At 35.4% G+C, this 72,089-nt stretch overlaps 2 protein-coding genes across 4 annotated transcripts; one reads left to right on the plus strand and one right to left on the minus strand.

Annotated features, from left to right (window-relative positions):
- Window positions 1-2,682: 2,682 nt before the first annotated feature.
- Window positions 2,683-49,080, plus strand: LOC136038231 (growth arrest-specific protein 1-like). 3 transcript variants are annotated; one of them, XM_065721335.1, is made up of 4 exons: window positions 2,683-2,859; window positions 25,987-26,252; window positions 39,467-40,084; window positions 48,730-49,080. In XM_065721335.1, the coding sequence occupies exons 2-3, from the start codon at window positions 25,995-25,997 to the stop codon at window positions 40,055-40,057; spliced, it is 849 nt and encodes a 282-aa protein (XP_065577407.1). In that variant the 5' UTR covers window positions 2,683-2,859; window positions 25,987-25,994; the 3' UTR covers window positions 40,058-40,084; window positions 48,730-49,080. The 3 variants fall into 3 exon arrangements, with proteins under 3 accessions (XP_065577407.1, XP_065577408.1, XP_065577406.1); XM_065721336.1 differs by lacking the exon at window positions 2,683-2,859 and adding an exon at window positions 5,694-5,831; XM_065721334.1 differs by lacking the exon at window positions 2,683-2,859 and adding an exon at window positions 14,689-14,740.
- Window positions 49,081-50,346: 1,266 nt separating this feature from the next.
- Window positions 50,347-57,450, minus strand: LOC136037580 (uncharacterized). The gene is made up of 2 exons (XM_065720301.1): window positions 57,012-57,450; window positions 50,347-50,444 (listed from the first exon to the last, which is right to left on the minus strand). The coding sequence occupies exons 1-2, from the start codon at window positions 57,448-57,450 to the stop codon at window positions 50,347-50,349; spliced, it is 537 nt and encodes a 178-aa protein (XP_065576373.1).
- Window positions 57,451-72,089: the final 14,639 nt, after the last annotated feature.

The raw sequence follows: 72,089 nt of genomic DNA on the forward strand, positions 1-72,089 counted from the left end.
TCAATCGGATCAAGCGTAATTGGGGGGAGGGCAGTTGGGGGGGGGACCGGAAATATTTGAAAATACTTAAAGTGGTGAGATCAGGATGAAACTGGATGGGAAGAATAAAACCTGTCTAAGATATGTGACTTACATAACCGGACCGGATCTGCTCTCTTTGGTGGAATTGGGGGGGGGGGTAATTTTGAAAAATGAGGTATTTGTAACTTACGAAAGGGTGACAGATCTTAATGAAATTTGATATATAGAAGGATCTTGTGCTTTTTAAAAGTTCATATTTTAAATTCCAACCAGATCCTGTGAGGTTGGGGGGAGTTGGAGGGGGAAACCGGAATTCTTGAAAAACGTGAAAATTGGGGTTTTTTTTATCTTATGAATAGATGATCGGATCGTAATGAAATTTGATTTTTAGAAGGAATTCATGTCTCAGAGCTCTTATTTCAAATCCCGACGAGATCTTTTGACATTGGGGGGAGTTGGAGGGGGAAATATCGGAAAAAAACTTGGAGTGGAGGAATCGGGATGAAGCTTGGTGGATAGAATAAACAAATGTCCTTGATACTTGATTGACAGAATTGTACTGCATTCGCTCTCTTTGGGGGAGTTGGGGGGAGGGGTTCAGTGATTTGGCGAGTTTGGTGCTTCTGGACGTGCTAGGACGATGAAAATTGATAGGCGTGTCAGGGAGCTGCACAATTTGACTTGATAAAGTCGTTTTCCCAGATTCGACCATCTGGGGAGCTAAAGGGAGAGGAAAAATTAGAAAAAACTAGGTATTTATAACTTACGAATGGGTGATCGGATCTTAATGAATTTTGATATTTAGAATGACATCGTGACTCAGAGCTCTTATTTTAAATCCTGACCGGCATTAAGCCTCTAGTTTTCCTTTTTAAATCAATCTATTGATTCATAGAATTTTGTTAGAGCTCATACCATATGATCTCTTGGCTCTTAGCTCTTCTCGCCTCGTCACAAGTGCAATATGAGCTCTTAGCTCTTGTTTTATGAGAAACTATTTGATAAGATTCTCTTGTGACGTTATTTTTTTTAACTTGTTCATTTTATTTAGTTGAACAGGACAATTAAAAGAATGAGGGTTAATTTTACAGGTGGATAGTAAGTTTAAGTTTTGTTTTCTTTCGCTATTCTATTTTTTTAATGTCAGAATATATAAGGAATTTCAGCTCGAGAAGGAGACTTGCCCCGTTATGAAAGAGGTACATTTTACATGGCCGTTATAAAATCAAAACGTGGTATGTATGCAGCCAGGAAGATTTTTGAATATCTCTACTCTTTCTGTAAACTATTTTAAGGCTTAGGAAATTGCATAAAGAAAAGTCTACATCTGTTATAACCCACGGAAGCAATAAATCTTTTCTGTAATTTTGGTATGAGTTTGATTTTCTTTAAGATTAAATGCATAATAGTTAAATATATTATTCATTAAACAAATTGATCCCTTTGCCAGGAGTCCTTGTTGTTTCAAATTCACCGTATTTTGTTTCATTTTGCCTGCAATTTAATTGTTCTTTTTATTTGAGTTTTTTCCTAATAGTATTTAAAAATAAACTTATTCCTACGAAACAAATTTCTGAAATATTTTCCGTGTCACCCTTGGTGAAAGGCTTTCGAGGAAAAGTTCATTAATTTATTCTCAAAACTTGTTAATTGATCAGGCAGGAGCTTCTTTTGGTTTATATTGTATTGAATTGCCTATGACCTAATATGTACTCACCGTATATTTCTAAGCAGAGCTCGAGTCTACTTTGCGATTCCTACGTTATAGATAACGTTAGCAACATAACTTTATTTGTTAAGTTGCGCTAGTGTTAAAGATTTTACCGTGTAGTGAGAAAGCGCTATAAATTAAAATCAGGTTCATTCCAAGCTCCAACATAAAATTGGGATCTTTTCTTTGGCGACAGGTTTGTTCGTCATTTTAAAACAATTTTTGAATTTATGCAGAATCCAGCTGTTTTGGACTAAGCCGTTTTCAAAAATTTTGTTATTGCTAGTTTTGTAGTGCTGAATTTAAAAATATTACTAGATTTTCTGGCCTTTATAAGTTTCATGCAATGATTCTTTTGTCTGAAACACCAAAACTTCAACGCAAGCATAGGGAAAATAACAACAAATAGGAAAACGATCAGGCAAAAACTTTAGCTGACCGAAGATTCGCGAATTCAAATTCGGCGGAGAAAATTACGTTGAATTACGTATGCACCAAGTTTTATTTATTGAAAAGGAAGTTTAGGAGCCCCTTTTGCAATAATTTTTATCCATGGCTCCATGTGGAAATCTGTTGAGGAAACCAACCACTTTCTGCTGGGGATTGTGCAGGTGCGGTTAATCAAAGTAATCCATTTTCCTTTTGTAGTGGTTTACATATTAGGCTATACTTGTTTGACATCCCAGAAAATTGTTTACGACAGTTTCACAAAATTTCTCGAGTCACCAGATCTTTCATGCCCAGCCCCCCTTTGAGTAAGAAAATAACTTATAAATCCCCTTTTCTTTGTTGAATTTATGCTTCATTTCCGGAGTGGAATGCGTGAGATTGCATTTCTACTGTTTTTCTTTAGCGGGGTCTATTAAGCCATTGAAGATTATGCCAAGATTTGGGTTTATTATCAAGCCTACCCTACGACCCCTATAATATGAACAGTCAGAAACCGGGCTTTTTTCTCGGGTATACTCTTCTGATGCGTACTTCCTACGTGCTGCCTTTGGGGTTGATGCTGACTGTTGAAGAAAGAAACAGTCGAGTGATTGTTCTGAATTGCTAAAGGTCAAAGGATGGAATATGTTACGATACTAAAGGAATGATAAGTTGAAGCTGTTTTCTTGATTTTACAGGTAATATGGCTGGTCCAATTCATCTATGGTAAAATTATGAATGCATATTGTTTCTTTGTAATTATTAGAGAAACGCATCCATTTTTTGGCTTTCTAAAATCTCCCTCCAACGAGACTAAAAATGCGTAAAGTGGGCTTGCTTACAGGTAACATTACCTATAAAGCGAAGCGTATTAGACCATGAGCCCTGCGGGCAGCGGGGCGAGGTCTGTATTCTGTATTTATTCAACAAAGAGTGAAAAAACTAAAAAAAAACCTCAAACGAGGTTTATTAAATATACAGACCTCTCCCCGCTAACCGCGGGGCTCATGGACTAATACGCTTCGCTCTATATGTAATGTTACCTGTAAGCAAGCCCACTTTACGCATTTTTAGTTTGCCCTATGGAGGAGGAGGGTCAACCAGAAATAGATGTGCTTCTAGAATTAGCATTTCTGAGTGTTCTAAACTGGAAATTATACTGCTTCGCAGCATAGTTTCCAGTTTGGAGCATTTGGAACGAAACTGAACATTTACCGGCCCTGGATTCCAGAAGGAAGCGTGCTCCTGGATTTGGCCTGTTAGTCAACGTTTCATTTTCCTAACCCAAGCACTTTCCAAGATAACAAAAGTAGCTTGTCCAGAATTTTACCCTTGCTTATTATATGATACACACTCGAGAATTTGGATCTACAGATCAGACAATAACCAGTGGCGTAATTTCGTCAAAATCCTGGGGGGGGGGGCAAAGATGAAGGCAATTTTCTCAAATCAAGCGAAAATGACAGTAAAAACTGAAAAATTAGCCATTTGGTACCATGAAAGTACTATTTGGTTCTATAAAAGTTCTATAAAGATACTTTAAAGCACTATAAAAGTAAATATAGCCAAAAGAAACTGATCCGTTTCTGTTGATGCTTAAATTGTGCAGGATTCTCATTGTTTTGACAAGATTTTTGAAGAAACCAAATTTCAGCTGGGGGGCAAACTCGGGTCTTGGGGAAGGAACAAATTAAAGTGTGGGAGGGGCAATCGCCCCCTCTTCCATAGTAAACTACGGCCCTGACAATAGCCGGTTTATACTTGTCAGTATTGAAGAAAATAAGCTTATGCTTAGTTGAAATCTACACTGTAGGTAGGCTATATTTTTATTAGATATTTAATATGTTGAGATGGTATTTCGGTTGGGTTGGTTTAGGCATTTATTATAATGAGTTCTTTGTGACCACCTAACATAATTCTTTGTTGTAGCTTTCATAATTTTGTTACTAAAGTATTTATTTTCATCTTACTTGTGTATATACCATTAGAATTAACCTAGCTTCACTTCTCCAGTGTGTACCATATAATACACAAATACCCTATAGAATTCTGAAAACTTTTCTAAAATATTATGAAAGGCACTATTTTAGTGTGTGACCTCTTCAGAAGGAAACACTAAAATTCTAAAAACTTCTTTATAAAGTTGAAAAATACTTACTTATATCTTTCCTAAGGTTGTTTCACTTTATCTTCCCCCAACGGTTAATTGTGTAGCCCAAGTTAGCCTATGGTATAGACTATTTTCCGTCCGTGACTTTTCTTCAAATTAATTAAACGGCAAACAAGCGACGTCGATGGCATTAAGCGACGGGAATATTCACGGAGAATATATAACTTAGTTTTTATATAATTATATACAGGCCTATATATTTATAGGTATTAAAATATATATTTATAAATATATATATTTATACATTTATTTCCCAAACATTTTGCCATGCGTCACTCTTGTTTCAATCCGTGTAAGCGTAAATTGAATCAACGCTAAGGAAATCAAGAAAAAGACAAATAAACGGGAAACATATATAACTTGGACCATATTTCCGGATAGCTAGAGGTAAGCATTAACAAGGTACAGTCTGTGAATGAATAAGATATTTTTTCATGCCATTTTTCCCTGTCCCGTAAAGGACCATGGATACAATCATTAAAGAAAACGGTGGGTACTTGTGTATTTCTCCGCCAGCACTAAGAAGTGAATTTAGGCTGATTAATGACATGACTAATGACTAATGACTAATGACTAATGACAAATACCACAACATGATGAAAATATAATACTTTAGAAAGAAATTTGGGCTATATATTTGCACAGTAGGGGTGGGGGGGTAACTTAACCCTTCTCCAAACACCTTTTCTTTTTCTCCAAAACACCGTTCTTAAAACTTTTTTTATTCATCGATAGTTAGGTGAGAGTCAAGACTATAGGTGCCTGTGTATGTTGTTTCAAAGACAATTCCAAGACAATTTTCCAGAGAGTGAGGGGGTAAAGGGTTAAGTAGGACTTTTCACATATAATTATTATGTCTTTTTTAAATATTGCACTAATTTTTGTTCATTTTCGGTTATCCTGGGAGGACTGTGTTTTCTTTCTCCTCTTTGGGGAAAGTTATATGTATCTCTTAATCTTCTTCCCCGTAGAATTGTAAATGTATGAAAGTTTTAGCAATACCTTATGCGAATTAATTGATAAATCTGTGCAGTTGTCCACCAATCTCTTTAAATTAACTTTCTAAAAGCACCACCCCCTTCCCACCTTAGTTAAACTTTTTTTCCTGATTTTCCTTTTAGTACTTATTTATTTAACATGGCCTTTATTTTGCTAATTCTGTCAATTAAATTAACGATTTTGGCATCATGGCTAAAATACTTCCATTTTTTTTTCTTTCCCAAAATTTACGATTCTAGATTTCTTTGGCAGCGATTTGTGTTTTGCTCTGAAAGTTTACGAGGCACTCGTGGCGAAAAACGGTGCTTTTTCCCACTTATTTCCAAGGCCTTTTTCTCCTGATTTTTAAACGTTCCCAGTCGCTGGAACCTTCCTCTGCCACAGTTTGTTTAATGCTTGTCTCAGCGAGAACGTTAGAGATTTCTGGAGCATTTTTGGAATTGGAGTTTTCAAGATTAATTGTAGCGTTAGAATTTATCTAATGTCACGCATTTTGAAAAGGTAGGATGATAATAGTCTTGTGAAGTACTTGGGGTACTACTTAAGTACAAATTCAAATTACTTGGGAAGTCCTTAGTTTAGTATTTATTGTTTAATGCTTATCAAAGAACTAAGTACTAAAACTTCTCAAACAGGCACGCATATAGGCACTTTTCATGTGGGGGGGGGGCATAGTAAACTTTTTTTTCTGTTAAGATTAGTAATAAAATACTGTCATTTCAGGTCGAGTTCTCTGTTTTTATGAATTTTGTTTGGGGATTTTTTGTAATTTTAACAACTCTCCCGGTACAAAGACAATTCGGCAAGCATTTGATGTTTTTAGCTTGAGTATTTTAGCTAATCTTTCTATGCGAAGACTCACAGAAGAATGTTTGGTTTTACGTAGCCTGCATAATTATATTTAGAGGTAATTGAGTGTTAGAGGTAATTACTTGGTTAGTAAAAAAAAAAAGAAAGAGAAGAAAAAACTTTCCAAAACAGCATATATCCACTGGCTAAACAGCTGATAAGCCAAGTATGGCCGGTAACTTGGACTTTCGGCCCTTCCTCAACTTTGTTTCTAGTCAATTTTTCTAGACTTTCTTTCAACTCAATTTATTTTTAAGGTCCCAAAGCTTTTTCTTTTTTTTTTTACAAAATTTCAAATTAATGCGTCTTAGGTACTTATTCTCCCGTGTGTCCAAGTCACGTTCACTCTCTTGTCCATACCCCATTTGCTTTACGAGATTGAGCATAACCTCTTCATCATTTGAATGGAACTATTAGCTTCTATCGTTTTTTTCACTTTTCGATTTGAATACGTGCTGATAACTTGGGAATGTATCATATACAGGTTTTTAGTCTTTTGACTTTAGGCATGTACGTGCACAAAGCAGGGGGATATTAAATTTGTCCCCTTGCTTAGAAGACTAAAAATGGGACAAAAATGAAAAAAAATACTTTTATTTTTTTCCAAATGTGACACTTTTGGAAAAAATTCCGGTACTTGTGTATTATTCAGAACACACTCAATAAGTGAAGTTAGGTTCGTTCGTTAAGCAAACTACAGTGCGAAAATCCGGTTTCATAGCCACAAAGACAGAACTCAATTTAGTTTGCTATGCATAATGATAGAAGATAGTGTCTGAACATGGATTTTAAAATGAAGATTTGGGATTTACCAAAGACTGAAAAAGAGGCAATTATATTTTTCCAGGATAAGGGGTTGTTGCCCACAACAAAACAGTGCGTTAATGGACACAACATGATTTTATACTCTTACGAGAAGGAACATTTAAGTGTAATATGATTTTCGTCATGTTTTGTTTCATTTTATTAGGTTTATCAAAAGTTTGAGCTTTATATTTGCACATTAGGGGGGGGGGTGCATTATATCAAATACCTAACTCAACCTAACCACCTCTATATATAAAATATTTAATTAAAATATATCTGCATCGTAGTTTGTTTCACGAAAGAACCTAACTTCACTCATTGAGTGTGTTCTGAATAATACAAAAGTACCAACATTCTACGGTTTTTAGAGCCCTCCATTTCTAAAAACAATTCTTTGTGAGTCCGAAACACGTCATCTTTAATGACTAGCTGCAACATTTAAAGTACAAAAGAGTCTAAAATAAAAAACAAGCTTTTTACCTCTTGGGCAAAAATCTGAACAATTTATAAAAGTTTCTCTTTTAATTGTTTCAAAAGTATGAAGCTTATAGAGCAGTATCATTTTTTCGTCAGTGTTGTCACGCTGAATCATGTCACGCAAATAAATAAGCATAACTAATCACTTAATTTGAGAATGTTTCTCGCCCGAAAAAATTCAAACATTAATTGTCTGTTAATTCACAAAGACAACTGGACGTTCAAAAGACAGCAACGCTTTTTAAAGCTGTTTATGTTTCTTTTTTTTTTTAATTGGCGCCCGCTGCTACATAAACTGCATAACTGCATGTGGAGCTGCTTTCCATAAAAATTGATTTCCCAAGTTTTCCTTATTTAAAATATGCAGGGTTGTGTAAGTTTCCAGTTAACCAAATTAAACGATCAGATTTCAATTTTTCTGGTACTCAAATGAACATCTCACGTCTTTAAGCTTCTAAAAGTGGAATTAAAACGTAAAACGAAAAAGTCAAATTCTGTAATATTTGTGTAATAATTCCTTAGCTATTAAAATCTAATCTGATCGAAACAGCTTAATTGCTTAAACAGCTTGAGCTTAAACAGCTGAAGATTTTCCGTGCAAAAAGATTGGTAAATAATGCCTTGGCGTTTGCTTTTATTCGTAACATCGACAAATCAAATAAAGATGCTTAAAAATTAAACTAGTTGGTCTGTAGAAATTGGTGGATTAAAACGTGATGGATTTGTGGTGATGACGTGAGTGAAACCTGTAAAGCATATAAACTCTCCAGGCACGTACATCCAGAGATTGTTCCAATCTATGGGAATTAATCATTACTAGAGAATAAATCAGTGACGGGAAAAGCAAGAGCTGCCAAATCTTTTAATAATGTTCTCTCAGTGTCGCTAATTATGCTTGCGGCGTCCATCGTGGCTGCAGAATCATCAAAATTTTCGAAAAAAATCATCAAAAATTCAAAAAAACACTTTAAAAAAAATCAGGTAAAGGAAATTACCATTAGAAGTTGGTTCAGGAATAGAATAACTATTTCGACTAACCTAAAAAAAAAAAATTTAAATTTTAAAATTATTGACAATATTTGAGGGCTTATCAGTAGCCTAACATTGTAAAGTATCTTCTTCGATTTTACAAGAATGTCTTTTTATTCTACGGCTAATTATTTTATCAAGGAGGCACACTCGTGCCTCTATAAAGAGGCGACACACGACAATGTTAAGCGATCTTCGGTTCCAGTGGTCGCAGAGGGATGGAGAGGGATGCATTTCGTAACCCGAGCTCCAACTAAGAAACCTGCAAAATTTCATCCCCCTCCAACTTTTCCTTCATGGGGAAAATCTGGCCGAAAATTTCGACTCGTCAACCCCAGCCCCCCTTTAACGTTGTCCGATCGGGCTGAAATTCACAAGTTAAGGTCCCCTAGGGGGATCCAGAAACCACGCATAGCCACTTAAAATTCATTTACTTTTTTTTCCTAGACGCCTACAGGTCACATCCGACATCGGATCTGGGTGTACGAAGACTCATTCGATTAGGAATTCTCCGAGTAAGTGCCCATGAAAGTTTCGTAGGAAAATCTTAACCCCCCGAAAGTTTCGACCCCCTAACCCCATCCCCCCTTTTGACGTTGTCCGATCGGGCTGAAATTCACAAGTTAAGGTCCCCTACGGCCCAGGAGCTTATCCGCGAAATTTCAGCTCGATCCGATAACTCCTTCCCTGTTTTCCAGAAACCACGCATTAGCTATTAATTAACGGATTTCTCTCCATAAGAGCCCATGTTAATTTGAAATTTTTAAAAGTTATTGAGAAGTTATATTTACACACATGCAAGTTATTAGCTCAGTTGGTAGAGCTTGAGACTTTTAATCCTCGGGTCAAGGGTTCAAGTCCCTTACGGGCGGTTTTTTTTCACAACATCAAAAAAATTTTGATAACACCTGGACAGCTTATCATTTGAGAGATAACAGAATATTAGCTTCTTATGAGCAAAAGAAACATTTCGGTCATTCTATCTATTTTTTTTTCTATTTTATACAATGATTTAAAAGCGGGGGGGGGGGTTGGGGGGCGGCAGCCACCCAACTTCCTCTCCTAATTCCTCTACGAGGAGTACAGGAATTATTAAATTACATCCACCATGGATTGTAGAAAAACGTACAGAAATAATATGAAAAAAACTTCGTTTTCTTAAAGAGTTAAAGAGGCTGCGTCCCAAAGTCGAACCTTAAAACGTACAGGAATTAGAAGAGGCAGTTGGGGGGGCTGCCGCCCCCCAAACCCCCAGCTTTTAAAGACTCTTTGGTACAGGTTTTTTTTTTGGGGGGAGGGGGGGACTTCATTGTTACTAATTACTAGTTTCGGCGCAATGGTTCTCCTGTCCTCTTGTGTTTAACATTTTTCGAAGTTATTCCATTATTCATTCATTTCAATTTTTTGTTAATTAAAAGAGGGCCTTTCCGAAGCCACGAGCGGGGGGTTAGCAAAAAAAACAAAAAAACCTGTACAAAAGAGTCTTTAAAAGCTGGGGGTTTGGGGGGCGTACGTTTTTCCTGTACGTTTTAAGGTTCGACTTTGGGACGCAGCCTCTTTAACTCTTTAAGAAAACGAAGTTTTTTTCATATTATTTACAAAAGGAATGGGGTATCCATTACCAAAAAGAATATCTCTGATCAAATTTATTTCTGCATTTATATATGAATTGGAGCAAATATTTAGGGCACGATCAATGAGGGAAGTTACAACTGCTCTTTTAACTTGTGGGGGGTGATTTGAATTAAAGTGAAGATATCTATTGTTTTGTGTTGGCTTTCGATATATAGTAAAATCCAGTTCATCAGCATTACGAATAATTAATACATCTAAAAACGGTAGTTTATTTTCAATTTCAACTTCAAGGGTGAACTGCAAATTTTACTAATAATTTTAAAATCATCAATTTCTTAAATTCGGGTAAAGATAAGACCCCAGTTACTCGCCAAAGAGGGGTCTATCAAATACCCTGTGATTGCGGAAAATACTATGTCGGCAGGACCCATCAGAATCTAGACAAAAGGTTACAACAGCATAAAAATGACATAGACAAGGCCTTAATTTCAAATGGTTCCAACAACTCCTTTGATTCTGCTCTAGGTTGGCATATATTTAATAATCCGTCCCACATGATACTTTTTGAAAACTCTTCACTCATTAGTAATGATTTGGGAATAAAACAGGTGGTTCGAGAATCAATTGAAATTAATCTCAAAATAAATAAAAATATTTCTTTGAACAGGGACTTGGGGGAATACTCACTAAATTCTTTATACTCAAATTTAATTAAAAATGATCTAACAAAATATTTTACTAAACCAATTTATAATAGTACTGAACCAACTACGAAAAGGCCTTTGAGACAGGCTGCTAAACAAGCAAGATTAGCTTTAAGAAATTGCATCTAATCATTTTATTCTCTTTAGTTTGAATGAGTTTATATTTCTTCATTTCATTCTTTTCGCCAGTCCTGGTTGAACTTCGCTGAAGTAAGGATGCTAGGGCTATTTTTAAAAAAATGTTTTAATAAGTGTTTTTAACTATTCAGTTTTTATTCTCACAATTTGATGTAAGTTCTTTTATATATATATATATATATATATATATATATATATATATATATATATATAGTTTCTCTCTTATTTTTGTATTGTGCTGAAGACGGCCCTTGGACATAGAGCCGAAATATCTACATAAATAATTTCCATTGTCTTGAAAAAATTTTCCCTATTGTCTCTACGTTGTATTTGTTTGCTCTAGGATCTACAGTTCCCATCTTCAACAAAAAGGATTTTTTTTTTTGCATGGAAAGTGCTGATATGCTACTTCATCGAAAATTCTAGAAATCCTGTTTTGAAAAAAAAAAACTGTTTAGTGAAGAAAAATCAACATTTAAAGCTGATTCAGGAATAGTAACTGTAATTTCAATTTAATTTAATGGTAAAATTTATCGCAAAAAACAAATTTATTGGAATTATAAAAAATAGCCCAAAACTCCACAAAACTGATTTCGGATCGAAATGAAAACTACACCATCGGAATTTCCATACCCAAAAACCCCTAGGCGGGAATTACAGTTCCCATCTTCAGCGAAAAGGATTTTTTTTCGCATGGAAAGTGCTGATATGCTGTATCATCGAAAATTCTAGAAATCCCGTTTTGAAAAAAAACTGTTTAGTGAAGAAAAATCAACATTTAAAGCTGATTCAGGAATAGTGACTCTTATTTCAATTAAGCTTAACGGTAAAGTTTATCGCAGAAATAAATTTATTGGAATTTTAAAAATAGCTCAAAACTCCACAAAACTGTTGTCGGATGGAAATGAAAACTACACCATTGGAATTTTCATAGCCAAAAATCCCTCACAGGGGAATTAAAGATCCTATCTGGAGAAACAAAGAGATATTTCGCATGGAAAGTGCTGATGTGCCTCTTTTATTCTGTTTTATCTTTCTTTGTCACTTGTGGGGCACTGAAATATCAGGGAGATGTTTAAGGGCTTATTTGAAAACTAATTTTTGCGTCTACGTTCTTTTTGTTGAAAACAAAAGATAGCATTAAATACAGTTTTTGACAAAAATTACATCTTCATATGCTAGATGATATAGCACACGCATCTTTCGATAAGAAATATAGCGCACTTGTTTTTTGAAAAGTACTTTGAACAGCGGCTTGTGTATGTGATGAAAACGTCGTTCGTTCTTTACGATCCGAGTGGTTTTTCCTGCGTGAGAAGTTAAGAAGTGTCCAATTAACCTATGTTAAAGATGTATATTTTGAGCAGAGCACATGCGCATGTGCAGCGCATGCGCAGATCACATATCGTCGGGCCGCTTATTGAGCTTTAAACTTCCAAAAGTGGGAATTGCATGAGCTTTAAGCATAAATTTTTTACGAGACGTGGTGTCGGGTGTAATTCCATTGCTATTGTAATCTAACCTGATCGTTTTAAATAGCTGAATCAAAATCCAGGTTTTCTATGACGACTCTGTTCTCATAACGGAACGACTTGCTCTGTTTGCAAATTTTGGCAAATCAAAACGCTGAGTGGGCACTTATTAGCTTGAGACTGACAGAAGATGCTAATGTTGCATACCGCCAAAAAGTATTTATTAAATTTAGGTATATCAAGGGAATTGCTATGCATAAAACTCTACACAAATTTGAGTCTAAGTAGGCTATAAAAATTCAAAATTCCAAATGGTTCTCCAAAAGATAAACATTTTGTAAGAGGACAGTACAATTTCTTAATGTGACATTCCTTGCAAAAAAAAATCCAACGTTTAAATCAATAAACTTCTAGGCAGCCCCTTTCCATCACACCAAGGTGGCGTGTCCCTGCTTGATCATTTTTTTTCATCCTTTCTTGGCCTTTAATGGTCATTTATTTGAACTGCCATATCAAGTTTTCGAATTTCAAAATTTCCAGATTCAAAATTCTCTTTTTTTTTTCTTTTCTTTTTTTTAGCACGAAATAACAAATTACAACTTCCTTGCAAGCGAATAAATTTATTAGAACAAAAAGTTAAAAAAAGAAAATCTATAAAAAAAGTTAATTATTAAAAAGTGTGAAATGGATAATAGTTCACGGGAGTACGTGGGAGGATCTTTCCATGGCAGAATTCATCATGGGGGAAGAGAATTTCCAAGAAAGGGGCGCTGGATTTTCCAGCATTATTTAAAAAAGCAATGGGATATTAAATAAAAAACAAGCTTTTTCAACCGAAAGTAAGGAGCAACATTAAAACTTAAGACGAACAGAAATTATTGCGTATATGAGGGGGTTCGTCCCCTCCTCAATACCTCGCTCTTTGCGCTAAAATATTTTTAGCAATTTCAAAAGAGCTATTTATTCTAATTAAACGGCCTTTGTGAGTCAGGGGTCATTCTTAAAGAATTGGAACAAAATTCGATCTATAGTGTAAAGAGCGAGGCATTGACGAGGGGGCGAACCCCCTTATGTAAAATATACGGATATAGAAGTTTGTTACGAAAGTTAATTGGTAAGTTACATATATTTATTACTAATAAGAAGTTCGCGTTTTTGACAGTTCATTCCCAGCCTCCTTTTGATGGTCTTATGCAGCTGTAGGCTATATAAAAACCAACAAAAAAATTCTTTTTTTCCATTTTTATCTGTTTGAATCAGTTTTTATGAAATTTTATTTTATTTTTCTACATAATCTAGGGTTATATGAGACCATTGGGGGGGAGGGGAGGTTGGGGATGAATTGTCAAAAACGTGAACATAGCTATAAAAATTAAAACATATTTAGCAATCTAAAATTGTCTCTTTTCTAACACATCTCCTTTTGAAGAACCGCTGTTCTACACCTTTACCCACAAATGCTTGTATCTTAGCGTGTTTCACCCTTTTCTAACTTGATATCTGACCCTCATACAACAAAGAATGGGAAATTGATAAGAGATGGGTCTTCGCGATGCAACATGGGAAGATAAGGATTTAAAACCACTTGGGCCTCTGAGAGTCTTGAGGGCTAAAAACGTTGGAAATTTCAAAGAAAATTGGATAATTGATGTGACTAATCTGCAATGTTATAAGATTCAAGCTGAAGTTTCTCTGGCAGAAGTAATCGGACTTTTATTTCCAGGAGTTATAAGTCAAGATCTAGTCTGTGTAAAGTAGGCTTAGCCTACAGCTTGGGATAATCTTAGCAGAGTAAATCGGCGAGCTGAATCTAAGCTGGCAGGCCTTTTGATGACAGAATTTCGTGTTTCCCCCCCCCTTAGATCTAATTTCAAAAAACCTTAACCGCCAAGTACGGTATATTAAAGAAGGAACAAAATTGCCAAGTGTTAGATGGCGTTTGTGATTTTCTTCTTGATGCTAGAGTCAGTTTCCACTCTTAAATTTTTTAAACTCTTTGACTTATACGAAAACGACAATTAAACTGCAATTGAATTTGAAAAAAATGAAAGAAAACACTGAAGGCACGCAGACCACGAGCCAGTGCTTGCATAAATTATTTGTTTTTCCGAAAGTGCACTTTTTAATGGTTGTAGATACTAAAGCAAATTTCTTTCCAATGGCTAAACATTTGCTGATCTGGTTTATATCTTTTTGAGCTCCATACTAGTGGTTTTCGTAGGTTTCGTTGTCTTGGATATAGGACGAGCTCTTCAAAAATTACATGTGGCAGGTTTGGTTGACATATCTTGCTGATATTGTTCCAGACGAGTGGGCAAAATAATGCTTTTTAGGCTGCCTTGGTGCCCTAAACTTAGAGGTAAAAATATGTCTATTAGTGTGACAATATTTCTTTTTTTCCCCTTTTTAACCCCTTAGATTTCTGATTTAGAAAATAAATATATTTTAGAAGATTGGGAAGACTTTACTACTGCTACTACTGCTAACAACTTACAGCAGCACCAAGCCACCTGAGGCCAATACAGCTGCGCACGCTCCTCTTCCATCCCAATCTATTCAAAACTTCCTCTTTAACCCTCCCAAGAAGTTCCCATTTCGCTTAAATCTTTCTTTATGACATCCTCCCAACCCAGACGAGGACAACCTGCTTTCCCTTTAGCCCTAGATGGTTGGCTGAAAAGGACAATCTTCGGCAATCTGTCATCCTTCATCCGCAGAACGTGCCCTTACCATCTCAACCTTTCTTTCATTTTAGCCCTAGAAAGCGGAATTGAACCAAACTTTTCGTACAGCCTACTTTTTGAAACACGATCAGTCAGCCGGATACCCAGAACAATCTGTAGACAATTTCTCTGGAAAACATATAGTAAATATTCATCCGCCTTTCGGAGCCCCCATGCTTCAGAGCTATATTTGACTACTCCCATCACTGTACCTTCCAATATTCTGATCTTGATTTGCAGACTTATCTTCCTATTATTCCAAACCTTTTTTAATTGTGAAAAACACCCTGAACCTTGGCCATTCTGCTTTTAACATCTTCACTATTCCCACCATCTTTACTAACAATACTACCAAGGTAAGTGAAGCTGCCCACCTGATCAATCTTTTTGTTACCCAACTTCACCTTCTCATCTTCACTTATTCCTAGCCTTAGTGACTTAGTCTTCTTAACATTCATTTTCAAACCTATTCTAGGACCCCCAACTCTAAAAGTTCATTCGTTTTGCTCACACTTTCATCTAGGATGCTTAAATCATCAGCAAAATCTAAGTCCAGGAGAGTTGTTCCTTCCCATTTGATTCCGTGGTCTCCCATTGCCTTTCCTGTGCTCTTTAAGACAAAGTCCATCAAGGTGATCCATATAAAGGGGGATTGAGCACAGCCATGCCTTACTCCTGATTTAATGCGAAACCAGCCGCTAAACTCATTTCCTGCCTTAACTGCAGCAGCATTATTCTCGTACATAGCATTAAATCACTTTAGTACATTTGTCTGGTATACCATATAAGGATAAGACCTTTGCTAAAGCTCTCCTATCAACAGAATCGAACGCTTGCTCATAATCTATAAAACTGAGGACCAAAGGTGTTTGACAACTAATGCACTTCTCAATTATTAACCTAAGAGTAAAAATTTAGTCGACACATCCTCTACCTTTTCTAAAACCGCACTGCTCTTCTCTTAAAGCTTTGTCTACAGCATCTCTCAGTCTAAAAAGTATCATATTACTAAGTAATTTGCTACCTACAGAGACCATACTAATGCCTCGATAATTACGACAACCACTCTTATCCCCCTTCTTATACGTGGTTTAATTAAGGTTTTCCTGAAATTGTTAGGTACTTCCCCTTTATCAAAAATCATATTGATAATCTTCAGTAACTTATTTCTAACTTCAGAGCCGCCATATTTAAGAAACTCATTTACCACACTATCTGCACCTGAAGCCTTATTATGTTTAAATCCTTTTAGTACTGTCGCTAATTCTCCCTCACTAACAAATCTTGCTTCACATAGAGGTATCATAAACTTTTTCATTTTCCTTTATATCTTTTCCTGCAATATCTCTGTTTAGTACATTTTCAAAATGTTCCGCCCATCTCTCTTTAACTCTTTCTTTATCACTTATTGTGTCCCCGTTCCTATCTTTAACTGGGAAAAGTCCAGGTTGGCTACCTCCCCTTAATTTATTAACATACCAGTACAATATTTTACTATTATGCCGTCTAGCTGCATCTTCCAGGTCCTCGGCAATTTTATCCATGACCTCTACTTCACTCCTCATTAGTTCATATTTTAATGCTTTCTCCACTTTCTTTACATTCCTTTTGTTTTCATATGGTCTATCACTCAGATAATTCTTGTACAAACCCCTTCTCCTCTTTATGAAACACAAAACTTTTTCACTAATGTTCCTAGCTGCAGTCTTAGCTTTCTTCCCGAAGACACCATCTTCAACTTTACAAAATGTTTTGTTTTTTTTTAAATTATTCCAACCATCTTCCGTTTTGTCAAATTTTAAACTCTCAAGTTTAGTATTCAACTGTTCTTGGAAAGTTTCTCTCAAATTCTCATCCTGGTGTCTATCGACATTATAACTTCCCGGGAGGTAGTTACCCTTCCGAAATTTCAGCTCTAAATTAACCCTAGACACTACCAGATGGTGACCTTTACTTTTAACATCAATAACAGCACTCCTATATACCCTAGTATCTTGTATTTATACTGCCAGTCTTCGGTTTACTATAACAAAATCAATAAGGTTTGCTGTCTTACCCTCACGTGAGTACCATGTCAACTTATGGGCCATTTTATTACCAAAAACGATATTGGTTATAACTAGGTTGTCATACCTACAAAATTGCAAAAGTCTGTAGCAATTACTGTTTTCTTTTCCTACACCAAATTTACTTAGGCTGGGATACCATCTATCCCTATTTCTACCGACCTGGGCGTTGAAATCTCCAAGTAAAAACACCATACTTCTACCTGGGACCCTGTCTTTTTTCTTTTGTAACTGAGTTTCATTCATCTTAGCCACTAGTATCTCCGTCAGTTGGTTCAACAGGGGCATATACTACTATAACTGATACCCTGAACTTTTTAGTCATAAAATGAGCAATTAGTATTCTATTATTAATACCTTCCCAGCCTAAACAAGACTTAGCAGCTTCCTTATTCATCATGAGCCCTACTCCCTGTCTATGTACCCCATCCATTCCTGCCTGAGTAAACAAATTCTATATTATCTAATTTCATGCTTCATACCCCTGGGATATGAGTTTCTGAAATTCCTAATAAGTACAATTCAGTTCGTCAGTCAAAATATTGATACGACAGTAATTTTTTAACGTCGTAACGTTCCAAGTTCCAATTTTCATGTTCTTTAAATCATTAAAATTATTTTGGCCTCAGGAAAATTAATGATTCCGAATAACTGTGCAGGACGGGATCAACATATCTCCCTCAAGTCTACACAGAAGCGCTTAAGCCTGCTCAGAACCGGGCAACAAGAAGTACCTGGGACCCCCAGTATGAATGGAGGCTTTGTGCAATCCTGGGCACATCTTGGTCAAAACTGGTTTTCAGCAGTTGGCGATGCTCTTCTGTCAACAAGAGTCGAAATCCTGCACAGATGCCCCCAAGCCTATTACCACCGACTCATTATATGTCCATACCAATATGTCCATAGTAGATGAATTAGCTTGGAAGAGGGTTTTCAGCCCAAAAACGCCCGTCTAAACAGACCAAGCCCAGAATGATTATCCATTAATCAGAATCTCTTGCGGATGCTGCGTCGTTTAAGTTCTGACAAATATCCAATTCGTATTATTAAGTGCTAAATAATTTGGTAGACTCATTACTGTCCCCTCGCTCATCAAATGTACTCCCAGGAGGGCAAAAATTTGTATATTCGGACAAAAAATATTTTCCATATTCGACTGAACAAGATAGAACCAAACTAAAAATTTTACACCAAATTGATATGGCAGTTGATATTCCCCTTCCTGCAAATGTGACTATTTTACTCTCCATTTAATTAAGTCTGAATTAGTAGCCTAGCTGGTATTCAGCTCCAGGAAAAGCCCAACTCATTATGTTTAGTTAAACTGTAAAAAAGGACATTGTCAAAAGTTACCTATTTTTGCGTATTTATTAATTTAAGGTGGGTCTATACTCTCAATAACCTCTTCCTGACTATGTAACTGAAAAAATCTAAAATTATGGTCGCCTCCTCCCCTAATATTTATACTGTAGAGAATTTCAATAGGTCGAGTATCTTTTCAAAAAACTTAAAATGTCGTCGTAAATATATGTTTTGGTGTCAATAACACAACCGGTGGTAGTTTGATTTTGACCTCTTGGTTACAATAGCTCATTGTCAATCATTTAATTTAGAAAGTCACGTCATTTTTAGAAAATATGCATGCATTTCAACAATATGTCAGTTGCCTCAATATATGTAACCCTGTTCATTTTAAGGTAAACATGATTTTAACTTTACTTTTGTCTAAATGAACCTTTGATTAGCGTTTTTCAAACACTTAATTTTACCTTTCATAGATTTGGTTTGACTTCAAGGGTTGTATCTTTGTCCAACAAAAAATCCAATAAGCTTTCTGTCAAAAACTGTTCTGATGGCTTGATCTTTTGCAACACACCTGTGGTGAAGACACATATAAAAATTACAATGGTTTATAGACCTATGGGCTTGGTCCCCTCCTTTTGATGATTCTTGCGATTTTCCTATTTCTCATATAAGTCGCTTGGCTTTATTGTGTTGACATCTAGGAGCGGCTTTGATTCATGAAAATGTAGGGGGATGTATTTTTTAAAATCTAAAAGACCATTTGCTTTTTTTTATACTTTTTTTTTCAATGATGATGCTATAAAAGGTATGATTCACTGAAAATAGCAAAAGAGGTGTTTTCAAAATCTAAGAGTGAGGGATGGAACTGTAGAGAGATCATTTTCCCCTAGCTTTGATTAACCTTTTTCAAAACTCAATTTTACCTTACATAGTTCTGGTTATATAGCTTTGAATCTAAAGACCCTTAGGGTTGAATCTTTGTTCAACAAAAAATACCATAAACTTCACTTTTAAAACCTTTCTGATGACTTCATCTTTTGCTACACACCTGTGGTGAAGACATAAGTAAAGATTATGGTGATCTATAGGTAACTTTTTGCTTAAACAATTATCTGAAGTTCCATTATTACCAAATTTTCCTCTAATCCTGGTTAGGTTGAAGTTATCATGGCTGAGATGCGTGTTTGGAGAGAGAGGCCTCTGGGCTAGGTCCCCTTCCCTTTATGATTCTTATGCTATTTTCCTATATATCATATAAGTCGCTTGGGTTTTACTGTGGTGATGTCAGGCAGGGGCATTCATTCGCGAAAATGTTGGAAGGGAAAAATGTATTTTTCAAAGTCTTAGAGGGACCATTTTATTGTATATTTATATTTCTTTTCAACGAGGATACCGAAAAAAGTATTTTTAATTGAAAATAGCTAAAAAGAATATTTTATAAATCTTGGAGGAGGGAGGATGTAAAGGGGCCATTTGCTCATCTTCACTCCCAAAACGACGTACCTGGCATCAAGTTAAACTTGATGGCTTAAAACTTTGGTCGACTTCGGGTAATTACCTTTGATTAACATTTCTTCAAATTCAGTCTTACCTTGACTAGATTTGCTTTGATTGCGAAGACATTTAGGGTTGTATTTCGTCCAACAAAAAAGGCCCATAAACTTCATTTGAAAACTTTTCTGATAACTTGATCTTTTGTAACACACCTGTGGTGAAGACATAAATAAAGATTACTATGGTTTGAACTAGCTTTACTGTTTATGCCCTGTAAGATGGGTACATAAGAATTTATGTCTTAGTAGTTTTACTTGTAAGAAATATTTTATGTTTTGAAAGAAATGCTTTACAAATAATGTTAAAATTTTGATGTTTAGCACGCAGTATTAAATTAACTAATTCAAATTTGGACGGGCTGATTGAAGTTGTGTTCCGGTATCTTAAATTCCGTTATATCATACCTTGAAGGAGAATGGAAAACTAAAAAGTTGTTTCGTATTCTTGATTGTTACTAACGGCCAATTTTACAAGAGGGTTTTTTTTTATATAGCTAAGATAAGGCTAAAAGGAATTTAATATCAGTACCTCCTTTTCCCCTTTTCTCCTTTTCCTTTGAACGCTTTATTACCCAACCGAATCAAGGAAAAATCAACTTAAGTCTTTTGGGCAATCGGTTACTCATCTGAAGACCCACGGAACCTAAATCAAGTGACTTGCTCTGAAGAAAAATCTCGTTTTGGTTGTCCTTAAAGGATGGGAAAACCAATATTTACGCAGGAATGGCAGTCTCTAACCTCAAAAAACCACTAAAAATCAATTTGAGTCTCTTGAACAATCTTCGGGTCATATGGAGAAGTGCAGACAGTCACCTCAAATTGAGTATTTTACAGCGAAGTTATTTCTATTGTTAAATTGGACTAAAGCTGGTGCTCTCAGTCTAAGACAAAGGCTTGACTTGATTGTCCTTGTAGGACGATACAACCAATCTTTACGTGGAGGCAGTATTCCACTATTCCGTACAACCACAGAAAATCAAGTCTTTTTGAAAATCGATTGATCATTCGGAAATCAGTGGAAAATCAGATCAAATCGAACTTCTTGCTGCGAAGCCACTCATACAGCCAGACCAAACTAGAGTTGATGACTTTAATCTAAAACTGAGTCTTAAGTTTATTCCACTTGAATGACGAGAAAACCAATCTTTATTTTGAACCCAACGAGTCACGGAAAAAACTTTTGAGTTTTTGGGCGGTCGATTGGTGGTTGGAAGTGCAAGAATCGTCTTACACGAGTGCCTTGCTGTGAAGCTACTCATTCGAGCATCTTCTTGTGCAGCAACTTAAATAGCCAAATCGAATGAGTTGATGAGCTCAGTCTAAAACTGAGGCTGGATTTTATTGCCATTGAAAGACGTGAAAACCAATCTTTACGTGGAGATGGTACTCCATTATTCCAGCAAGTCATGGAAAAATTAATTTGATTTTTTGGACGATCTATTGGTGATCCGGCGAAACGTAAAAATCATCTCACTTTGATTCCCTTGCTGTTAAGCCACTCATTCGAGTATCCTTTTGTGAAACCATTCATATAGCCAAATAGAACTAGAGTCGATGATTGCAATCTTAAACTGAGGGTGGATTTGGTTGCCCTTGAAAAACAGAAAAACCAATCTTCAAGTGGGGAAGGTTCTTCAATATCCCAGCGAGTCATGGAAAATCAGTTTGAGTTTTTGGACAACCGATTAGTGATCCAGAGTAACGCAAAAATCATCTCTGATCGAGTGCCTTATTGTGAAGCTACTCATTTGAGCGTCTTGCTGTGCAGCCACTTATGTGGTCAAATTGAATTATAATTGATGAGCTCGCTCTAAAACCGAGGCTTGAATTGATGATCTTTAAAAGATGAGAAAGCCAATGTTGTGAGAAAGCATATTCCAGTATCCCAACGAATCGTGGAAAATCGGTTTGAGTCTATTGGGCAATTGATTGGTCACCTGAAGAACCACAGAAAATCACATGAAAGTGAGTTTCTTGCCGGGAAGGCATTCCGATCGCCCAAAAATCGAATTATTGATATTCTTGCTCTTAACCACAGGCTTGATTTATTGTCTTGAAAGACGGGCAGACCATTTTTTAGGTGGAAAATTATTCCTTAAATCCTAAAAAAGGAAATTAAGTGTCTTGGAACTATCAATTGCTGTTTATGTAAGGAACCCCGAAAATATCGCCTCAGATCGAGCATCTTGCAATGGGTTTTCCAAAAATTCAGTTAAGTTGATATTCATACAAATGCTTTTTTAATTTTTTTTTCGAAAAACGATAAAACCAGTTTTATGTTGGAACAGTATTCCATTATCCCAGGGAGTAATGGAAAAACAAATCTCAGTCTCTTGGAAATCTATCAGTCATCTGCAGAACGACTGAAAATCACATGAAATTGAGTGCCGTGCTGCGAAGCCACTGAGATTATCCGAAATTCAGTTAAATTCGTAGTATTGCTCTAAAGCAATTGTATTGTATTTCAAATCTTTACCACGATAAAATCACCTCAAATCGAGCATCTTGTTTTGAAGCGTTAACTCCACCTTTAATAGGGGGTTTTTGGGCGATTTGAGTCTGCAGGAGACGCAGCAGCGAGGAAAGCTGACTGGATTGCGGTTTATCGTTGCCTACTATTCTACATGACAATGAAATCCCAAGAACTGTAGTCAGGTCTTTGAATGAGAAGATGGATATAAAGAAGAAATGATCAAAAATATTTTTTTTAAGGCCGAATGAAAATACTGAAAAAAACAAAACGTCTTTTTTTTACATTTTCCTTAAATATTTTCCTGTTCGCGTTGAATAAGAGAGGTGGTTATCCTTTCAAAATTTTCGTTTTGTTTTTCAGTATTTTCGTTTGGCCTAAAAAAAAAACAAAAAAAAACAATTTAAGTCGATAAACAAATTTTCCCGAAGTCTCGACCTTTCTTGACCGTTTTTTCAAAATGAAAAAAGGGTAATATGCCAATTAAAAAAGTATATATTTAATTTTGTTGAAGAAAAATTTATAGACAAATAAATAAATATTCATGTATACAATTACTGTTCGTTTAATAAGACGGGATTTGTCGCTCAGAATTAGTTAACCTGTAGCACTGGTTAATCCCGCTTTCGAAAAGGCTAGGCTGTTCGTTTTTCTCGTGCAATAAGAAATAATGTGATGATTTACGGAAGTCCGTCACAAAAATGAACCAATGAAGTTAGAGCATCATTTCAACATGGAAGTATAATCTTTCTATTTTTCCTGGTTTTATGTGTAAAGTATCGTTATTTCATTATTTGTCATCGTTGGCTTCTTTGATCATCAAATATGTGTAGGATTTAGGCAGAAATATGCAGAAAAAAGACAGAAAAACAATGATCCAGTTCAATTTCATGCTCTAAAAGATGATTAGGATGTTCTACTCTTAAAAAGAAATGCCACAGGAATACATTACTTGCCACTGATGTTTGGCAGCTTAAGCTTCTGATGTTTTGCTTTACATCAATCCTTGAAGAAATGCATAATAAACAAAAATAAATTTTAATAATAAATATAATAATAAAAAAATAATAAATGCATGGAAACGAAAACAAAGTAGACAACTTTAAGTGCTACATTTAGGATTGTCAATCTTTTCTCTAAGCTTATTGACTAAAGGCACGTGCGGAGGGCATATTTTTCAAGGGGGGATTTGAAAGCTACAAAAAAGGTGAATCAACATGGAAAGGATAAGAAATTGTAGGGTTAATTTCCAAAGTTTGCGGGGTACAGACCCAAAGACCCTTATATACATTTTGGTTAATCTTTAAGTCTTAACCCATGACTCCTCTTAAGTAAGTGGCTAGAATATAAGCTGATGAGCTGCTAAAGGTTTCTTGAATATTTTGCTTTTAACAGTGCTTCCGTGAAGGGCATAAGGTTCTTGTAAAAGATGGGTAATTTCGTTCAGTCCAAGTAAATTTAGATGTATGTTTGAGCATAAATTAAGGAGTCTTCGAATTCTAGTTTTCTTGGCCATTTACGACTTAAGATACCACTTACGACTTAATCCACCTTCACAAACAAATAAATAAATTAAACAGCACTAATAAATTATTTGTCTATATTATTTTTTCTATTGTTTGGTAAATGACGACTTATACTTATTGACGACATGACTGCCTGTCCATGGATTATTCTTTATGGTTGATTGTGTGTGGCTATGCTGTTTGACCTATGTGATTGTATGGATGAGTAGGGTTATGGCCTCATTCAAGTGCTGGTCTATATTAATCACTAATTTAGGAAAACAGTCTTCCTTTTCTCCTTCTGTCTCTCTTTTTTTTGTGTTTGTGCTGTTGCATTGGTGATTTCTCTTTTCATGATATATATATATATATATATATATATATATATATATATATATATATATATATATATATATATATATATATATATATATATATATATATATATATATATATATATATATATATATATATATATATATATATATATATATATATATATATATATATATGAAAAAAATAGATAAATAAATAAATAAGTGAAATAAAAATAATAACGAATCTAGTCTCCACCACTCTTCAATAATCAAATCCCTCTCCCCCCAACCTGCCCTTCCAATCCCACCCTAGCCCCCGGTCACCCTTACCCTCTCCGCCTAGTTAGATTAATCCTAATGAGAATTACCAAAACATGATGAAAATATAAAACTTAGAAACAAATTTGGGCTATATATTGGCACAATAAGGGGGGGGGGGTGGTAACATAGCCTAAGCCCCATCCCACTAACGTACAAATATATAGCACAAATTATATAATTCCAATGTACTCTGTCATCCGCCAATTTTTTTCCACTGAGCGTAAACTAATTGTTTCTTAATACAGACAGATAAAACCAGTTTGTTTTTGAGTTTTACACAGCGTAAACTTGAAGGTTGGCGGTATAATACATAAGTACCCAAATGAATTTTATCTTGTGAAAATGTGTATTTGACACCAAAAAATTGCTAAAAAATCCAGAGATTTTGCTCAAATTGTTTGTTTTTAACTTACCCTTTTTCCATTCGAATGAAATCTTGTGAGAAAAAAAAAATTCAATGAATGAGCTAAAGCGAGGGAACCTTGGAGACCTGCAAAGAGGAATCGATATGCAATTACAGGTGTAAACTCATTAGCTCTTGGCTTATAGACTTATTTAGCTCACTGAAGTTAACGAATAATATATCTTTGTGAATTGGTTTTACCCCAACTCTATTTAGTCCAAAGCGTTTGTCCCGATTCTACCGCGGTGAATTTCCTTTCGGGAAGTGGGACATTTTCTCGATATAGTAAAAAAAAAATATGTCCTATAAAATTGGGGAAAAGGGAAACAAATATTTTTCTGACAAGGAAACAGCGTGTTTCAATCTTTACTCCACCCCTCTTAAAACATATTTTGAAAACCTTCCTGAAGAAATTATGAACGCCCTTATCAGAGCCCATGGGTGGTGCTTCTAACCGAAAGACAAGGTTAAACTTTGTAACGAGTTTGTTAGTTTTTATTTAGATTATTTCCTCTTTTTCGATAGCCTGGAAAAAATTTCGAAAATTTCTAGAAAAAAAGATCCACATAATCGGAACCAATTGTGCTTTTCTTTGTTCCAGATCCAGCCATTTCTTTGAGGAAGTACTCTTCCCTCTGGATTTTTGGCAGTCTGTACCTTAAGTTGTTATCGTAAATATATATATATATATATATATATATATATATATATATATATATATATATATATATATATATATATATATATATATATATATATATATGTGTGTGTGTGTGTGTGTGTGTGTGTGTGTGTGTGTCACGTACTTTCTTTAATTCACTAGATTATATTTAAGCTTTCATAACTTATATATTGCGGATCTATTGAAGCACATACATTACCATTATTTTCACTTACAGATCTATTAAAGCAGCTTTGATCTACCGTTTCTTAAATTTTCAGGCGTCATAATGTCTACTTTGATAGTAGCTTTCGCATGTATAATAGCACATAGTGTGGCATACCAAGTGGTCAGTGATTCGTCTGAGATGTGCCAGGACGTTAGAGCAAAGTGTCTTTTCAGAAGTGGCTGTGGTATGGCAATGCAAAATTACTTGGTGCATTGTGCTGACGTCATGACGGGTAGAGGCAGTGGTGAATGCTCCAAAGCTTGCCAACATGCACTTATCGCCTTAACTTCAACAGAGGAGGGACAAGCTTTAATGAGGGTAAGAATTTCTGTCTTATTCTATTGCATTGCTTTCGTTTTTACATCTGAAATTAGACAAGCCACATCCTCTTCTATGCATCAAAGCTTATTACAGGAGGAAGACAGGAGATTAATTTGCTATGGGAGAAGGAGAGAAACTGCCCCCTTTCAGACCCTATTCGTCCTCCCCAAGACCCCAGTTTGCCCCCCCCCCCCAGCTGAACTTTAGTTTCTGCAAAAGATATTGTCAAAACTAAATTAAGCTTGTGTAGTTCAAGCATAAGTTTTCTTTTGCATATCTTTGCCTTTATGGTACTATATGGCTCATTTTCGACTGTCATTTCCTCTTGATTTGGGAAAATTGGTTCCAACTTTGCCCCCCCCCCTATAATTGGGACTAAATTACGCCACTGGAGGAAGGGGTTAAAACTTAAGAACTGCCTGTTCTATTTGATATTATTCTTTAAGAAAACTTCATTGGAAACGAGTATGTAAGCAGGAGTTTGTTCCAGGGATAATATCTTTTGGGGGGGAGGGGGTACAACTTCGAAAGAAATGCAAGAACTGCTCGAAAAAAAAAGAAACTAAAGGAACTGGCATACGAATCTCGTGACTTTGAAGAGGTATAGACCTAAAGCCCTCCCTGCATTGAGTTAACGTTCAAAACGAATTAAATTAACTAATAAAACAAACTGTATCTTATTGGAACATGATAGACGATCTTAGTAGGGAGGCCAAAACCAATGAGACGCATGGGCCCACTCACACAGTGCTTTCTTTTGCTCAGGGGTCCAATGTTTTACAAAGACAGTATGGTTCGAGGGTTTATATCGTTAGGCCTGGCACAGTAATTGGAAAACCCCTCGATCAATATTTTGTCGCCAAGATTTACAATATAAACTCGTGATTTACGGTAATAAAGAATTGCTTTTAACTTGCCTCTGCAAACTGTAGATCAGTCAAACCTGTCATTTTCTCAGCTGTAGATGTTCTGTCTCCTTTTTAATGACAAGGTTCTTGTAATTTATATGGAACCCTTGTTGTATCCCAAATCTGGAGTCGTATCTTTGGCTCAGATTGACAAATAAGGAGTTAGGATTTCGATTTAAGTCCCAATTAAGGGATTTGGTAGTTTTCATTTGAGAAGCCGTCATTCATTTTCCTCTTATGGGACTTAATTTGATTGATATGCATAAGAAATGAATTAATTCAGTAGCATTTATAGTGATGGTTGTTGGGTCTGTACCCCCCCCCCTCTGAAAGTTGGGTTTTCCTATTTTTTCTCGCGGATATACCTGTTCTAATATAAACAATCATTTAGTCCCCCTAGATTCTGTCCCCCTAGATTTTGAAAAAGACTTTTAAGGAGGGGTATTCTCATTGAAATGTGAACTTTTTTTAGTATATACATTAAAAAAAATTGCCTCCGTTGAAATTGCGCTGAAATCATATTTATGTACATATTTTGAAATTTTGCACAATTCTGATTTCACCTTTGCTAAAATGGAAATTTTATCATTAAGGGCCCTTGCGTGGGGGCTGCACGCATCTTGCTGCTTCCAGAGGTACATTTTGATCTTTTGTTCATTTCAACAAATAACTAACTATTTGAAACTTTGATTCCATGCTACTTGAGCCGGGGGAGGGGGCAACCTCAGACACAAAGGCAATGGAAAAGGGGTTGGGTACTTTCTGAGTAGATTGTCGCTTAAATTGGGCACAAGAACTCAGAATTTGTTGTCAAATAACCACTCCCCCAATTTTATGCGATCATCCCATCCGTCTGATGAGTTCTGAAAAAGTTGTCAGAAATTTGTCGAACTGTGATGACTTCTGATTTCTCAAATAAAAGGAAATATAACTATATAGCAAAATTGTCATCAAAAACAAGCCAAAATGGGGAGCTCCTTCAAGCGAGATATCTTTTTCCTTCATTGTTTAAAAACTAGAATAATGAAAGTTGGCCTGGACCTGCTCAGACGGATTAATTGTTTTTTTCTGATTTGTAGTTTTTCAGATTTTGGGATTTGCTGGAAAAGGGGCTGATCACCCTCTGAACAGGTTTGCCACTTAAAATGGACACAAGGCTCAGAATTTGTAGTTACGTAAACATTCCCCCAAGTTTGAACAATCATCCCCTCCGCATGATGAGTTTTAAAAAAGACATGAGAGACTTGTCACTCTAGGAATTTCGCGCTATTCCGTTGTCTGTGATGACTTTTCTGTTTTCTCGAATAAGAAATTTTTTTTGATAATATCGTCATAAAAAGCAAGCCAAAATGACGAACGCCATCAAGCGAGATATCTCTTCGTGATTGTTCAAAAGCTGGAATAATGAAAGTTGATTTAAACCTGCAGAGGCGAATCAATTATTATTTCAGGTTGACACTTTTATGTCAGATGAACAAACGATCCGCAACGTCAGTAGATAATCAACTTCTTTCATTGTTCTGCGGTAGTGTCTGATAATCACAATTATTATGAAAAGGCTTCTTAGTTTTATTATAGAGTTCAACGCCAGGTGCCTTATTCTATTCTATTTGTAGCTTTTGACTCGTATCTTTGTTCTTTTACAGCTTAATTACTTTCACTAGAATAATTTCCAAACAGAAAAAAACTAAGATAAGCCACTGCTCTTTTTGACCCCATGCTAGGATTTGTCAAAGACGGGTAGCTAGCGAAAGGGACCTTTTATATATCCAACAAGTGGTACAACAGGATTTTGTTTTCCACTTTTAATACTTTTAGGTTTCTCTTTGTCTCAATTTTGGCTCTGGACTTCAACGGTAACATATGGTTAGGTTTGGACTGATCTAAGAAGCTAAAATTTATCTACACAGTTTACGTTTTAAAATGGGTTATTTGCATAAATTGGGGCCCACATCTTGGGCTGTTATCAGGATTTTTGTTCGGGGAGGGGGGGTACAAAAGAAACTTTACAAAACGCATTAAACATGTTTTTGTAAGTTTTTATCACTTTCGTACGAGTCAGGCATTTTTTGGGGGGGAGGGGGGGCTTAAATCAGGTAACCCTCCTCTACCCATTTATACGGCCTTGCCCATGCCCCCGGGAGTTGGACATATTGAGGAATTCCAGGAGTTCTATATTGTCGAATAGTGAACGTTCTGTTGTAATCCTAAACGCTTTCTGTGTCATTTTTGTTATGTTGTGGTTTATGCGTCACATCCTTAAAATGGGTACTTTGATAATAATAAGCTGCTCAAAATGCCAAAGTATTTTTAAAATTCAATGTTTTTTTTGTCGAAACAATCTTCACCTTTGTCCCTCAAGGTTTAATCCCCATTCCCCAAGTAAACAGTTTTCTGGGTACCCATGTATTGGTCCATTCTGTGTTTCAGTAGGCTATCGCGTTTGGTTCTGAGCGTTTTGCTATTTAAAAGTTTTTTTCAATTTACAAAAATACGTCGCGTCGTCTTTTCTTATTCATTAAAAACATTCAGAAAACAGAAGTATAAGGTTTATTTTTGACTTTCCAAGTTTTTTAATATATTTTTTCCCGTTCACCTTATTAACTCATATTTTTGTGTTGCCACCTTTTGAATCGTTACACCCCTATTTTGAATTATATAAGAATGTTTTTTTTTTTTTTGCAAATTTATTACGCAGAAAAAGAAAAAGGCTTTTTATTATTTTTTCTGTGTGTAGCCTATGGCAGCCAAAACGAGTAATTCTTGATTTGCTTTCATAGGCAATTGTGATCTGGCCTATTTTTGTTTATTGCTTTCAGTTTACTGGAAAGTCATATTCTTATTACAACAAATTTATCATAAAATTGATTAACTATACTAAGAGACATAAAAATAGTAGAGCACCAAATAACGCTACTTTAAGCGCTCTCTTTGCGTCTTTTCTCTGAGTGCAGAATACACCTTAAATAGATATAACTTTGAAAAGAGAACAGTAATAGAACCTCAGTATAGCCCACATCGCACGCTGTGCCCACGTCCTTATATTACTAACTCCAACTGTTTGTATAAATACATAAAGAATCTTGATAGAATCGGGAATCTCCCGGGCAGAATTTACATGATTGGCTGTATGGGTATTCTATCGTTCTTTTTTTCTCAGCTCTTAATATAAGGTACATTTGACGCGTATTCCGAACAAAAACGTCTTTAAGGTAGCTTGAAATTGTGCCATTTGATTTATAATTCACGTCATGAAGATTATGCTGCTTAGGCTTAGATCAGGAATAAATGAGAATCAAGAAGTGATGTTAAGCAACGAAAATCGACCATGATGATGATGATGATGACCATGTGACTAGCTGTTCTTACTTCTGTGGAATCATTGCTATAGATTGTGGATGCAATTAAGATGCAACAAGTAGAATAGCCAAGACACAGGGTGTCTTTACACGCTTGATAAAGTTTTTGAAGAGTAGGGAGATAAGTCTACGGACAGAGGTGGTTTTAGGGAGGACAGACGCACTTGCCCCGGCGCAGTAACTTTAGGGGCTCAAATTTGTTAAAACTTGGCCCCGAAGTTTTGTGGAAGACAGGGAGGGGGGCTAATCAAGGTTTTGCCCACGGCGTAAGAGAGGCCAGAACCGCCACTGTCTTCGGGCTCAAAATAGAAATTGGAAGCCACGGTCATGACAGTGGTCAAGTAAGGACCTGAAGTATCAGCACTTCGAAAACGTGTGTGCTGTGCCCTCCCCTTATATTATAAGGAGTGTGCTATAACCCCTATATATATATATATATATATATATATATATATATATATATATATATATATATATATATATATATATATATATATATATATATATGTATAATAAGCCTAATGTTTTCCAACTGCTAGGCCTGTTGATTTTTTTTTTTTTTGCAAGGAATTGTTTATTGTAAAAAAATTGTAACTTTTTAATCAACTGTTTTGCTATAGAGGCAATGCGTGTAGAAATTTTTCGTGAATTAGTTTTAAATTTGTCTATTTAACTGGTTTATCATAATTTACTTACACACATCTACGTTTTGAGCACAGTGTGTCACGGGCCACTCTGGAGCGCCAATTGGGTAGACAGATCCAGCTGTGGGGGTCACAAAAATTGCTTCTGAAATTTTCATGTTTTAAAATTTTTATTTTTATACCCAAAATTTTCAAGGGTTTTCGGGCCCTGTAGACCAGTTTTTGGGGAAATATTTCCTCCCCTTTCGGTCCCCTGTTTATGGACTGTGTTTTAAATCGACTGTGACATCACTTGTATCTCAGATTTAGTCTTTCAAAAGGAAAGTATTCTCCTCTGGTAATTGGATAGGAAAAGGTCACCTCCCACAATCGCCTCTCAGAACCCCCAAAGGGTCATCTTGACTTCGCGGGAATTTAGCCGAGGCCCTTGAGAATTCATTGCTTCAAGAAAAGACATTAACCATTGGAATCAACATCTGTTTTTAATTGTTTTGAAGTGAGACGGGCATGTCTGGAAATTGATTCGAAGCATGTGATGTTGAATTTGCCGCCTAAAAAAGTTCTTAGAAAGCTTTATAGCTTTTAGGTTCTAATTTGTTTAAATGGTCAAGTTTTTACTCTTGCTGGACCGGTTTCAGAAATAAATTAGTAATCGTGATCGGTAACTAAGTGCCAACTACTAATATAAGTCAAGACTATTCTAAGTCGGCCTTATATAAGCCATATTTTATTAACCTTACTTTTCCGATTTGTTGGCTCCTAGCTTATATTTGCCCATGATTTGATGATATTACCCCAAGTCGGTGCAAGTAGCTTATTGGCTTGAAATAAAAAATATCCCGAATGTATGGAGATTGCCTCAGAGCTCGAATTATCATTTTTAGAATTCAGCACCAAAAGACTGCGTTTTTTTTAAATTTTTGTTTGCAAAGCACTGATTTAATTTACAGTCTAATTTACACTGATTTATGATTTAATCGTTAGAACATGCTTAGGTAAAGGAGGTATCCTTTACCTAAGCATGTTCTAACAATTTTACAATTTTTCGGTTACTTAAAAATGCAACTAGAATTTTTAATTTTTAACGAACGTTTTTATTAGTAAAAAATATACGTAGGCTAACTTACAAATTAACTTACGTAACGAACTTCTATATTCGTATATTTTCATCATGTAATTGAGGGGGTTTGTCCCCTCGTTAATACCTCGCTCTTTACACTAAAGCTTTAATTTTGTCCCAATTCTTTAAGATTAACCCCTGAATCACACAGGCTGAAGAATATATAGTTGAAATTACTAAAAATACTTTAGCATAAAGAGCGAGGTACTTAGGAAGAGATGAACCCCCCATATGCGTAATAATCTCTGTTCGTTTTAAGTTTTAATGTTGGTCCTTACTTTCAGTGGAAAAAAAAACTTTTTCATATTTATTTTTTCTTTTTTTTTTTAAATAGTGCTAGAAAATCCTGCACCCCCTTAATGGAATTTATCTTCTCCCATGACAAATTCCTCCAAGGGAAGATCATCCTACGTAGTCCCCTCCCCTAAACCCCCCTCCCCAACCAAAAAATCCCCCTGAAAAGATCTGTACACTACAAAATAACCATTACTGTATGTAAACGCTGGTCAAAGTTTGTAACTTGCAGCCCCTCCCCCGGGGACTGTGGGGGGAGTAAGTCAGCCCCAAAGACATAGTTGTTGTGTTTTTCGACTATGCTGAACAAAATGGCTATCTCAAAATTGTGATTCGTTGACTTTGGGGAAAAAATTAGCGTGGGAGGGGGCCTAGGTGCCCTCCAATTCTTGAGTATTTTAAAGGGGCACTATAACTTTTAATATCTGTTATAATGAGCTCTCCCCCGAAATTCTAGGACCACTTGGTTGATACGATCACCCCTGGGAAAAAAAAAACAAACAAACAAATAAACACGCACCCGTGATCGGTCTTCTGGCAAAAAATACTAAGTTCCACATTTTTGTAGATAGAAGCTTGAAACTTGTACACGAGGGTTCTCTGATACGCTGAATACAATGGTTTGGTTTTCGTTAAGATCCTATAACTTTTAGGGGGTGTTTTCCCCTGTTTTCCAAAACAAGGTAAATTTTTCTCAGGCTCGTAACTTTTGATAAGTAAGGCTAAATTTAATGAAACTTATATATTTAAAATCAGCATAAAATCTGATTCTTTTGGTGTATCTATTAGTATCAAAATCCGTTTTTTAGAGTTTCGTTTACTATTGAGCCGGGTCGCTCCTTACTACAGTTCGTTACCACGAACTGTTTGATTATGAGTTTTCGCTTCAAATTAGTTGAGTGTTGCTTCACTGGGGATGAAGGTCAAGCCTCGAAGGAGGTGTTCTTTAAAAAGGTGCTGTGGTGTTTTTCAATCTCTGAGCCCTTGAACTTTGTTCTCTAAAGTTTTGCTCACTCCTGAAACAAATTCCTACGCAATTCTTGCTTGGCGTGGAAAGAACATGCCATTCAACCACCTCAATAGACACTTTCCAATTTTTTGGTGACAAAATTGCCTAGTTCTAAGAAATGAGGTTTTTTACACATATGCTGACAAAAACATATACACACATGCTGTATTGCGTGCATTTAAGGGTAAAATTTCGAACTCTACTGTTGTCCTAAAATGTTGATACAACCAACAAAATATGTAAAATCCTCAAATAAAAAGGCCCTTTCCTTGGTTCATTCCTTTCCTGGAAACCCAATCCTGATTCTGTTCCTGGTATGATATCGATCACTGTTGTAGAATGAGAAATAGACTACTCTTTCTAATTTTCTTTAAGGTCCTATTTTAATTTTAACAAAAATGTTGGTTGACTTGGTAGGCATCTAAAGTGAGCGTGTGTTTCCGTGCTGCTATAATATAAGCTTGGTCCTTGATAGTCCCTCATATAACCTGTGAAAAAGTTCAACTTCAAGAATTTGTTTTGTGAATGAACAAAACAGAAAAGTTTCAAGTTTCAATAGGGGTATTCTGTCTATTTTTCTGTCATTTCCTGCAACCATGTATGGGAAATTTCTACCCTGAAGATTTGGAAGTTGTTTCTAAATATGTTTTCTTTTCTATTCTGAGCGAGGGTGAGTATTGCGCTTACTTCATATGATGAGTACAGAATAGAGTTCAGATGGATACCTTTCTGTTATGAAATTCATATCTAAAAGATTTGGAAATTAGCTCAAAATGTTTTTTCCTCTCTGAGCGAGGAAGAGAATTGCGCTTATTCGATATGCTTAAACACATTTGTAGGTATTCACATGAAAATGTTGAAACTTGTGAGGTAGTTTAGAATCGGAGGAGGAAGGACTAAAATACTCAAGAATTTTGATATGTAAGATATGAGAAAAAACCGGTTTAGCTTTCTGTATTTAGAGACAACTAGCTGAGGCTCAGTGGAAAAACTACGTCGTTGTTAGTTTTTAATTAAATATCAAACAGTTCGTGGTAACGAACTGTAGTAAGGAGCGACCCGGCTCAATAGTAACCAAAACTCTAAAAAATGGAATTTTGATACCAATAGCTACATCAAAAAAATCGCATTTTAATGCTGATTTCAAATATATAACTTTCATCAAGATTAATTTGACCTATCAAAAGTTACGAGCCTGAGAAAATTTGCCTCATTTTAGAAAATAGGGGAAACATCCCCTAAGAGTCATACAATCTTAACGAAAATCACACCGTCAGATTCAGCGTATCAGAGAACCTTGTTGTAGAAGTTTCAAGCTCCTATCTACAAAAATGTGGAATTTCGCATTTTTTGCCAGAAGACAAATCACGGATGCGTGTTTATTTATTTTTTTTTTTCCAGGGGTGATCGTATCGACCCAGTCGTCCTAGAATGTCGCGAGAGGGCCCATTCTAACGGAAATTAAAAGTTCTAGTGCCCTTTTTAAGTGACAAAAAAAATTGGAAGGCACCTAGGCCCCCTCCCACGCTCATTTTTTCCCAAAAGTCACCGGATCAAAATTCTGAGATAGCCATTTTATTCACCATAGTCAAAAAACCTGATAACTATGTCTTTGGGGACGACTTACTACCCCGCAGTCTCCCTGGGAGGGGTTGCGAGTTACAAACTTTGACCTGTGTTTACATATAGTAATGGTTACTGGGAAGTGTACGGACGTTTTCAGGGGGATTTTTTTACAAATACATTTTGTAAAAGAGCATTTTCACTAGGTAGTAATTTATGCTAGGAAATAACTTTTTAAATATTAAAAACTAAGAAAAAAAATTTAACAATTTAAAAAATAGCTAATAAAAGCAAAGCTCGGTAATGTTTTCTTTTTGATAAAAAGGAGATAAAAAAGGACGATTTCACAGACTAAATGTTTTCTAATCTATTAAAACCAGAATCAGAAACAAAATTTTTGTAAAAAAAAAAAAACAAAAAAAAAAAAAAAACAACTAATACTGAACTGATCCAGTATACAGTCAATGAAGTTGAGATCCATGAGATCCATTCCTTCTCTCTCCTTTTTTATCAAAATCTTCCGATTAAAACTATGAGAAAGCCATTTAGCCAAAAAGAAAATTAATATGCAAATTTCGTTTTAATTATTTATGTGCGGAGAGCCAAGATCAAAACATGCATGAATAAAAAACGTCCAGAAATTAAATAAAAAAAACAAGTTTTTTTAACTGAAAGTAAGGAGCGACATTAAAACTTAAAACGAACAGAAATTACTCCGTATATGAAAGGGGCTTTTCTTCCTCAACGCCCCGCTCTTTACGCTAAAGTTTTTTCCTTTTTAAAAAAGTAGAGCTAAGAGAAAGAGTCAAACTTTAGCGTAAAGAGCGGGGCGTTGAGGAAGAAAAGCCCCTTTCATATACGGAGTAATTTCTGTTCGTTTTAAGTTTTAATGTCGCTCCTTACTTTCATTTAAAAAAACTTGTTTTTTTTATTTAATCTAATATATAGAGTTGGTATTTGGTTAGGTTATATTAGGTTAGGTATTTAATATAATGTGTTCTGGGCGGCCTGCTTTCCATAATTCTCTGTTGTAGTATTACAAAATTTTATTACTGAAGTATTATATTTTCATCGTATTTTGGTATATTTCGGATGCAGATCCGAAATATCAGGGGGGGGGGACAGAGATACAAATTCACGCTGACTATTGATACATCATATGTCACCCCTGAATATCGTGCTTTTTAAGAACTAATTAAAAAACAAGTTTTTTTCTACTCAAAGTAAGGAGCAACATCAAAACTTAAAATGAACAGAAATTATTACGTATATGAGGGGGGCTCTTCCCCTTTTCAATACCTCGCTATTTACGCTAAAATTCGAATTTTGTTCCAGTTCCTTAATGACCCGGGAATCATAAAGGTCGTTTAATTAGAATAAATAGCTCCTTGAAAGTACTTAAACAACTTAAATGTAATGAGTGAAAACATTACTATATTTAGACAATGGGCAAAGTTCATAACTTGCAGCCCATCTTCCGGGGACTTTGGGGGATTAAGTCATCCTAAAGACATGGATATTAGACTTATCGACTATGCTGAACAAAATGGATATCTCAAAATTTGATCGGATAACTTTGGGAAAAATGAGCGTTGAAGGGGGCCTAGATCCCCTCCAATATTTTTGGTCACTTAAAAAGGACACTAGAACTTTTAATTTCCGTTCAATTGAGCCCTCTCACGGTATTCTAGAACCACTGGGTCGATGCGATCAACCCCAAGGAAAAAAAACAGCAAATAAACACGCATCCGTAATCTTTCTTCTGGAAAAAAAATACAAAATTACACAATTTTGCATATACAAGCTTGAAACCTCTACAGCATGGTTCTCTGATACGCTGAATCTGATGGTGTGATTTTCATTAAGATTCTATGAGTTTTAGAGGGTGTTTCCCATTTTTTCGAAAATGGCAAGTTGTATCAGGCTTGCATCCTTTGATTGGTAAGACTAAATTTGATGAAACTTATATATTAGAAATCAGTATTAAAATCCGATTCTTTTGATTACTGTTGTGCCGGGTCGCTTCTTACTTACAGCTCGTTACCACGACCTGTTTGATAGCAAATCCCTAAGATATTCCAATCACCGATCCGAGAATTTTTTTTCTTTTTTTAGAACATTTTCGCAATTCTTTTATAGGCGCAGGAACTTATATAGGCAAGTGTTTATTCCTCTGAGGAGCCCTGATGGGAGGTGATCACTTGGGAATATTAGATTAGATTTGAGGTACTTTTGCTTGCAATTTTATGACGACTTACATTTACTAATGATAATTTGGCACGAATTGGGACACTTATATTTGGTTGACTGTTGGGTTATACTGCTTTGTCCTAGGTGATTGGACATGTGACTAAGGTCAAGACCTTATTCAAGGGCTTATTTATCTCAATTGCTAAAGCAGGAAAATATTTATTTTCTTCTTCGTTTTTATTTTGTTTTTCTCCTTTTTTTTTTTACCAAATAATTACCTTTAACACATTATAAGACTATTGGCACAACTACTTGTTGATACTACTACTAGCTGTAGATCAAGCAAAGTTAAAAACAAATGGACACCACAAATCGGTACTAATATGGGCAATAAAAGCAATTTTAGTGAAATCGTAATAATCTTAGCTTTCAAGGAGACTTGGACCCAAGTATTCCCCCCACCAGTGCCTGCAACTACGTATACATATTGTGAATGATTTCGATGATAAAAATAGATTTCCATTCCAGTAAAAAATGTTTTTAAGCGTCTTTTAACACCATACCCTTGGGCTTGACTTGAAAAAAGTTGTCTTGTTGTCAGCGATAAGATATTCAAATAACTTAATGCCTTTTTAAAAAACAAGAAATGTTGCCCCACCCTTGTCAGTTGGACATAATCAGCCTCCTATTGAATTTAAACGTTGCATGTATGTTAAGTCAGTATACTAGAAAAATACAAAATGCAAATGAAAAATAAAACATCGTGTTAAAATCTTGTGACTGCTTGCAAGTTTGGAAACCCAGGCGACATATATCATTTCTGACAGAATAATTGGTCCTGAAATTCCGGGTAATTTTTTGTTCTGGTTCACTTATTAAGCCCTTCATAATTATCGTTTGAGATGTGAGAAAAAAAACCGTAAAAACACTCTTGTTATAACCTTTCTTTTACATCATATTTGCTGAACTCGTGAACTCTACAATTAAAAGAGCTGAATATGTTTCTTCTTGAAAATATTAAACATTCTTCACGAACCATTGTTTGTTTTCTCTCTAATTTTCAGGTACCATGAAAAAAAAAAGGGTTTTCATTCTGAAACGTCACGCTATTTAAGTTTGAACTTTTACGGCTAAATGCCATTTCCGCCAGGACACTTTTTTACAACATCTCTTACAATTTTCATTTATACCATTTTTCTAAATACGATGACTTGTGATTTCGGTATTGACTTTAAAGTCTTATAACGTGAGCTTTTTTTGGTTCTATTTTATTCTTTGCCGCTAAAAGCCAAACATTGTAACATGAGAAACGTAAAGGATTGAAACTGGCGCTAGTGTCGAAAAGAAAAGTCTTCAACGCCACCTTATATTTAGCGATTTGTTCCTTTTTGTAGCCTACCCTAAACTATTGCGTGCTTGTCTTTTATGTAATTTAAATGTAGGAGAGGGTAAGGAAAACTTTTTTCAACAGCTAACTTAACTTGCTGACAAGGGTGCCAATTCAAGAATTTTTTTTGGAGGTAGGACAAGAATTTTTGTCTTCTCTTATGAAGACAAACCAAAAAAGTATTTATCATGAAAATACCAAAAAAGATTGTTTTGAGAATCTATGAGGGAAATTGAACACCGTCTCTCACCCCATAGTGGCACCCTTGCATGCAAAGATTTTCTCAAATTAACCAACTTCAATTCTGTGCAGACCGAATTTTGACTCAAAGCAGTTCTCGAAAAAAAGCAGATTAATTATCACTTAGAGGAATTTCAGCTTGAATCCTGTAAAATTAGGAATAATCCAATAAAATTGTTAAACGAAATAAATAAAAAAAATGGCAATCAAGACATTGTTATATAATACATATCATAATATCATAATATCCAAAAATATGAATTATCTAAATTTTTTTTGAAAATTGTTTGTTCTTTTAATAAAGTCGCCGGAAATCCAACTCTAATAATTTTTCCGATTGTTTTTGCCTAGCCTAAAAGCCATATGCGCTTGAGCTACAAAGACGCGGCGTGGTAAATCAAAAGTGCGGTTACAACACATAGATTTTAGAGCAGAGAATAACATTTTTTTAGTGCCACTATATCTAGCAATTTAGGATTTATAAACTTCTTTTTTAGTGCAAATGCAACGATACATACTGTGAAATCCAAAAGGAGCGGATTGATGTGTGCCGACCGCTCGTTCAAGCGGCCATGCGCAGTACGGCTGCAATGTCTTGCAACGTTGCCACCTACCTCTGTTTAGCAGATGCTGAATGTCAAACAGCATTAGACTTTTATAATCGGTATTGCAGAGCCATGTTTGATGGACGAAAATGTACTGGAAAATGTAAAAATTCAATTAATATCCTTCGTAAGCAGGAAAAATCTGAAAACTTGTGGACTTGTCGATGCGACGGGACTGAAGACTATGATTGTGTAGAGATTAGAGAAAATATGGCAGGGTTATGTTTCAAGAAAAAGCATTCAACCACCACGATATCAGTCAGAGATCTCATTCCCGTTACGCCTAAAACATTTCCACCGACAATCCTCAAAGAAGTTCAAAAAGCAACAGAAAAACCCTCAGATCGGACTAAAGTGCCTAAAAAGACAGAATTTGAAAAGAAAGAAAGAGATGAGAAAATACCTCAGTCCAGTTCTGGATCTAAAATAGTGATCAGTCTATTACCAATTTTTATTATCTTGCCAAGTTTCGCTTTTAGATGAGATGGTACACATTCAGATTTATTTCCGGTAAGTAATATTATATCTCATTTATATTATACTACTTTTGTAATTTATATAATTTACGCAGAAAGATAAAATAACCGCCTCCCCCTGGTTGCTGGTTTGCAACTATGCAACAGTGTATGACCGTTGGTAATTCTATGTATTTTGTCTGTTCTATTCAATAACTGTTCGTTTCATATAGACAGTGTTTATGTTTAGGGATTACTGCGACACCATGTTGGCTGTGATGATTAAAAGGGCAACAAATTGATTGTGATGATTAAAAGGGCAACAAAGGAAACATATGCCATTTTGGTCGAAAATGAGTCATTTATGTGTCGTGGGTAAACTCAGTACGAGGAATCGAATAATGTAGTCAGAACTGTCTTATTTTGTACCGTTACGAAGATAAAAAAAAAATACATGCGCCAGTTTTAACAGAAGAGGATTGTCTTGTGGAGCTATAATCGCATTTGTCTTCTTTGTTGTCAAGTAAAATATGCCAAAAATGGATTAATTTTGATTTCACTTGGAAAAAATTTGACAGAAGAGGATAACTTATCTATAGAAGAAAGGAGGCGTACGCTATAAAATGGAATAGTTTTGAATTCGCTCGGAATATTTAAATTTTATTTTTGCCACTAAAAAGAGCGTAAAATTTTGGTTTAGAATATGTTCCCTTTATCTCCGTTAGTTTCATCCTTCAGAGCGATCAGGGCCGACAAACTTTTCTGGTTTTTGGTTCTCCTGAAAAGTTACAGAAATGGCTTATGCCACACTTTTAATTATTTATTTATTTATTATTACGAATAGTGGTCTGTCTTTTCTTTCGTTACTAAACTTTGTTCCATTTCTCCTGACAACGTGTCAATGTGTTAAGTATATTTTCTAAAACTAGGTAACTATTCTTACATTATGTTTCGGCACGATAAAACTAAGTCATCAAAACTGGATAAAAAATTTCAAATGGTTTGATTCTGGCTGAAATTTGAGGGGTGTAGCTTACTCCCTCGCAGATAACTCCTTACTGACGAAAATTCACCCTATATAATTTTTTTTTTTCAAAAAAAGATTTTTTTCTCTTTTTTTCTGTTTTTTTTTTCTAATTGGACGGACTACTGGGCTGGGTTGTAACTTTTTGTTGTGAGGGATGTTTGACTTCTCATCATATCATTGTTTGGTTTCAAATATACAATTGGAAGTGATTATATTTCACGCGATAGTCCTGTGTCTAATTTTTTATTTTCGTGTATTCTGAGGAGGGTTTGATTTTGTTTTATTCTTGCGTTTTTTTCCTCTTGTGCTGAGTCTCTTAAAGGTGTGTCTGTATTATATTTAAAATGTTTTTTTAATATATTTGCTTCATTTTTGTTACTCTCCTGTTTTTTCCTGGCCATAGAGCCTTTCTCTGAAATCTATTTTGAAATGTTTTTTTCTTGTTTTGTGAATTTATTGGTTGAATAAATTGATTGATTGATTGAGCAGCCACAAAGAAAGGATAAGAATTTAAAATAATAATGAAAAAAAAGGAATTTTGGAATAATCTTCATATATTCCAAAAAAAGGCAGAATATGTAGTGTAGAATATCCTACAGTATTTATTTCTTCCTTTTTTTTGGCATGTGTGTGTGTTTCTGCAATACTGTTTTCTCTGGTCTGTTTGAAACTTATAGTCGTAAGTCCTTGGGCCTAGGGAGCTAATTTACAAAAAAAATATTCAAAGGATTAGTCCCTTTAAAATTGGTCCCTCCCCTGACAAAGAGGGCCCTCAAAAAGACTCGAGCTTTTTTATTGGGATGAAACATATATAAAACCTTGCGCTAAGGGGACCCCGTTGCAGAAGGAAAATAATCAAAAATATTGCTTCCCCTCAAAATTCCGTCCTGAAAATACCAGAAATGTCCCTAAAAGTTTTTCCACCCACTTCAAATAAGATAGGAATTTGAGAGGGGGTTTATTCGATTGGATATTGAAAGTTCTAGTGCCGTTTTTAAAGACCAAAAGCTAGTGGAGGGTAATCACCCTCCTTTCGGTTCTTTTTCTGTTATCCGATACTCCTAACTCCTATGACATCAAATCGAAATTTTGAAATACCTATTTTGTTTGAAAAAAAACTTCGAAATTTCTAATAAGTTTGCCACTGACATCATCCCCACTACCCCTTTCGTTAAACATTATTTTAACCTGTTATGACAGATCAATCCCCAGAAACACGAACAAAAAGGATTAAAATAATATGAAATGCAGAAATAAATACTTTAGGACACAGGGGGCTGGCAACCTTTTTTGCCTCCGGGTATAAATTGACCACCCTGTGAATATTAAAGGCACGTTAAGATCAGTGACATTTCGTCTGGAACAGTCTTTTAGTGAAAATTGTATCAAGAGAATAATTATAATACCCTTTGAAACTTCAGTTGCAATTATAAAAACTAAAAAAAAATCTGCCTATTTTTTTCATTATAGGTAGAATATCCCAAAATTCATTATTTTTATTTGTCTTGCTTTCTCTGTTGTTGCTCAATTATACGTATGAGGGGATTGTCAAGGGGGATTCTCTGAGGAGCATTTTTCCGGGGTAATAAGCCTAGCACCCTAATGCTGAATAATGCAGACAAAGTGTTATAAAAAATATGAGGAGCCTTCTTTCATGTAATCAAAGGTTTTGCATCAGTTCAGCCTAATTTAAACAGATATAGGCTAAATTTAATCAAACATAGTTTGGCTCAAGGGTTAAGAATGCTGCAACAAAATGAAACACTGAATATAGTGCTCTTATTCAAATCCATAAAAAAGAAAAAGAAAAACCGAGTACCGACACCTATCGGATCTAGAGCAAAATATGTGTGGGGGGGGGGATGTGACAAGGGCACCAATAGTTGACCATATTGACAAGTTTGTTAAAAAAGGGCAACAAAGAAAAAGCTGATAAAGGGCACCGGAAAAATCTTGGGAGGGCGGGAGCCCCAGCCCCTGGATCCGCCACTCCTTGCAACAAGGGATATATTGCTCTGTTATATTACTTTTTTAACTAGGGTTGATTTAAATTGAAGTTTTATTTAATCAGGGATGATTGGGGCTGTGGGATGGAGGATGCGTTGAATGGAGTCATGATATAGGGTTGAGTTAAGTTGAATTTAGCTGAACAGGGGTTGAATTAAATCAAGGTTGAGTTGAGCAGGGTTAAGATGGGGCGGGTCGCATTACAGCGGAACCAAGGAAACAATCTCTTAGGATCACTTCGGGGGGCCCCTCTCCAGACAAACTTCAGAAGATTGCCCCAAACTGTAAGTTCTTATGTATTTTAGCTTGGTTGTTTCCATGGGCATCCTCTAATACCTCACCTAAAGTTGTAATTGTGTTCAGCTGTGATCAATAATGTCCATATAGATTAAGGTACATAAACATGGTTTTTTTCAGAAGGGGGTGGGCCAGATAAAGAAGAGAAAAAATCAAGTGAAGTTGTAAAAAAAAAAGTTTTAAGAACCTTAAGGGATTTAATGAACTTTTAAGGGATTTAAGGAACTATAACGTTTTAAGGGATTTAAAGTATTAACATAGCATGTATTTGCTGTATTGAACTCTTGTTTGTCAAACCATAAAACCAGATTCATATTTTTTCAGAGGGGGGGGGGGCTCAGATAAAGAAAAGAAAAAAACAAGTGAAATTGTAAAAAAAAAAGGTTTTAAGAACTATAAGGGATTTAAGGAACTTTTAAGGGATTTAAGGATTTTTTAAGTTTAAGGGCTAGGCTGGGAGTCCTCTCTCACATACGTGACTAGTTTATCATGCCTTGTGACTAGTCTATCTTGCCTCTTAAAAAAGACTCTGTACTAGCCATGTCATTGCCGTATTGAGCCATATTAAGATAGCCTGTATTTACTGTATTGAACTCTTGTTTATCAAGCCATATAACCAGATTCAGTGTTTTTAATTTTAATTGCTCAGAGATTACAGTATAGTCAAAAATACTGACTACGCTTCATTATTATTCCTTCTTTGCAAATCGCCGACGTATTATTACATCTTTTGTACAATGAATAATACACATACTATATATCCAGTGTAATTACGTTCGCGGCTTTTGAGTATAAGGTATAGTGTAATATGCCTAAAATAAATGTACTGTGGTTTAAATTTGACTTGAAAATCCCAAGGACATTTTTTGTCATCGTTTGTCCGCCCGGGTTGAGGGTAGAAGATCCTACCCAGTTTCTACCTGTATAAGCTCGTGCGGGGACTCATTCAATAGCAGCAGGTGCAAGGGGATTAAACCGAGTTGATTAGTAAAGTATAAAATGCCCCTAAGTTGTAACTACTTAAGGGGCTGTCAACTTCTTTTTCAAAAGTAGAATTTAAGAAGATCCCAAGATTTTGATATATTGATGTATTTATTTGACCTTTACAACAATTTACATAAAAAATCAATATACTTCACCCGAAACCAAACGGTAGACGTGGGGTACTTGCCAATTGACTTGCCAATTTACGGAATATACAGTAGGCCAGCATCGTGTTGATTTTCAAACTAAAACTGCCAGAAAAGGGTATCTTTAAAATCTATTGGAGGGGCAGTTCCTCTCCTCCCCCAATTGGTGCTCCTAGGCCAGTGTATTCAATGACAGGAAGATAAAATAAACAAGATTGATTTGTATGTTAATCGGCCAATATGTGAATAGTTTCTTTTTCTTTTTTCATACTTGAGTGAGGATTTTGTCGTTTTTATCATGAGTTGAATTTTATTTTTATTCGTCTTTTTTGTTTTGCTGAGTACTCGCGCAAATCCCTGAAAACATTGGAGAGGAATTTTTTTAATCTAGGGGGGAGTGGACAAATATTTTTCGTTTTTTTTCTATGAAAATTAAAAAAAAATCGCATTTTTAAAAATATTGGCGGAACAACAAAAATCTAGAGGGCAAGTGTCCCCCCCAATTGGTACCACTGTTGCTAAAGACGGCTATTAGATATGTATATAAAATATTTTCATTGGTTTTCTTTTGAATTAAAATTTCATCATTGAATTATCTTCTTCATTGTTTGAATAGCAAATTTTGTATTTGTTATCTGAAATTCAGCCTGAACCTCTTAATAGTAAGGACTGGTTGCCTAGTGATTTGTCATGCTTTTAAATTGCTGTACGCGAGAAGTTGCTTAGGTATCCCCCTAAGCACCTTTGCTATTATGAAACTAGGAATGTTCACAAATTTCGATAATCATGATGTTTTGTTGAAACTCCAATAAAGGTCAGAACCTTTGGTGCGAAGCAAGCACAGAAGCTCAGCTGTAAAGGTCTTAAAGATCGATTTGTTCATTAATCATCGTGTATAGTCACCTTAAGGTTACGATGTTGAAAGATAGTAAATTTGATTATTGTTTACTAGATTTTTATCCATTTTGCTATTCGTGAATCAAATTGTAGTCACAGCTGTTGATTTAAAAAAAAGTCAATGTTAAACAGTTCTTTACTATAGTAACCGAAATTAAAAAAGACAAATTTTGATAAAAATTAATGCATCAAAAGAATTGGCTTTTTATGCTGATTCTAGATATATTTAAATCACTAAGTTTAATGTTACTCATCAAAAGCTACGAGCCAAAGAAAATTCGCCTAATTTTTGAAAATTTTGAAACACCCTAAAAAAGTCAAGCGATCTCAATGAAAATTACTTCGTTATATTCAGCATATCAGAAAACCCTACTGCATAGGTTTCAAGCGACCCGGCTCAATAGTAACCAAAACTCTAAAAAATTGAATTTTGATATCAATAGCTGCATCAAAAGAATCGCATTTTAATGATGATTTTAAATATATAAGTTTCATCAAGTTTAGTCTTACTCATCAAAAGTTACGAGCCTGAGAAAATTTGCCTTATTTAGGAAAATAGGGGGAAACACCCCCTAAAAGTCGTAGGATCTTAACGAAAATGACACCATCAGATTCAGCGTATCAGAGAACCCTACTGTAGAAGTTTCAAGCTCCTATCTACAAAAATGTGGAATTTTGTATTTTTTGCCAGAAGACAAATCACGGGTGCGTGTTTATTTATTTATTTATTTTTTTTTTTTTTCATGGGTCATCGTATCGACCAAGTGGTCCTAGAATGTCGCAAGAGGGCTCATTCTAAGGGAAATGAAAAGTTCTAGTGCCCTTTTTAAGTGACCAAAAAATTGGAGGCCATCTAGGCCCCCTCCCACGCTCATTTTTTTCCCAAAGTCAACGGATCAAAATTTTGAGATAGCCATTTTGTTCAACATAGTCGAGAACCATAATAACTATGTCTTTGGGGATGACTTACTCCCCTACAATCCCTGGGGGAGGGGCTGCAAGTTACAAACTTTGACCAGTGTTTACATATAGTAATGGTTATTGGGAAGTGTACAGACGTTTTCAGGGGGATTTTATTTTGTTTGGGGGTGGGGCTGAGGAGAGGGGGCTATGTTGGAGGATCTTTCCTTGGAGGAATCTGTCATGGGGGAAGAAAAATTCAATGACAAGGGCGCAGGATTTTCTAGCATTACTATAAGAAAACAATGAAAAATAAACATGAAAACGTTTTTTCAAATGAAAGGAAGAAGTAGCATTGAAACTTAAAACGAACAGAGATTATTACGCATACGAGGGGTTCTAAAAATACTTTAGCATAAAGAGCGAGGTATTTAGGAGGAGATAAATACCTTGCTCTTTATGCTAAAGTATTTTTAGTAATTCCAACTATTTATTCTACGGCATTTCTGATTCAGGGGTCATTCTTAAAGAATTGGGACAAAACTTAGGATTTAGTGTAAAGAGCGAGGTATTAACGAGGGTACAAACCCCCTCGTATACATAATAAAAATATAAGGTTATGAAAGTTTGTTATGTAAGTTAATTCTTAAGTTACGTATATTTTTTACTAATAAAAACGTTCGTTAAAAATTAAAAGTTCTAGTTGCCTTTTTAAGTAACCGAAAAATTGGAGGGCAACTAGGCCTCCTTCTCCACCCCTTATTTCTCAATATCGTCTGATCAAAACTAAGAGAAAGCCATTTAGCCAAAAAAAGAATTAATATACAAATTTCATTTTAATAATTTATGTGCGGAGAGCCAAAACCAAACATGCATTAATTCAAAAACGTTCAGAAATTAAATAAAAAAAAAACTAATTTTTTTAGCCGAAAGTAAGGAGCGACATTAAAACTTAAAACGAACAGAAATTAATCCGTATATGAAATGAGTTGTCCCCTCCGCAATCCCTCGCTCTTTACGCTAAAGTTTGACTCTGCCACAATTCTACTTTTTAAAACAATTAAAAGATTTAGCGTAAAGAGCGAGGGATTGCGGAGGGGACAACTCATTTCATATACGGATTAATTTCTGTTCGTTTTAAGTTTTAATGTCGCTCCTTACTTTCAGCTAAAAAAATTAGTTTTTATTTATTTAATTATCATGTAAAGATTATTATTCTCCTTATAAGGATTTTCTTACGCATTTTGAAAATAATCAGTTTAAGATTGTTGTTTCTAAACATCAAAAATAATGCATCAATATGCAATAGAATCACTGCAAAACGCATATGGGACATGACTGTGAAAACTGAGGGTAAGATTGTTGGGCTGTCGCAAATAAACAATGACTCATTATATAAATTATGTATTTCCTATTGGAAATACATAAAAACTTTGGTGTAAAGAGCGAAGTATTGACAAGGGGTTGAACCCACTTAAATCCGTAATAATTTCTGTTCGTTTTAAGTTTTAATGTTGCTCTTTACTTTCAGTTGAAAAAACTTGTTTTTTTTTTAATTTTATTTCTGATCTTTTTTTAAATGATGCTGGGAAATCCACCGCCCCCTTCATGGAAAATTCTCTTCTCCCGTGAAAAATTCCTCCATGGAAAGATCCTCCCATGTAACCGTCTCCCCCGACCCCCCACTAGAAAAAATCCCCCCTGAAAACGTTTGTATAGTTCCCAGTAACTAATACTAAATAACTTAATAACTTGCATCCCTTCCTCAGGGGACTGTGAGGGATTAAGTAGTCCTCAAAGACATAGTAATTAGGTGTTTCGACTATGCTGAACAAAATGGCTGTCTCAAAATCTTGATCCAGTGACTTTGGGAAAAAGAGCGTTGAAGGGGGCCTAGTTGCCCTCCAATTTTTTTTGGTCACTTAAAAAGCGCACTAGAACTTTTAATGTTCGAATGATCCCTCTTGCAGCTTTCAAGGACCACTGGGTCGATACGATACCCCTTGAAAAAAAAAACAAATAAACACGGATCCGTGATCATATTGTGAAAAAGAAAAACAACAAAATTCCACATTTTTGCGGATAGGACCTTGAAACCTCTACAGTAAGGTTCTCTGATAGATGAATCAGATGGTGTGATTTCAATTAAGATTCTATGACTTTTGGGGGGGTGTTTCCCCTTTTTTCAAAAATAAGAGAAAAATTTCTCAGGTTCGTAACTTTCGATGAGTAGGACTACACTTGATGAAACTTGTGTATTAAAATCGGCATAAAAATCCAATTCTTTTGATGTATCTACTGGTATCAAAATTTCGTTTTTAGTGTTTCGTTTACTATTGACCCGGGTGGCTCCTTACTTACAGTTCGTCACCTCGAAGTGCTTGATTGGTTACTAAGGGAAAACTAATTTATATCCAAATTAACTTGCCTTCTTTTTTTCAGATGTTGGAGTTGAAGTACAAACATTTCCTTTAATGGTTTTTCATGTAACGTGTTTTTTAAATATTGATTTGTCGAAGTGTTTGCTATATTTATACTTGTTTCGCACAAATATTATTTCACTGTGATTGTTTTGGAGTTACCGTCTTTATCATGTTGTGCTAAGTGTTGTGCCTGACAGAGGAAGAGAAAGTGTAAGAACAATGTAGTTAATTGTGAATTGAAAATAAAATTTTGGCCGAGTCTTGCCGGCTTTGTATTTTCTTTATGAAGTTTATGGCCCGTTTTTAAGAATTTTTTCAATGTTGACAGTTTTTGTATATTGAAATCTGAATTACATCTTAAGTCTCAAAAGGTTTTTTAAAATGTACTTTCTTTGTCATCGTGTAACTCCAGAGGTTACACAGAAGGGGCCTGTCCGGCTCATGTCCCTCTTGCTCCCAGAGGACGTTCCTTTTACGAAGCGTGTCCTAAATACTTATAAAAACTCTACATTTTAATAAATATGAGCCTTTTTTATGAAAGAAGAAATGTGTAAATACGACAATTCAGTAGTTTAAAATCCTTATTTAATAATTTCTAATTATTATTAATTATTTCTTTTTTTTACCTTTTTTTCGCTCGACGAAGTCGTTTAAATAAATTCAAGTAAAGAAGTAAACAAACTGGAGCAAAAGACTTTAAATGTTTTTGACCTTAACCCCTCCAACTCTAAGACTAAATTTTCAGACACGCTCTTTATTACAGTAGGGGTATTATGAAACCCTTTGTTAATCAGCTGTTAGGATGCTGAAATGTGATGTAGCTATCTGCTATAGATAATTCGAAAATTATCTAAAAACTAATTGTTTCTCGAATTGAACTGTGCAATGAGGATTCATCGAATTTAAATGTAATGGAGGATTTTTTAAATAGATGGAAACTTCCAGTCAGATAACAATTCTATATCAGTTTATATCGTTTATCCCTCAGTTAAGGCCGTATCTAAGGGGTAGGGGGTTTGAAGCTCCCAGAAATGTTTCCTCTTGTAACTCCCTCCCCCCGAAAAAATCGTGGATACGGTCCTGCCCTCAATGATAGGTGTGTTTTTTTTTCGCTGGTGACGGTTTTATATCTAAAAATCTAAATTATACTTTTAAAATGTCAAAAGAATTATAAAATATGACTTCTAAATATATACAAAAATGTTTTATTTTTATTTTAACCCCTCTCATCTTTAGCCAAGTTTCGGGTTACGCTCCTAATTGCACTGACTTCCAGGATTTATATAAATCTTCAAATGTGACATGAGATGTTTAAAATGATTTGCTTGGGATGTAGTTAAGTTTTTACTTCCCTTTGAAATTTGTAAATTGACTCAAGTCCATTTGGCGTAATGCCAAGATATGATCTTGACATTATTCCTAACTTTCCACCTTTATTAAACGGTACCCAAAATGCACCAATTTAAATCAATGTCAATCAATGACAAAAAAGATAGGGATTCTTGAAAATATTGACATGCAGAACCCTGGGTGTTGAAATTCAATAAACATGGAAAATATTTAATTTCTGAGACGACATGACAATATGAGAAGCCCGTAAGACAACGAAAACATGATTTAATGCACAAGCAGAAAATTAGGTTGGTGTGATTTCCGACAAATCAAAACAGTACTGGTCATATGCTTGTTGTAATAAGTTCTTCGGAAGCTCGTTGCAAATAAGGTCAGGGGCCACTAAAGTATGATAACGCTAGAAAACTTAGAACAGCAAACAAGAAAAACGGGGTATTCGCAGCCGAAAAATTAGGTTATCGTTTTTTAAACAAATAAAGGTAATTTAAGAAGCTTGGTCACATGCTTGTCGAATGGTCCGAAATACACGGTCCCCCCCGCCCATAGTCGTAATGGTCCAAAGCACATCTAATTAAAATTTTGAGATAGGTCTATTTTGAACGAAATGGCTATCTCAAAATTTCGATCAGATGCATTTGGGGGAAAGAGAACATGGGGAGGGGGCTGGTTGCCTTACAATCACTTTTGACTCTTAAAAAGGTCCTAGAAATTCAAATTTCTAATCGAATAAGCCCTTTTGTTTCTACGACAACTTCTATGCGAAGTGCCTTGGTCAGAAAAAAAAAAATAATGGTCAAAAATTAGTCTAAAGCACATCCAATCAAAATTTTAAGATAGCCATTTTGTTGAGCACAGTTGAAAGGTCCAGCAATTTTGTCTTTTCGGATGACACCCTCTCCCCCCCCTTACAACCACAGAGCAATGGTTATAAGTTATACCTGTTGCCCATTATTAACAAATAAGGTTTTTTTAGGGAAGGGGTGGTCGTATTAACTTCGGAGGGGTCTTATTCTACTGTAAGAAGTCCTAGAGCCCTTCTTAAGTCAATAGTTGTCGAAGGGCAACTAGACCCCCCTCCTAAGTCCTCTTCTCAAATGCATCTAGTTGAAATTTTGAGACAGGCTTTTTATCCAAAATAGTCTAAAGATCGTATAACAAAGCCCTCGGGGTTAAAACAAACCCCAAAGCCTAGGGGAAAGGGTTGTAAGTTACGCCCCAGGGGTATAAAGATTTTTATGGAAAGGGTGGTTGTATGTACTTTAGAGGAGGCTCATTTGATTGGAAATCGAAATTTCTAGTTCTCTTTTAAGAGTTGAAAGTGAGGGAGGGCAAAAATCCTCCCTCTCCCGAAATCCTCTTTTCCCCAAACTTATCTGATTAAAGTTGCGAGACAACAATTTCGAAATAGCCCAAAGAACATGTAATAATGTCTTTAGGGTTGACACAACCCCCAAGAGCCTAGGAGCAAGAGTTGTAAGTTATGCCTCAGGAATATACGGTTTTTTTATAGAATGGTTTGTTGTATAAACTTCGGATGGCGCTCATTTGATTGAAAAAATTGGAGGTTCTAGGCCCTTTCTAAGAGTCAAATGTAATTGGCAGGCAATCAGCCCCCCCCCCTGCACGCTCGTCGTTTCTCAAAACGCATCCAATCAAAATTTTGAGACGGCTATTTTTATATATATTTATATTATTATATATTATATAATATATTATTATAATATATTATATATATAAATATATAATATATATTATATAATATATATTATATTATATATTTTATCATGAAAAGAGAAATCACCAATGCTACAGCACAAACACACAAAAAAAAAAAAAAAAAAAAAAAGGAGACAGAAGGAGAAAAGGAAGACTGTTTTCCTAAATTAGTGATTAATATAGACCAGCACTTGAATGAGGCCTTAACCCTACTCATCCATACAATCACATAGGTCAAACAGCATAGCCACACACAATCAACCATAAAGAATAATCCATGGACAGGCAGTCATGTCGTCAATAAGTATAAGTCGTCATTTACCAAACAATAGAAAAAATAATATAGACAAATAATTCAGAGGCAACACCCAACACAAGGGCTCATCAGGAGAATACACTGGCCTATATAGGGTTTCGCCACTTTAAATTCTCTACCCAGCACAGTGTTGTGGCTACCACAGAATATCCATGGCATCCCCGCCATGGGGATATTTATATATTATATAAATATCCATTTATTCAATTCAAATAAATTTGAATTGAATAAATTACATCATTTTTGCCCCCTCCCCCTCCCCCAGGAGTGAACGGTTCGTTTTTATATCTATGGCGCATGCAACAGTATAAAAGGAACATAGCTAAGCATAAAATACCAAGTCTAATTAGTCTATTTACAAAAGGCGTTTTAAGCAGTTTAGTAATGGCTAGAGGAAAAATGAGTAACCTAGACCATCCAGTGTGACAAAACCAATTGGAGCAGCTAGGGTAAACGCTATTGAAAAATGTCTGAAGTAATGATAAACAAAAACGAATAACAAAGAAATATACAGCTAGAATACTTGCGTCAACGACAATTACGAGTCAAAACACAAGTGAAGGGGAAAGAAATACCAGGTTAGAAGATAAGTGGAGGCAACAATAAAACGAGTCAAAAATAAAAGTGAAGAACAAAGAAATGTGCGGTTACAAGGCATGCGACAACGAGGAGCAGAAAGAGTTAAAAGTGAAAGTGGAGAACAAAGAAACATGCGGTTAAAAAATATCCCACTCGAGAACAAAGAAATATGTGGTTAGAAGATAAGCGGCAGCGAAAATTACAAGCGACAGCGAGAATGAAAACATGCCAAAATTGGGACCCTTCAACGTTATATGTATTCTCTGTGGAGCTCTTCCTTTTCCCAGGGAAAGAGTAGCTAACAAAGGTGATTCATTTGTAGGTTGCTACTTACAACGAGAATCAACATATATACAAGCCTGCCGCGTAGCCGTGCCGTCCCGGCCCATGACATCAAGAAGAGGCTTACATTGTTTGCGGTTAAAAGACAAGCGACAATGAAAATCAATATATACAAGCCTGTTGTGTAACCGTGACAGGGCCTGACCCCGAAATTGTCTACATAGTTTAGATATAAAACTACAAACGATCTAAATATGTTTAACAAACAACTTTAAGGAATAATTTGTATTTTTCCTAGGGTGGTTCTGACGCATTTTCTCTAGGCCACGCCAGGGATCTAACTTGCGCTGGTTGGATAAAGGATTCCCAACCCAGCGGCGCCAACCACTTAGCTGGGATGCCCTGTAGGTATAGCTATTACACCTTTTGACTAGTTCGAACAAATTTACAGTTTCAAAATTTCAATCAGTCTTGAGCAGAGGGACACCTATAAGGGGTAAAGAGGGGGGTGGGTGCGTTCAAATCCCTCTTCAACATCCCCACAAAATGCATTGAAAGTTTCAACTTAATAACCTTAGCCGCTCCTTAGATATTGCTGATATTCCCTTTTGACAACATCAAGCACATTATGTATTTTGATTTTGTTCGGTATCGCTCTCAACATTTCCTTAAAGTTTCAACTTAATAACCTAAGCCTTTTCGGAGACCGAAGATCAAACGGATCGAACATGCACTCTTTTACCAATAAAAAACCACCTTAAATCTTAACAATGGGTAGCTTACATAACTTACAGCCCTTGGCCCAGGGGCTGTAAGGGTATTGTCGACACACAAGGCATAGTTATTTCACCTTTGAACTATTTTGAACAAAATGGCTGACTCAAAATTGTGATCGGATGCATTTGGGGAAAAAGTGGGTGAGGGGGCTGGTTTCCCTCTGATCACTTCTGACTCTTAAAGAAGGCACTTGAATTTTAGATTTCCATTCGAATGAGTCCCCTATGAAGTCCGTACGATCACTTTTTCTATATAGAGTTCCTCTAAAAAAAAATAATCAAACAGTTCGTGGCAACGAACCCGGCTCAATAGTAACCGAAACTCTAAAAAATGGAATTTTGGTACCAATAGTTACATCAAAAAAATTAAATTTTGATGTTGATTTTAAATGTATAAGTTTCATCTAGTTTAGTCTTACGCATCAAAAATTACGAGCCTGAGAAAATTTGCCTTATTTTAGAAAATAGGGTGAAACACCCCTAAAAGTCATAGAATCTTAACGAAAATCACACCATCGCATTCAGAGTATCATAGAACCCCACTGTAGAAGTTTCAAGCTCATATCTACAAAAATGTGGATATTCGCATTTTTTCGAGAAGACCGATCACGGGTGCGTGTTTATTTGTTTTTTTGTTTGTTTTGTTTTTTTTCTTTTTCTGGGGTTGGTCGTATCGACCCAGCGGTCCTAGAATGTTGCAAGAGGGCTCATTCTATCGGGAATTGAAAGTTCTAGTGCCCTTTTTAAGTGACCCAAAAATTTGGAGGGCACCTAGGCCCCCTCCCATGCTCATTTTTTCCCAAAGTCATCGGATTAAAATTCTGAGATAGTCACTTTGTTCACCATAGTCAAAATACTTAATAACTAAGTCTTTGGGGACGACTTACTCCCCCACAGTTCCTGTGGGAGGGGCTGCAAGTTACAAACTTTGACCAGTGTTTACATATAGTAATGGTTATTGGGAAGGGTACAGACGTTTTCAGGGGGATTTTTTCGGTATGGGGGAGAGAGGTTGAGGGGGGCTTACGTTGGAGGATCTGTCCATGGCGGAAGAGAATTTCAATGAAGGGGGCAAAGGATTTTCTAGCATTATTTAAAAACACAATGGAAAAATAAATATGAAAAGTTTTTTTCAACTGAAAGTAAGCAGCAAAATTAAAACTTAAAGCGAACAGAAATTATTACGCATATGAGGGGTTCACCTCCTCCTAATACCTCGCTTTTTACGCCAAAGTATTTTTAGTAATTTCCACAATTTATTTTACGGCCTTTGTGATTCATGGGTCATTCTTAAGGAATTGGGACAAAATTTAATCTCTAGTGTAAAGAGCGGGGTATTGACGAAGGGGTGAACCCCCTCATATACGTAATAAAAACATACGAATATAGAAGTTCGTTACGTAAGTTAATTCGTAAGTTACGTATATTTTTTACTAATGAAAACGTTCGTAAAAACTTAAAAGTTCTAGTTGCCTTTTTAAATAATCAAAAGATTGGAGGGCAACTAGGCGTCCTCTCCTGCTCTGTTTTCTCAAAATCTTCCGATTATAATTATAAGAAAGCCATTTAGCCAAAAACAAAACTAATATGCAAATTTCGTTTTAATTATTTATGTGCGGAGAGCCAAAATCAAAACATGCATTAAGATAAGATAAGATTTATTCATCACGAAACACACATACAATATTACATTTTTTTACTATTTCCCCAAAGACTCTTTGGCCTGTAAAAAAGGGGAAAATGAACGAGCCACTTACTCAGAGAAAAAAAAACCACTTACTCACAGAGAGAAGAGCAAAAAGGAGAAGAGAGGAAAATATAAATAAAATGAAAAACTATAGAAAACAAAACTAAACAGACTAATAGATTGAATAGACTAAATTAATTATGTAGATCTGTAGATAAAATAGACTCCAATGAAATAATAAGGAAATATATATGCATACATACACGCATATACACATATAAAAAGAGATAAAATAATTTCTAAGAAGCCAATGAATTTTTAATAATTTTTTTGAACAAACCGAATGAGTGGCACCTTCGAGCTGATTCGGGCAACTTATTCCATACAATATAACTCACAATTAAAGGATTAAAGTCTGACCTTACACAAGGAGTAAAAGGAACTTGAATATGATTTTCGGTATTGCGAAGATTATAATTATTCTGATTAGAGGTGAAAGATGGCTGAACACTTAGGGGACGGGGGAGGTCACCGTGAAGCTGAGAAAAAGTAAAACATGCACACGAAAGAATATACAGTGACTCGAGATCAAGTAATGGGATAACTCTTGAACGGTTAGTTTCCTTAATGAGGTTTCTAGCTTTATTATAAACCTTAGAAAGTGGTTTTAACAGTGAAGGAAAGGTTGACATCGGATCAAGGAGTGATTTCCAAAATTGATCCAGGGAAAATATGTTTGAGTTTCCTTAAAATACCGAGACTCCTGCATATCTTCATTTTAATCAAATCAATGTGACGCTTGAAAGACAAGTTTTCATCAACAAGAATGCCCAAAAAACGAACATGTCGATCTTTAGATCTGTGAATTATCCCATTTGGCTGATGAGTTTCTGATAACTTGGGATAAATCTGAGAAACATGCGAAAATATCAAAAAATTGGATTTTGAATAATTTAGGGTAAGAAAATTAGCATCAAGCCATGAAATTACTCTCTCAAACAAGTATTCCAAGTTTAACCGAAGCTCGGATTCACAGTTCCCCGAAGTGCCGAGTGTGCTATCATCAGCAAAACAAACAAGGATATCAGAAGATGGCGAACTATAGCTGGCACTATGGGCAAAGGAAGGTTTAGGATGGCAGAGTCTACAGAAATTAATAGGTTTCTGCTTTTTTACTGCGTAAAAAAGATCATTTATTTAAATCAAAAATAGCACTGGCCCTAAAACTGATCCCTGAGGGACGCCAAAATTCACTTGTGATTGGCAGAAATTAAATTGTGGATTGACAGAAATTAACCTATCATTCAAATAAGATTGAAACCAAGAAAATACATTACCCCTAATGCCAAAATGAGACATCTTCGATAGAAGAATTTCATGCGTTAAGGAATCGAATGCCTTGCGAATATCCAGGAATATAGCAGCCGGAATTAATCCCGAATCCAATTCAGAATGTATAAAATTCAAAAGGGTTATACAGGCATGCTCAGTGGAGTGCTTCATTCGGAAACTAAATTGAAAATCATGAAGAAACTCTTTAGATTTTAGAAATTTAAGCAGACGAGAAAGCATAGCCTTTTCGAAGATTTTACCAAATACTGATAAAATTGAAATTGGTCGATAATTTGCTGGATCATTTCTTGTTCCACCTTTATAAAGAACAAGAATCCGAGCACGCTTGAGAGGATCTGGAAAAACCCCATATTGAAATGAAAGATTAACAAGTTTTGTAAGAGGCACAACTATTGAAGGAAGAATAGATTTAACTACCTTAGTAGGAATAGAATCTGGCCCAGATGAAGACGATTCTTTCAAGCCATTAACAATTTTAGTAATTTCAATTTCTGTTACTGGCTCTAGAAACATAGACTTAAGACAAGACGGCCCGAGGTAAGATCTAAAGTCCAACTTAGACCGAGATAAAGAAGCTGTGGAAGCGATATTATTACCAATACTAGCGAAAAATGAAGTAAATGCTTCTTGGACATTAAGCTCACCCTCTACAGTCTCATCATCAATGACCAGACTCATAGGTAAAGAGCTATATTGAGAACCAGGTTTAAGCACAGAATTTATTACCTTCCAAGTTTTACGAATATCCTTATTACACGCAGCAAAATTATTTAGATAATAGAGAGATTTGGCTTTCCTACACAAGGAATTATATATATTCCGGTAAATCTTGAATTGACAAAGACGAATAGCACTCGTTGAAAGTGTAGCGCATTAATAATACCTCCAGAGATTATTTTCCCTTCTCCAGCTTTTGAGAAGTCCTGATGTCATCCATGGGTTGCAAATTTCGTTTTAATAAAGGATTTAATAATTGGAGGGCCTAGGTGCCCTCCAATTTTTTTGATCACTTAAAAAGGGCACTAGAACTCTTCATTTCCGTAAGAATGAGCCCTCTCGCGACACTCTAGGACCACTGGAAAAAAAAACAAAAAAAAAACAAACAAATAAACACGCACCCGTGATTTGTCTTCTGGCAAAAAATACGAAATTCCACATTTTTTTAGATAGGAACTTGAAATTTTTGCGATAGGGTTCTCTGATACGCCGAATGCGATGGTGTGACTTTCTATGACTTTTAGGGGATGTTTCCCCCTATTTTCCAAAATAAGGCAAATTTTCTCAGGCTCGTAACTTTTGATGAAAAAGACTAAATTAATTGAAACTTATATATTTAGAATCAGCGTGAAAATTCGATTCTTTTGATGTATCTTTTAGCATCAAAATTCCGTTTTTTGGATTTTCGTTTACTATTGAGCCGGGTCGCTCCTTACTACAGTTCGTTACCACGAACTGTTTGAAAAAGTCTCCTTAATCAGTTTGCTTTTACTGTATCATAACTCCTATATTGTTTTGTGATTTTACAAAAGCGCTAGCTTCCTATAATCCTACAAACATTGGGAAATATAATTAGTTGGTTTATTTGTACTAGTTATATTAATGTATGTTAGACGGACTGTAATAATAATTTTTCTGCGTTTTAGGTTTCAGCTTCGGTCTTTACATCCCTTAGAAAAACTCAGTTGTTTTAGATTAACGAAGTTTAACAGGCAACGCTATAGCGTAAAGTAACTACTATATCAAATATATTAAATAAAAAGAACAAGTTTTTTATATTGCAAGTAAGGAGCGACATTAAAACTTAAAACTTAGAAATTGTTCCGTATATGAAAGAAGTTGTCCCCTCCCCAACGCCTCGGTCTTTACGCTAAAGCTTGACTCTTCTTTACAGCTCTACTTTTTAAAAACAACAAAAAAGTTTTTTAAACTGCAAGTAAGGAGCGACATTAAAACTTGAAACGAACAGAAATTGTTCCGTATATGAAAGAAGTTGTCCCCTCCCCAACGCCTCGGTCTTTACGCTAAAGATTGACTCTTTCTTACAACTCTACTTTTTAAAAACAATAAAAAACTTTAGCGGAAAGAGCGAGGCGTTGAGGAGGGGACAACCTCTGTCATATACGGAATAATTTCTGTTCGTTTTGAGTTTTAAAGTCACTCCTTACTTGCAGTTTAAAAAACTTGTTTTTCTTATTTAAATTCTGAACCTTTTTGAATTAATGCACAATTTGATTTTGGCTCACCGCACATAAATAATTAAAACGAAATGTGCATATTATTTTTCTTTTGCTAAACGGCTTTTAAAGTTTTGATCGGACGATTTTGATAAAAAAAAATGGGTGGGGGTGGAGGCCTAGTTGCCCTCCAATTTTCGGCTACTTAAAAAGGCAACTAGAACTTTTATTTTTTTACGAACGTTTTTATTAGTAAAAAGTATATATGTGACTTACGTAATGAACTTCCATATTTGTATATTTTTATTACGTATATTAGGGGTTCGTCCCCTCGTCAATACCTCGCTCTTTACACTAAAGCTTGAATTTTGTCCCAATTCTTTAAGAATGACCCCTGGATCACAAAGGCTGTAGAATAAATAGTTGAAATTACTAAAAATACGTTTGCGTAAAGAGCGAGGTATCGTGGAGGGGACAGACTCCCTATATACGTAATAATTTCTGTTCGTTTTAGGTTTTAATGCTGCTTCTTACTTCCTGCTGAAAAAAACTTTTTTCATTTATTTTCTCATTGTTTTTTTTTAATAATGGTAGAAAATCCTAGGACCTCTTCATGGAAATTCTCTTTCCTCATGATAAATTCCTCCATTGAAAGATCCTCCCATGTACCCCTCCCCCATCAGTGCAAAAAAGTCCCCCCAAAAACGTCTGTACACTTCCCAATAACCATTACTATATGTAAAAACTGGTCAAAGTTTGTGACTTGCAGCCCCTCCCCCGAGACTGTGGGGGATTAAGTCGTCCCAAAAGACATAATTATTAAGTTTTTGGACTAAGCTGAACAAAATGGCTATCTCTAAATTTTGACCCAGTGACTTTGGGAAAAAATTAGCGTGGGAGGGGGCCTAGGTGCCCTCCAATTTTTTTGGTCACTTAAAAAGGGCACTAGAACTTTTCATTTCCGTTAGAATGATCCCTCTCGCGACATTCTAGGATCACTGGGTCGATAAGATCCCCCTGGGAAAAAAAAAAAACAAAAAAAAAACAAACAAACAAATAACTAAACACGCATCCGTGATCTGCCTTCTGGCAAAAAAATACAAAATTCCACATATTTGTAGATAGGAGCTTGAAACTTCTACAATAGGGCTGAATCTGATACGCTGAATCTGATGGTGTGATTTTCGTTAAGATTGTATGACTTTTAGGGGGTGCTTCCCCCTATTTTCTAAAATAATGCAAATGTTCCCAGGCTCGTAACTTTTGATGGGTAAGCCTAAACTTGATGAAAATTATATATTTAAAATCAGCATTAAAATGCGATTCTTTTTGATGTAGCTATTGGTATCAAAATTCCATTTTGTAGAGTTTTGGTTACTATTGAGCCGCGTCGCTCCTTACTACAGTTCGTTACCACGAACTATTTGAAAATGAGTTTTGCAGTAAGAAATAATTTCTAAGATTGTTATCGTACATCGATTTCCTTGGCATTCTAGAAGTAACTATTTTTCTGAAAGAAAATTTTCAAAGTTTTCTAAACCTAAGCAAATTTTTCGTATCTCTAACTTATTTCACTAAACATCCCCCCCCCTGCTAAACACAAAAAACTTAGACATACGCAAATAGGTTTTTAGCTCAATGATCTATCTACATACATTGCAAATAGTTTTATCGTGTCTGTTTATTAGTAAGCATAAGTAGTAAGCATAATTTGAATAAATATGCCAATAAGTTATCCTTCTTTTAACATACAATTTTGAGTAGGTCAAGAACCACAGGCCTACACTTCTAGTGGCAAGGTGGCTGGGGTATGGGGGTATGGACTTAGTGATCTACTAGGATTGTAATTGCAAACCATGAAACTCGATGACCTCTATACCCTTTTGAATGAAAGTGTTTGACAAGTTTAAAAATAATTGCATTGCATTTACAAAAATAGGGGATCATCAGAAAAAGAATCATATAGAAGGTACAAAACCCTGATTGGAGTATAAAGTACCCGTCTAGAAACCTTTTGCATTCTTATTCTAAGTTTAACCCTCTACTAACTGAACTACGACGTCTGTTACTCAAATTTAATTTATTGATTTTTCTAGGACCACAATTGCCTATTTTGCAGCCTTTTCCCCAGGGAATATGGAGCGCCATGTGATCAAAGAAAATGTAGCTATTGGATAATTCAATTGTGTTAAGAAAATGACAATCTTAAAATTTTGATCGGAAGAATTTTTGAGAAGGAGGTTTTTTGGGGAGGGGGGCTAGCCAATCTTTTCAGTCACTTTAAAAGGGCACTAGAAAACTTAATTTCTGTTCGAATAATCTATCAACCATCTCTCTATGATGTCCCGGTAACCCGCAAGCCCTGGTAGATAAAAGGGAGGACAAATCAGTAGGCATACCACCCACGCAAAAAAGCGATTTTCTTGTTCCACCTGTTCAAGGTGGAGGACTGTAATTTCCCTGCACTAGGTTTTCGACCATGCTGATTCCAATGGTGTAGTAAGGAGCGGCCCGGCCCAATAGTAACCAAAACTCTAAAAACGGAATTTTGATACCAATAGTTACATCAAAAGTATCGCCTTTTAATGCTGATTTTAAATATATAAGTTTCATCAAGTTTAGTCCTACCCATCAAAAGTTATGAACCTGAGAAAATTTGCCCTATTTTAGAAAATAGGGGAAAACACCCCCTAAAAGTCGTAGAATCTTAACCAAAATCACACCATCAGATTCAGCGTATCAGAGAACCCTACTGTACAAGTTCCAAGCTCCTATCTACAAAAATGTGGAATTTTGTATCTTTTGCCAGAAGACAAATCACGGATGCGTCTTTGGTTGTTGGTTTGTTTTTTTTTGTTTTTTTTTCTTTTTCCCAGGGGTGATCGTATCGCCCCAATGGTCCTAGAATTTTGTGAGAGGACTCATTTGAACGGAAATGAAAAGTTCTAGTGCCCTTTTTAAGTGATCAAAAAGTGGAGGGCACCTTGGCCCCCTCCCACGCTCATTTTTTTCCCAAAGTCGTAGGATCAAAATTCTGAGATAGCCATTTTATTCAGCATAGTTGAAAAACCTTATAACTATGTCTTTGGAGACAACTTACTCCCCCTCAGTCCCCGTGGGAGGGGCTGCAAGTTACAAACTTTGACCAGTGTTTGCATATAGTAATGGTTATTGGGAAGTGTACAGACATTTTCAGGGGGAGTTTTTGGTTGGGAGGAGGGGTTGAGAAGAGGGGGTTATGTGGGGGAAAATTTCCATGGAGGAATTTGTCATGGGGGAAGAATATTTCCATGAAGGGGACGCAGCATTTTCTAGAATTATTTAGAAAACAGTGAAAAAATAAATAGGAAAAAGCTTTTTCAGCTGAAAGTAAGGAGTAGCATTAAAACTTAAAACGAACAGAAAATATTACGCATATGAGGGGCTCACCTAAATCTAATACCTCACTCTTTACGCTAAAGTATTTTTAATAATTTCAACTATTTATTCTACGGCCCTTGTGATTCAATAGGACAAAATTTAAGCTTTAGTGTGAAGAGCGAGGTATTGACGAGTGGGCGAACCCTCTAATATACGTAATAAAAACATACGAATATAGAAGTCTGTTACGTAAGCTAATTCGTAAGTTACGTATATCTTTTACTAATGAAAACGTTCGTAAAAAATTAAAAGTTCTAGTTGCCTTTTTAAGTACCCAAAAAATTGGAGGGCAACTGGGCCTCCTCCCCCTCCTTTTTTCTCAAAATCATTCCATCAAAACTATGGGAAAGCCATTTAGCCAAATAAATAAATATGCAAATTTCACTTTAATTATTAATCTGCGGAGAGCCGAAATCAAAACATGGATTAACTAACAAACGTTCAGAAATTAAATTTAAAAAATAAGTTTTTTTTAACTGAAAGTAAGGAGCGACATTAAAACTTAAAACGAGCAGAAATTACCCGTATATGAAAGGGGCTGCTCCCTCTTCAACGCCCTGCTCTTTACGCTAAAGTTTTTACTGTTTTAAAAAGTAAAGCTGAGAGAAAGAGTCAAATTTTAGCATAAAAAGCGGGGCGCCTTACTTTATTACCTCGTTTCGGCCGAACTGACCGAAAATTCAGATTTCAGTTAAAGTATTGCTGAAATTTGATGTTTGATGACTGAATGATATTTGACAAGAATAATAATTTGTATGCATAACCTTCGTCTATTCAATTACCTTCAACTATGTTGTTAATGACATGTTTTAATAATATGGTATAAGTGCAAGTCAATACAACTCAGTGTACTATTTTCATCTGCAATGGCAAATAGATTGAATTCCATTATATATAGGAAAAAAAATATAGTTAACCAATTTCCGTTGTATTTTATGCTGCTTAGTAGACGAAATAAATAACATCAGTTAATAAATATACAAATGGATTAATATATATATCATGTTTAAATAAAATTATGAACAAATTATTAGCATGTTATAAAACTAACTTCACCATCATCATTTTATTAATACTAATACACTATTACAAGAGTAAAAATGTTACTCGGTAAATATTAATATAAATACAAATTTCGTAAAATTGTAACTACATAAATAATTGCAGCATAAATATGTGGTTAATTTATTCATGAAAACCGAAAAAGTACAAGTATGCTAAAGAAACAAGAGCTAAGAACTCATATGGCACTTGTGACGAGGCAAGAAGAGCCAAGAGCTCATATGGTATGAGCTCTAACAAAATTCTAAGAATCAATAGATTGATTTAAAAGGAAAATCAGAGGCTTATTGCCGGTCAGGATTTAAAATAAGAGCTCACGATTTCCTTCTAAATATATAAATTCATTAAGATCCGATCATCCACTCGTAAGTAATAAATACCTCATTTTTTCTAATTTTTCCTCTCTCTTTAGCCCCCCAGATGGTCGAATTTGGGAAAACGACTTTATCAAGTCAACTTGTGCAGCTCCCTAACACGCCTACCAATTTTTATCGTCCTAGTACGTCCAGAAGCACCAAACTCGCCAAATCACTGAACCCCTCCCCCCAACTCCCCCAAAGAGAGCGAATCCAGTACGGTTACGTCAATTACGTATCAAGGAGGTTTGCTTATTCTATCCACAAAGCTTCATCCTGATTCCTCCACTCCAAGTGTTTTCCAAGATTTCCCCCTTCACCCCCCCCCCCCAAATGACAAAAGATCTGGTCGGGATTTGAAATAAGAGCTCTTAGACATGGATTCCTTCTAAATATCAAATTTCATTAAGAACCGATCATCTAATCGTAAGATAAAAATACCCCAATTTTCACGTTTTCCAAGAATTCCGGTTTCCCCCTCCAACTCCCCCCAATGTCACAGGATCTGGTCGGAATTTAAAATTAGAGCTGTAAAGCACAAGATCCTTCTAAATATCAAATTTCATTAAGATCTGGTCACCCTTTCGTTAGTTACAAATACCTCATTTTTCCAAATTACCCCCCCCCCCCCAACTCCACCAAAGAGATCATATCCGTTCTGGTTATGTCAGTCACGTATCTTAGACAGTTTTTTATTCTTTCCATCCAGTTTCATCCTGATCTTTCCGCTTTAAGTATTTTCTAAGATTTACGGTCCCCAAAAACTACCCCCCCCCCAATGACGCTGGATCCGGTTGAGATTTAAAATAAGAGATCTGAGTTACGAGGTTCATCTAAATATGAAGTTTCATGAAGATCCGATCACTCCTTCGTAAGTTAAAAATACGTCATTTTTTCTAATTTTTCAGAATTATCCCCCCCCCCCCAATAGAGCGGATCTGTTCCAATTATGTAAATTACGTATCTAAGACTTTTGCTTATTTTTCCCACCAAGTTTCATCCCGACCCCTCCAATCTAAGCGTTATCCATGATTTTAGGCCCCCCCAAACTCCCCCCAACTTCACAGGATCTGGTCGGAATTTAAAATAAGATCTTTGAGACACGATATCCTTCTAAATATCAAATTTCATTGAGATCCGATAACCCGTTCGTAAGTTAAAAATACCTCATTTTTTCTAATTTTTCAGAATTAACCCCTCCCCCAACTACCCCAAAGAGAGCGGATCCGTTCCGGTTATGTCAATCATGTATCTAGGACTCGTGATTATTTTTTCATAATCTATTCTAAGTGTTTTTCAAGTTTTAGGTTTCCCCCTCCCAACTCCCCCCCCCCCCGATGTCACCAGATCTGGTCGGGTTTAAAATAAAAGCTCTGAGCCACGATATCCTTCTAAATATCAAATTTCGTTGAGATCCGATCACACGTTCGTAAGTGAAAAATACCTCATTTTTTCTAGTTTTTCAGAATTAACCCCTCCCCCCTAACTACCCCAAAGAGAGCAGATCTGTTCCAGTTATGTCAATCATGGATCTAGGACTTTTGTTTATTTTTCCACCAAGTTTCATCCCGATCCCTCCACTCTGAGTGTTTTCCAAGATTTTAGGTTTCTCCTTCCCAACCCCCCCCCCCCCAATGTCACCAGATCCGGTCGGGATTTAAAATAACAGCTCTGAGATGTGATATCCTTCCAAAAATCAAGTTTCATTAAGTTCTGATCAACCATTCGTAAGTTAAAAATACTTCATTTTTTCGATTTCTTCCAAATTAACGGGCCCTCCACTCCCTCCAGATGGTCAAATCGGGAAAACGACTACTTCTAATTTAATCTGGTCCGGTCCCTGATACGCCTGCCAAATTTCATCGTCCTAGCTTACCTTGAAGTGCCTAAAGTAGCAAAACCATGACCGACAGACCGACAGACCGACAGAATTTGCGACTGCTATATGTCACTTGGTTAATACCAAGTGCCATAAACAGAAGGGGAGTGTTCAATAGAGATGGAAAGTGTTTGGAAGAGTTTCTGACATTCCAAAGCATTAAAATATACGTTTTGTCTATTATTAGTACAACTATTAGTAACAACACACTGCAGCACCAATCCACCTGAGACCCACACAGCTGTGCTCACTTCTCCACCCAAGCTATCCAAAGTAACACTCTTTATCTCCTCCCAAGTAGTTATAATTTCATATAAGTCTTTTTTACTCAATTCACCCCTTTTCATCCAGTTGATCTTTTTTCACCCTCCCCTCCCTTCTCACCCAATTCAGGGATGATCAGGTTTCGTTTGGCCTCAGATGGACGGCCTAAACACAGTATTTTGGTAATCTATCGTTGTTAGTTCGTAATAAATAAAAAAACTAGTTTTTTTAACTGAAAGTAAGGAGCGACATTAAAACTTAAAACGAACAGAAATTACTCCGTATATGAAATGGGTTGTCCCCTCCGCAATCCCTTGCTCTTTACGCTAAAATTTTTAATTGTTTTAAAAAGCAGAATTGTGGCAAAGAGTCAAACTTTAGCGTAAAGAGCAAGGGATTGCGGAGGGGACAACCCATTTCATATACGGAATAATTTCTGTTCGTTTTAAGTTTTAATGTCGCTCCTTACTTTCAGTTAAAAAAACTAGTTTTTTTAACTGAAAAAAAAAAAAAAAAATAAACACGCACCCGTGATTTGTCTTCTGGCAAAAAATACGAAATTCCACATTTTTGTAGATAGGAGCTTGAAACTTCTACAATAGTTTTCTCTGATACGCTGAATCTGATGGTGTGATTTTCGTTAAGATTCTATGACTTTTAGGGGTTGTTTTCCCCTATTTTTTAAAATAAGGCAAATTTTCTCAGGCTCGTAACTTTTGATGGGTAAGACTAAACTTGATTAAACTTATATATTTAAAATCAGCATTAAAATGCGATTCTTTTGATGTTTTGATTCTATTGATATCAAAACCCCATTTTTTAGAGTTTTGGTTGCTATTGAGCCGGGACGCTCCTTACTACAGTTCGTTACCACGAACTGTTTGAAAATGCGCCCTAGCCATTTAACCCTTTCGTTCAATATTGCTTTAGAAATGAAGCAGCCAACTTTTTTTTACAGCTTATTGTTTGATTTACAATCGGTCTAACAAGTAGCTAAATCTACCCTTAGACAATTCCTCCTAAAATATTTAACATATATTTTCTCAAAATTCTTAAGAATAAGTTTCAGAACCGTCAATACCGCAGCTTCCAATGTTCTAATCCTAGTTTGCCAAATTATCTTCTTTCTAAAATTCTAAAAAAAAAAAAAAAATCAACTGCAAAAAGAAATTCATGAGAGCTCTTTAAAAATACTTATCATTCAAATTAAACCGTCCTTGTCTTTTAGGAGTCAATCTTAAAGAACTGGGACAAAAAGTCAAACTTTAGCGTAATGAGCAAGGTTTGAGGAAGAAGTGGCCCACTAACCCTCATATGAGAAATAATTTTGGTTTATTTTAGGCTTTAATGTTGCTCCTTGCCTTTTTTTAATTTCATTTACCAGTTCTTCCATTCATGCCAGGAAATCTTTTTCTCTCCCCCCTCCCCGTGTAGAATTTGTTCTGGAAAATTTCTACTGCAAGCTTTGAAATCTAAAACACATCCGATCAAAATTTTAAGAGAGCTATTTTGTTCAGGATTTCTGAAGATCTAGTACTTGTGTCTTTGGGGGTTCGTTCATTATTTATATATACTATATGTTACTGAGAAAGGTATATATGTTTGAACTTGACTTTCTAAAAAGACGAAGGAGATTCATGTGGGCCTTTCAGAGAATGTTGAGGGGAGTGCTGAACTAAATCAAAATACGTTATGTGTATCCGAATTCCTTCTCAATACCAGAACATAATTTATGGTTCACTGAAAACAAAATACGTTTAAAATGTATTCCCTTTTTACTTTCATAAAAAAAAAAAAAAAAAAAAATTGAGAAATATATTATTAGTGTATGCATATTAAACTAACAATCCACGGTCATTCGTTTTTTTTTTTCAGGAAAGTGCAAATTATGTTCTGGTCTTGAGAACACATGAGGGTTGTCAGCCCTACTTATGTTAATTTTTGCTCGTTTTGAGTTTGACTCGGTTATTTATTGTAATTCCTGTTAGTTATGAGTTTAATTCATTTATTAATGGTGATTTGTGGTAGTTTTACGCTTGGAAGGCTATTTGACATTATTTCTACTTATTTTTGGCTTAATGGAGCTCTTTACTTTTCTTTGAAAAACTTATTTTGTGGAAAAAACTTTTTAAATTAGTTAATATAAAAGCCAATTGTTTCGGCATATTGATTCTTATCGAAATTCCGTTTTTTTTTAGTTTTGGTTACTATTGGTCCGAGCAACCCAATACTTATTGTTCGTTACTACGAACTGTTTGACTGAGCGTCAAAGATTTCATGAGTCTATATCTTCAGAGCGTTAGCTCTAACCACTTGGCAAGATCTGATATTGTTTTTGTATGCTATCCTAGTCAATGGCATCTGAGCAGGGCGACTCTTCCTTAGATCTTCCCCTAGATCTTGGGGTTTCAGTTTTATGCTTGGGATCTTGAGGAAAGCATAGGTATTAAAATTACCCTCAACAAGTATATTAAGTATATGAATAATAGTATATATTACTATTATTTAATATGTTTGTTTTTCTCACATTTTAGGATTCTTTGCAACATGATATCAGGATATTTAAGTTTTCCATGGTAGACTATTGTGACCTGACTATTGACTAGTGACTTGACTAGTGTGACCTGAATAGAAAAGGTTGTGGGCTAAAGTCTCCCTGTTACACATTTTTAAGGACAAACAGTGATTATAATGAAGTAAAGATAGTGTAATATTATTTACAGCAAAAGCTTCATGATTTTTCCGTTTGTACATTTACTCTAAGGATAAAGTCACGAAGCTGAAAGACATAAAGTAAGCCGAAAATGTAAATATGACAGATTGTTTACTTGTCAGATAAGAGTCTCAGAAAGAGTCATTTGGATGCAAATGAGAAAAAAATAAAGCAATTATATTCCAATGCTCACACGTTTTTAGTTCCTTTTCACTTCGGAAATAATGATGCGAGAACGAAAATAAATCCGGTTGTTAAATAGCAATTTACTTGTTTTTGTGATAGATTAACTGATCCACCTTACACCGGCTTTGGCTACTCTTCCACTGAGCAAATAATTCAAGAAAAGAAAAACAAAAAAGAGAAGAAAAATAGCAAAGAACCGATCTAAGATACAAATCAGGAGACGGAAACAGAAACAGAAAGAAACTAACAAAGTGGAACAAACAAGAAGAGGAGACACGAGCCAGCTAAATACAATGATTAAAATCCTAAATAAAACAAACCAAGCATACAATCGTTACTCCTGGAAAAATCCAGGTATTACAAAATAAGCTACTAGAATAAAATACACAATAATATATACTCGTAAAAAATACAAAGAAACAATTTTTATTCCTTTAAACTATATTTTGGAATCTCCCTAATTTTTAAACTCCTCACTCTCGATTATTTTTTTTCCTTTATTATCTAATGTTGAGCAGGTATTTTCTGTTTTCTCTGCTTTCTCTGGTTCTGATTTCTTTTATTCTTTTTTATATTTTTATTCTATTTTTAATTTGCTTTACTTGTTTGTAGTTTTCTTTTGTTAGTGAATCTTATGTATTCTTATTATTTTCTCTGATTTACGTGGTTATATTTTTTTTTTGTATTTGCTCATTGTACAATTCAATGCATTACTAGCATCAGTGAGTCTGTCACTTTTTACGGGTTTAAAAATAAATTGAAAACATTTCATTTAACTAATAGATTTGGAAGGGCGGGAGGTTTTTAATGTTTTTTCGCAGTTTTTTTGGGGTGGGGGGATGAAACCGGTAAATAATATTTAATAGGATTATTTTGTTGTATTATGTTCATGTGTACGTGTTGTTGTTTTTTATATATAAGATAGGCTAGGTGAATAATCATGAGTTGTTATGTTTAAATATTGTTTATAAAATATAAATCATAACATGAACTTGCAGCACAAGTCCTTAGGAATTTCTTTTTGCTGCAATAATTGATTAGTGGTGTCATTTTTATTAATGTTTATATTGTGGATAAAAATAAAACCTACCTACCTACCTACGAATACTTACAACTCACCGCAAAACCAAGCCACCTTGTAAACTGGTTTAAACAGAGTCTGGAGAATTAACAATAGTTAGAGTAGCGTGAAGACATCAAACTCGGCCGTTTAATAAATAAATAAATATATGTATATATATAAAATATAAGAAGTGCTAGAAATAACCCGTACCTAATACTTGAGATAAAGTTAACACAACACAAGAGTTAAAAAAGAGAAAAGGTTTTATTTTTAAAAGAAGTTTGGTTTTTGGTTTCAATAGTCTCGTTTTAAAAAGATAATCAAGAAAATCAAAAGAGTTTTATAACTTGTAATATAAGTACAATCTTGCATAGTCTTCGTACTGAAATAAGAATTTTAAGATATTAAAATAAACTAACTACTAACTAATATGTGAGCAAACAAAATGTTCCAAGGTATTTAAATTATTTCAGCGAGACTCATGTCACGCTGTAGAAACTAGTAAATTAACATTATTAGATTTAGAAGGAACAATCTATTCTACTCACATCTAAGCAAAGCTACCCACACTCGCCAAGCTCCCAACACCAACTACCCTTTTCCAAAACCCTTCTCGTCCTTCTATACAACCCTTGTTTACAATTAGCACTTGTTATTCAGTTCGTACAAAAAAACATTTCCAAGGCTATACCAAGAGATTTAATCCCTGGTAAACAGCCCATAAATCTAATAACAAGATTCTTACAACCTGAAGCCAACACAGCTAGCCCTGCTCATCCTTCATCCTAATCTACTTAAAACCTCCCTCTTTACACCGGCCCAAGAAGTTCACTTTTCCCTTAAATTTTTCTTTAGGACATCCTCCCACCCCAACCGCGGACGATCTACTTTCCGTTTAGGCCTAGACGGTTGACCAATAAGGACAATCTTTGGTAATATGTCAACCTTCATCCACAGAGCGTGCCCTATCCATCTCATCCTTCTCCCATTATAGCCGTAGAAAGTGGTATTGAACCCCACTTTTCGTACAACCTACTGTTTCAAATATGGGCAGACAGTCGGGTGCTCAAAAATTCGTAGGCAATTTCTCTGAAAAATATCTAGCAAATCTTTTGTCATATTCACAAATTAAATAACATTTAAGAAAAAAAGATTATTAATTCTGATTAAAAATAGTCGTCTTTTCGTTTAGCTATTGAATTTAATTGACTTACTAGGAAATTTGACACCCCTCTTCGAACTAAGAGTTTTTCTATCGTGGTAAAACATGATTAAAATATTTGTTCAACTAAGATAATTTATGTAGGAATAATCAGAAATAACACAAAAACTAGCAGTGTTAAATCGAAAGGGATATGTGTTAAGTCGCATTATGTGTTAAGTCGCATTGCGTCAAGTGTTAAGTCGAACTGGGTTCCAGACAGTGGCAAAGTTTGGGCAAATGTGTAGTAATTTTGGAATATATACATGGTATATTATATTTGAGGTCTTATCAGAAATTGAACTCGGCGTAATTAATAATTTTTCTTTGAGTATGTATTTGGGGGAGTATTTGCTCAATGCTTTATACACAAATTTAACTAAAACTGATTCGACAAATAAGAAGCAGTGCCTAAGTAAAGAGCAATGAGGGTCCAATATATTATTTACTAATTTATTACAATTTTTTAGACCAGGACACTTCATATGAGTGAGTTATCTTAGAAACTTTGAAAGGGACTTATTCGATTGGAAACCGAAAGTTCTAGTGCCATTTTTAATTGTAGAAAGTGATTGGAAGGCACCCAGCCCTTTTACGCCAATCATTTTCCGAAATATATAAAATAAAAATTTTTAGATTGCCATTTCGTTTAGTGTAGATAAAAATGTCTGGAAATTATGTCTTTAAGAATGACAACACCTCTACAGCCCTCAGGTCAAAGGTTGTAAGCTATGCCCCGAGGGATATAAGGTTTTTATAGAAATTTTGGCCGTGTATACTTAGAAAGTGGCCCATTGGATTGGAAATGAACAGTTCTAGTGCTCTTTTTAAGAGTTTAAGTGATCAGAGGGCAGCTACCCCCCCCCCAACGTTGCATTTTCCCTAAATGCATCCAATAAAAATTTTGAAATTGCCATTTTTTCAAAAAGAAAATCAAAAGATCACATAAAAAGGTCTTTGGGGTTGACACCACCCCCCAGAGTCTAGGGAGCGAGGGTT

This window comes from Artemia franciscana, chromosome 17 (genome assembly GCF_032884065.1).
Source record: "Artemia franciscana chromosome 17, ASM3288406v1, whole genome shotgun sequence".
In the NCBI taxonomy this organism is placed as follows: domain Eukaryota; kingdom Metazoa; phylum Arthropoda; class Branchiopoda; order Anostraca; family Artemiidae; genus Artemia; species Artemia franciscana.

Bases quoted from the DNA above. Each gene is read 5' to 3' on its own strand.
- LOC136037580 (XM_065720301.1), bottom strand. From the start codon at position 57,450: ATGAGTCTGGTCATTGATGATGAGACTGTAGAGGGTGAGCTTAATGTC. The intron at 50,445-57,011 runs GTAAAATCTTCG...ATCATACTTTAG, and splicing joins TTCAATTTTATCAGTATTTG to TGGCCCCTGACCTTATTTGC.
- LOC136038231 (XM_065721334.1), top strand. From the start codon at position 14,704: ATGCTTTTTAGGCTGCCTTGGTGCCCTAAACTTAGAG. The intron at 14,741-25,986 runs GTAAAAATATGT...TTAAATTTTCAG, and splicing joins TTGGTGCCCTAAACTTAGAG to GCGTCATAATGTCTACTTTG. The intron at 26,253-39,466 runs GTAAGAATTTCT...CTTCTTTTTTAG, and splicing joins AGGGACAAGCTTTAATGAGG to TGCAAATGCAACGATACATA.